The sequence below is a fragment of the Apus apus genome, chromosome 15, assembly GCF_020740795.1.
Source record: "Apus apus isolate bApuApu2 chromosome 15, bApuApu2.pri.cur, whole genome shotgun sequence".
NCBI lineage: Eukaryota > Metazoa > Chordata > Aves > Apodiformes > Apodidae > Apus > Apus apus.
The window spans coordinates 10,182,288-10,243,235 of NC_067296.1; the positions used below are offsets into that span (position 1 = coordinate 10,182,288).

The 60,948-nt window shown below is 39.9% G+C and overlaps 2 protein-coding genes across 2 annotated transcripts; one reads left to right on the forward strand and one right to left on the reverse strand.

Moving 5' to 3' along the window:
- Positions 1 to 29,946: 29,946 nt before the first annotated feature.
- On the reverse strand, positions 29,947 to 38,958 carry CTCFL (CCCTC-binding factor like). The gene is made up of 10 exons (XM_051633409.1): positions 38,749 to 38,958; positions 37,959 to 38,166; positions 36,180 to 36,350; positions 35,558 to 35,691; positions 33,753 to 33,873; positions 33,110 to 33,259; positions 32,540 to 32,700; positions 31,720 to 31,902; positions 30,828 to 30,948; positions 29,947 to 30,050 (listed from the first exon to the last, which is right to left on the reverse strand). The coding sequence occupies exons 1-10, from the start codon at positions 38,956 to 38,958 to the stop codon at positions 29,947 to 29,949; spliced, it is 1,563 nt and encodes a 520-aa protein (XP_051489369.1).
- Positions 38,959 to 52,598: 13,640 nt separating this feature from the next.
- Positions 52,599 to 60,115, forward strand: PCK1 (phosphoenolpyruvate carboxykinase 1). Its single transcript, XM_051632892.1, has 10 exons — positions 52,599 to 52,678; positions 52,872 to 53,146; positions 54,482 to 54,663; positions 55,260 to 55,463; positions 55,774 to 55,961; positions 56,896 to 57,058; positions 57,188 to 57,412; positions 57,505 to 57,636; positions 58,379 to 58,474; positions 59,035 to 60,115. The coding sequence occupies exons 2-10, from the start codon at positions 52,923 to 52,925 to the stop codon at positions 59,487 to 59,489; spliced, it is 1,869 nt and encodes a 622-aa protein (XP_051488852.1). The 5' UTR covers positions 52,599 to 52,678; positions 52,872 to 52,922; the 3' UTR covers positions 59,490 to 60,115.
- Positions 60,116 to 60,948: the final 833 nt, after the last annotated feature.

Here is a 60,948-nt window from a genome sequence, read left to right on the forward strand (position 1 = left end):
ACTATTTTGACACAGTTTTAACCTCCAACTACAGAGTTTTACAATTTAAAAGACATCTGGTAAGTGCTGATTTTGCAAGGTAGACAATTTAAAAGACATCTGGTAACTGACGATCTTCCAAAGCTAGAGGTCCATTGCATGCATTCAAATGAGCTTGAAAAAAGAACAAGCACATCTGGTTTCATAAATCAGAGCACAGAAAAAACCCAGCATTCCCTGTTGCAATGTTGCTGCTGGTGCTGCTTTTGCCAGTGGTGAAGCTGAAGGTGAGTGAAAAGCAAAGCAGATCTAACCTCTGAGGCTGGGGGGACTGGATGTGCAGACACCCTCCTGGGCTGAGCAATCTGGAGCTGGGCTGCAGGGAACTTCTGCCTGGTCTTCACCTGCATCCCAGCTCCGAGATAGTTTCTGCTTTGCAAAGGGAGACCTTATATTTCTTAGCACCATGCCGATGTTTTTGGGGTACAGGCACAGTGCAGTGGCCACTGGCCTGACGAACCTGGGTATATTCTATTAGATCCAGTGGGAAGTGGGGACTCCCAGACCTGGAGGGAGGCTACGGCAGCTTGGGGCTGTTCTGGTGGATGAGCAGCAACTCATTTGTGTCATTACTCGTATCTAACTGAAAGCAACATGGCTTCCTATCCTGTGAGACAGCAGGTCCTCGAGACATCCTTCCTCTTAATGCCAAGACAGCAGCCTGGGACACCTTTTCTCACCCCAAATATAATGTTTCTTCATCTTCCCACAGAAATATTTACATCTTTTCCATACAAGAAAAAGTCAAAAGATCCTCATTTGGCTCTGGATGTGTTGAGAACGTGGGTCACACACAAGAGCTGGAACACAGAAAACCCTGGCTGTGTAAGTAACAGGGCATTTTGCCAAAAAAGGCCAGGGTTTTTTTCTGTGTTTGGATCCTTGGAGCATGCTTTCTCTCACAAAAAAACAAAAAAAAAAAAAAAGAAAAAAAAGAAGGTATATATAAAAAATCCATCCCTTGCAAGCTTATGAAAGCATGGCCATGTGCCATGGAAGCTAATGCACTTTCTAGCTCCCCAGTAATGTCCCCTATCATAATTCAAGTGGTAGGAACTAAGAACTCCTCACTGCTTCTTCTCTTTTTTTTTTTTTTCCCCTTTATTTTTAATAAAGCCATTAGATCCTTGGAAAAGTAGCCAGTGTAAACTGTGGAAAGAGCTTTCCAAAGAGCCGCTGGAGGTGCTGAGCAGCCGAATGCAGAACCAGAAGGTAAGTTTTCCACACAGCTCATGTTCTCCCCTGCACAGAAGAAAACACTGGGAAGGGAAAAGTCTGCCTTTGATAGTGTGTGAAACAGGTCTGTTCCCTCTCAACTGAGGATGGAACAAGTTGCCTCTTCTCTTCCATCTCTCCCAAAGGGGATAAACTGTTCTCTTTTTTCAGGCAGATACAACCTCCCTCAAACTTCTCTTACTGACCAGAAGTTCTACACATCTCTCTTTAACCACCATGCCCATGCTGATGGAGATGCCACCAGAGATGTGCCATTTCAGAGCTGCTATGCTATGAGCACACTTAATTACAAATGCAACCTTGGTCTTTCCTTCTTCATAGGGACAAATCTTTCAGCCAGAAAATCACATTTTATTCTAACAATCTGTTCAACCACCTGACTGAAAACCTCACCAAATTAAAGAAACCAAGTTCAGAAACCAGTTTTCTTCTATTGAGTTGGGTGGGAAGTCCACTCCAGCCAGGGGAGGCTCAGCCCTTGCTTTCTGAACTGTCACTGTTTTCCAGGGTTTGCACTATCTGGAGTTTTTCCTGCAGCCAGGCTGGCTCTATTCCTGTGCCTGGGAATGAGCTTCCGGAGCCATCCCCTCTCTTATCACTCACTGCCTTAAACAAGTTTGACCTTTTGATTGATTTGAACTTCGGCCAACACTAAAACACTTGCTCTAGCAGATGAGGTCAGCCACCCAGCTTTCTGCTTTGTGTAATGGGGCAGTTAATGCTACAGTAGTTTTAAATCATGGCATATTCCAAACAGTGAGGAGAGGGGAAGAAACAAGACTCACCAGAGGTTGTCCCTTGACGTTGGGCTGGGCCAGGCTTGAGTCTTGCACACTTTCAGCTCTCAACTCCTGCCTCCTTGTTACTTCTTGTTGTACACATTTTAAATCATCTACAAAATGTTCATATCCCTCTATCTTCTCCTCCTTCTCAAAGCCATCCATGGACTGTGGAGGTTGCCTCCTGCAAAAGATGGTTGGGTCACTGCTGACATTGAACATAGGTTTTTAATAACTAACAATGACAAACAAAACCTCAGGACTAAGAGAGAGCTTCCATGGTGTTTGAAATAGACGTGGAAGGCAAAAGATTTTTGTCTAAACAAATAAACATAGTCCTCAAGCTGTCACAGGCTAGAATTTGTAACGTTGTGCTATGTGTCAGCCTTGGAAAGAAAAAACCCAACTGGAAATGGATTACAAAGAGCAAGCTGAAAGAAATGCAAAACTCAACTACTCAGAGAAAACCACATTGGAGTGAACCCAAATCGTGTCATTATTGTAAACTTATTTTATGTCAACGTGAAGAGAAATTTGTTATTTTGTTAATGCAGGAATTTTTTCTCTGCCATCTCTGTAGGATTCAATATAGACAAATGCAGGAGCTGCCAGTGTCTTCAGTGCTCTCAGTTTTATATAAAGGGGTTGGGATGCACTCTAATTGGCACTTTAAGCCATGTGACAAACAGAAATAACAATGGGTCATTTTCTCCCTTGCTTGCAGAAGGACACGCATGAGTTTAAAAGAACTGATAATGTTTGCCTGTTTATAGTTATGATTGGAAAAATTACAACAGGAAATTTTAGTTGTAGAAGAGAAATTTATATATAAACCTAAGCATTGAGAAACAGTTTTTCTTCAGTGGTTTCCACATTGTGAAGCTATTCACTCACAAGCTGCCTCCTGTTGGTCTTTGCATCATTGCTATAAGAGGTCACAAGGCTAGGAATGCTAAGGGTTATCTTAGATCGTTAGGACATAACCAGAGCGAAAGCACCTAGACATGGTCGCTGCAGTGACTCCCCAAAACCAAAGGAAGCCTGTGCCTCTTTAGTGCTCCCTGAGGGCTGATGTCAGAAGTACCAGCACCTACCTACCCATCAGCTGCTTCCAGTTAGCAAATCCTGCAAGATTTTCCATGTATTTACCAAATCTCTATAGTCATAGAACCACAGAATCACTTAGGTTGGAAAAGACCTTCAAGATCATCGAGTCCACCCATTAGCCCTACTCTACCAAGTCCAGCACTAAGCCATATCTCCAAGCACCACATCTAAACAACTAATCAGTGCCAGAGGGCTTGTAAATCCTAGTTAATCTTTGCTGCTTCTATAGAGAAGATCCACAGAGCCCCAGAGGTCTGCAACCACCATACTCCTTTCTTTCCTGCCAAGTCTAGTGAAGAATCTGATGTTACTTGCCCCAGGCATCTAATTTCTTCAGGGGAAGATGGCTAAATCTGGACTCTGAAGGGTCTGATGGTCAGGGCGCTTCAGTGCTTGCCTCCAGCAGGTAGCAAGTGAGATGTGCACCTCCCACAGGGCTGTGCCACAGCACGGACACAGCCCTGCAATACTGACTGCATTTGAACAAAAAGAGAGGGAGGAAAGCAGGAGAGCAAGAACACCACTTTTCAGAGCCCGTTATTCAACACACACACACAAAATCCAGAGGAGCCACTTGCAGGGCCCTGACCACCTGCCAGCAGAGAGAGAAGAAAAAACCCAATATTTATTTTATTTTAAAAACAAGCACACAATACATGAGTGCCTATAAATTTTACGTAGCAACATTCTGTCCTTTGGATCTTCTCCCCATATCCACTCACATTTGGAAAGTTAAATAAAGATAGTATCTTGTAAAATATTAATTAAATAAGCATTATACTGGGTCCCATGAATCATTTTATGTGTTCAATATTTGCAAGTGTCACCATGGCGAGGAGTTGCACCTAGCTACAGTGCGTTGGTTATAAAGACTAGTGAGCAATTGCTCAGCCATTGCTACTGGCTTCCCAAACCATAAACCTGTCATCTAGACTGTGAGAGCTCAGAGATCATAGAATAAGGCTTACAAGTCAACATCACTATTTGAAGTTAATCCATGGCTCAAGTCAGCTGTGAAAGTTAGTATTACAAATACAAAAATGTCTACAATAGGAACGTATTGACTGCTGAACACGACAGTGATTGAGATAAAACAGAAGTGAAGACAGGGCCTTTCACAGAAACCCAAACCAATAAATTAATGGGCAAGGGATTAGGATACACTATGAAGTGTGAAAGCTTTAATGATCACAAGAACAGAAAAAGAAAATAATGTGAAAGCTGACTAGTGAGCCCTCTCCAGAGATTCTGCACACCTGAGTTTCAAGGTATATCTCTAGCTCACCAGGGAATGTGTCTTACAGATGATATTTTTTTTGGAAAAAGAAGTGCAGAATGTGTCCTGCATTCATAGGGATCTAGTGCCTGTATACGAATACTCAAGGTCCTATGAAAAATAGTGTCTCATGCCTAGCAAAAACAGCACTAGTTGTGCTTCAGCAAATTTGGATCCAAGTAGAGGCCACTAGCTTTATTTAACTTCCCAAACAAGAGCCTGGGGAGATGATCCAGTTACCACAAAATCACTGCCACCTGGTAGCCCAAGCATTTTGTGCAAAATACCTGATGTGGCCTCTCGGACATTTATGTTGGTTTTTCTATATTAAATCAGTCACAAAGAGAACAATTTAAAATTGTTGAGCACAACATCTGAATCAGACTTTGCCAAGTGCTATTATTCTAGCAGGTTGGCTTCACTGTGGCTTGTGTTATAAGGAGGTTTTGAGTACTCGCAGCACTGAGATCAAGCCATTCCCCAGCACTGAGCATCTGAACCAGCTGGGCAAAGAGAACCTCACATGTCCCTCCTCCTCCCCTGCTCCCAGCCCACTGATTATCTCAGATCATCAGTGTTTTGGATGACCGAATAAACAGGATTATCCTCTCCCAGTGCCTGTTAAGTCAAAACTGTACGGCGATCCTATTAGTGGATCGCAATGGTGTGAGTATATCCAAGCAGGAGATTATCTTTTGCTTGCTCTGTGGAGCTGAAAACAGTGCCGGGAAATTTTTAATCTCCATGAAGGGGACACTAGAGCTCACAGAAAGAAAATAAAATTCAATTTTATTATCCTTCTCAATCAGCTGCCTAGGCCCCCCAAACTATCCTGATTGATAAAGTTATAACCTCCTTTCATTGATATGGTACCAGATTCAGGATGCCAAGGAAAAATATTTTATATCTTTTTCATCTGAAGTGATTCCAGAATGCTGTACAAGTGCTGCATGCAAATGGCACGTGGGATTAGCAGCACTTTACAGTGGTCTGTCTCAGTTCCTACTGAGGTTAGAGAGAACAGGAGTGAGACTGGCTGTTGAGTAAAATGTGAACCAGGCTGGAACACGGCCAGGACTCCCAGATCAAGATGCACATTCCTTTGGAAACTGCTGGCACAAAGGCCCTGTTGATCAGGACTTTGGTTTGCCTCTTGTCCAAAACAACGCAGCGAGCTACAATGGGGTGTAAAATGATGCCATTTTAAACATGTTGGTAATTCACCAATACTTATTTTTCAGGCACTCAAAAATATTGAAAGGACAAGTAAAAGAGGAAATACCCATACCTAAATTTAAATCTTCTTAAATAAACTCTCTATATTTTAACACAGAGTAGCATGCAAGCATAGCCAGCCACTTCCCATGCCTTTTATATACAGGTAGAAAAATAAAATCCTTCAAAAGGAGCTTTGAAGAGCATAATTAAGCGTGAAAGTTACCATATATTAAATTATACATCTAGTAAAAAGGAGTCATTAGCCCAACAAATGGGCTGTTAATGATTTCAGGTTTGCCTAAGGCCATAAGCTAATAAACTAGTGATTAACCAGTATTTCTGGGATGCTGCTGTTGAAAGCTGGCAGCCTGGTGTTTGGGCCATAGAAAAAACTGAAGATTCAGGCAGGTGAAACCCCTGCCCTGAGGCTCCATGAGCTCCATCACTTCTCAAGACACCTGATTTCCACTCTGCACTGGGCTTGCAAAACACGGGACTTCCCAAGTCCAAGAAGGACCAAGTGGAGTAGCCAGGACAGTCCCTTCCAAGGCAAGAAAAACTGTCCATGGATGTGTCCCAGCACAGACCATGCCCAAGAGAGCCTATGTCACAAGTACTTTCCTGTTTATTTGAAAGTTGCTGCTGGTACCCACCTGGGACACCTCCCTGCTGTTCCTGACCTTGGGAGCAGTTACCTCTCTCCTCTGAGGCCACACTTCGGTGACGCTAACAGCCATTTATATGGAAAGTAACACCACAGAAGCTTCCTTCAGACATTTCTTAGCAACTGGTAATAAAAGAAAAAAAAAACACAACAGGCCATTTGGTCAGCCAGCTCTCTCCAAAGCACCCACACTTATTTTCCTCGTCAGTTTGAAGAGCTGAGAACGTGGGAACCAAAACTTGCACAAAACAGGGTCCTCTCCAAGGCTGGAAACAGCAGAAGCAGGGAGGGTGGTGCCCACACACTATTGCCAGAACTGCAGGATACATCAGAGCTTATATAGGTGTTAGTTATTTGCCCAGGGCAAACTTTTTGAAGTGAAAACACAAGCAGGGGCACAAACCTCACCTCTGTACAAGTAAGCGGACATTTGACAACACAGTTTCAGACAAGTAAAACACTTCTTCACCAAAACAAACAGAGTGCACTGGGTAAGATTTTAGGTCCAAAGAACTAAATAAATGAAGCAGAGTTTTTCAAAGGATATAACTACTCAGTAGTTCAAAACAGAAGGCAAGCAATCCAGTAAACTGAAGAAAAAAGTTGTTAATCCCTTAACCAGCACCTTCACCAGCAAAGTCCCCCAATTTGGCTTTACCGTGGGCAAGGGAGCATGCACGGGCTCCCCAAACTTTGCAAGAAGAAATGCAACATACATACTGCAATTCACAGAATAGTCCAAAACCAGGGAGGGACCCCGGGGGCTGCAGCCAGCCTGGCCTGCTGGGTGCATCACTCACATCAGGCACTGGCTGCGGAAGCTCAGCCGCAAGCGTTGGCTGGGGATTCCAGGGGAGCCTCCCCAGCAGCGCCTCAACACACACCCCAGAGGGCTCAGCTGCTCCTTTCATTGCCAAATTATCCACCCGTCTCTGTCTGATTTCTCCTCACCCCTTGCTTCCTGGGGCAAAACACACAAATTTAGAAGCTGTATTTGGTCCCAGCAACCCCAGGCTGTGCCGGGCGCTTTGCTGTTTGCTCCCCGGAGAGTTGCTAATGGTTTGGTCTGACACAAAGTTCTCACACTTAAAGTAAATGGTATAAACACAGCACTCTGCAGGAAGGTCTAAAAGCAAAATGAGAGGTTTGTTTGATTTAAGGAAGCTTTTCCTCAAGTATATTTAATGCTTTTAACTAATCAGAAATTCTGATGACTTTTTTTTTTAATGAAAAGACAAAATATTTTCCTCCTTAAGTGTTCTTGTAATTAAGGTCCAAGATTTATATTTCTACATAAAAAGAAAAAAGTAAATTGGATCCTGTTTCAGTAGAGACAATGGCAAAAGCTCCCACTGGCTGCAGCTACCAGTAGAACAAGACCCATGTGCAGACTTTGGAAATAAGTTTTTTAAAAAACTATTTACCAAATACTGCAACGAGCTGTCAATTTTTTCTTATTTTCTACTTTTCTTACAGTAACATTTAAAGCCCAACCTCAAATAGTTTTGTTGAATGTTTTCTTAAAAAAAGTCTACGTTACTGTGTCATGTAAGCCACATGTCTGGTTCCTGACTCTTTACATGAATGCTGCATTTTTTCTAATTCCCACAAAAAGAACATGGCTTGATTTCACCAGCAGTTGCATAGACTTCAGATTAAATATAATGGTCATTGACTTTCCCTGAGACCCAGACACTTCTGAAAATCAGCTTTTTGGCACCCATGAAGGAATACCCTGATTGACTCCTCTAGTTATGTATCCTGAAAATAAAAAGAACTTATGAAGTTCTTACATGTACCTGTAAGAATCTGATGAGATTTTATTTAACTCTATAAATATTCAGGGCTGGTTCTGCACTCTTGGAAGTCAGAGTATCTTCAGTGCAACTAGTGGAGGCATCACAGTGTGCAAGGGACAAATAAGATATTAAACATGAGAATCAAATTATTCCTTTTTAAGAGCTTCACCTGCATTAGGAGGTTTGTACAACAGAGGTCATTGAAGGCATCAGAGTCACAACCTGCACTAGAGCCTGGATGCTGGCAGCTCTAAACTTCTCCAACACACACAGCTCTGCCCTTCAGTCACAGTTCTTAATATTTAAAAGGGCCTTTCCAAATTTGTTTTGCTTTTAATATGTCAAAAAATCTTTCCCACTGGAGTGAGCAGATTGTTCAGTGAACTCCAGCACTTAACCCTGCAGTGTTTTACTATTTTGAGGTTAGAGCACATGTTTCAAAATTTGTCCTGAAGAACAAATATCTGCATGAAGTTACGGTGGCGATAAACTGAGCCTAAGAGTCATCCTGGAATAGAAAACAATCCAAGCAACAATATTTGGCTCTGGATAGAAATTTTCTCAGAAGTTCAAGAGTAATGGCCTCTCTCCTGCTAACACTACAAACAATTCTGAGTCTGGATTTCTGTGCATGGCTCCTGAGCCCAACATACTGTGTAATCTGTCAAAATTGCAAATTCTGTCACAAATGGTTTATATTATACCTTTTCCAATTCTGTTTTATTCCAAATATGACTGTCTGAAGGGAGCCAATCCTGAAAGATGTTTACCTCCTAACAGGTAGACATACAGAAGTACAAATGGCAAGCAGACTTTGTGAGGTTTTCAGCATTTACCTTCACAAGGAACTGCAACAGATTTGCATTGTTTCTTATTAAAAGTATTTTGTTTTGCTATTAAAAAAAACACAGCAGGAGTGTTTTATTACCGCTGCTGACCACAAGATGGAAATCCTTTTCCATAAGATGTCTCCTGATTAGGAAAAATACTAATAAAAATAAAATACAGCTTTTTTCCAGAAAAGTGTTTTAGAAGAAGCAAAGCAGGGCTTGTCATCCCACCAGCAGCCTCCCTGGGAGACCTCATCTTTCTCCATCCAGTGAAAAAAAATAGAAGGAGCTTTAAAAAAGATGGGGAAGGTCCTGGGTGGCCTGTTCTGCCTGGCATCATGGCAGCAGGAGCTGAGGGCAAGGTGGGGGGCTGCAGCTGCTCCCCCACCCCCTTTCCTCCCTTGCTCCAGGACACAGCTCTCCAGACACACAAGAGGGGTTTTACCAGCAGACACCTTACAAAAAGTGATAAGATCCTTTTACTCAAGTGGATAGCCAAGGTGTCATCAATTTCATTTACTGAACATAAGCTTACTTTTAATTTGCTTTTCCTGAGCAGTTTTCCCTTTTCCAAGAAAGGCAGTTTCCCTCAGAAATAATTTCCATGGAAATCCCCAGCTGGCTCTAGCTGTCACACCAGCAGCTCAGACACACCCAGCAGAGAAAAGCACCATCGATATGTTCAGTGTTGAATTTGAAAAGCAAAGGATAATTTAAACTCTTTCTTCAGACCATTACAGATTTAATTTTTTTTGAGTGAAAAAGCCCTCTGAGGAATGGTTCCAGCCACCCAAAGCCTGGGATGGCAAAGCCCAGGAAGTGCAGAGGGGTTCTATCTAACCTGCTATGCTGTGCCCTGCACAAAGAAAACACTGGTCTGGGACCTAAATGCTAAATGTCATTTATTTTTGTTATTGCTTATTTACAAAAATGTGCAGAGCCCTGCACTCAGATGCCACTGGGCACAAACAGAACTAAAAGGCCATTCCTATCCCCAGGGGCAGGAAAAGGGTTAGCAAACAGGGCAGAGGATAGGAGACTTGTCCCTTCCCTATCTCCAAAGCAGAGCAGGCCCCTGCATCTAGCCCAGCTTGCTTTTCAACAAATTATTACTATGAAAAAAATTGCAGAATAGCTTCTCTGTTTTTAATTATCAGATCAAGGTTTCCCCTCTCAATCTAATTGAGACAGCAAGTAGGGAGCTGCATTTCAAGACAGACATTTGCATCTGTTTTGCTGATTATAGTAGTTGCACGTTTTACTTGAAATATCAATGGGTTGCAACTGCTATTCAAATTATATGGAAATTGCTACTTTATACTGAAATTTCCCTTAAGCAACAAAGGAAAGGATTAGCACGTGGCACTTTTTTTTTTTCTTTTCTTCTTTTCATTTTAATAAAACACAGTGGCATTGGAAAACTCTCTGATGGTTCATGAACAACATGAATAACTTTTATGATGAGTTTTGACTAAAATATCCTCTATCAGAAACAGTGAATTAACTTCCTTTTCACAAGGCCTCTCCACTACAAAAATAATACATATACAGGCAACACAGAGAGTTTGTGCAAAGGAATTAAGGTACAAGTACCAATTTATAACTTTTTTCAGATTTAGATGAAGCTAATCAACTGGATACCTTCACAGAGCCTGCCTTTTGGTCAGTCCCACTCAAGACTGAATCCGACCCATTTCTGCAACTATTGATACAGAGAAACGTGCAAATGCATATTACTGGCTTCTTACCTACCTTATAGTGACCTACCAAAGACAAGTTTCAAGAGGGCTGTCATCCTTCTCCATTGACTCTGTTGTGACAGAACCTTTGTCATCCCCATCCTGTACTTTAATCTCAACGTCCTCTCTCAGCACAGCTACCCAGAATCTGCTGAGGAAAGTGAAAACTTATTACAAGCAAATTATTTTTTTAAATAATCACATGCAGACACATTGAGAAAATTAATTTGTGAAACAGTCTGTCTAAAGAGACTGACACACAGTGTTTCTATTTTGATGTCACAGCTTTAAGGCTTCACGGTGTTAGAACAGTGGCAAACTATCACGTCTTGACCAAATCAGACACTTTCCTGTTCCTGAAATAAGTTAATTAATTTAAAAACTAAAACACTGAACTCGATCACTGGGTTCTTATGTTCCTTAAGCATCTAGCACAGATCTGGTGAGAGACTTCCAACTCTTCTTATGCAGGCTTGGAAGAGAAATGTGGTGATTAAACAAAGTAGCTCCTCTCTCTCAAGAACTAGTTTCAGTGCCTCACCCACCATGGGCAGCAATGCTGATCTAGAACTGTCTCCATTATGCAGGGCCACAAATCCTGCTCTTATTCATGTGCCCCTGAAACCCCACTGCCTTTGGTGGATTTTTTTTTTCCCTGCATTCATCACACTAACCCCTACACAACAGGGCTGGCCACAATATATTCATGCAAGGGCTCTGATAACCACACTTGCACTTTTGGTTTTGTTAGTCCCACATGAATATTTATGTACATTTCCACGATCTGTGCCCTGGTTTGCATAGGGCACAGGTTGCCAGCAGCTGAAAGCCATTAGCATCTGACAGCTGCTAAAAGAGCTTGTTTGAAACAAATAGGTGGTCCTGGCCATTGTCTGGCAGGCAGGTGATTAAGGCATCATTACAAGCCGCATCTTCTTTGGCAGCTGCACGGACAAGGAGGGCCCTTCTTGCACTGCTCAGACCTGCCTGGTGGAGGGGAGATTTAATTATTATCACTGCATAATGGGTAGTTTGTGGAAGACGGAGACCTGACAGAAACAGATAGTGGGCAAACAGAGGACACAGATCACAGCCGATGAGCTAATTACAGTCCAAACAAGAGTGTATGAGCTGGCTGGGGCAGCAGATGTTGCTGTCCATCAGCATTTCCATATAAAACATATGTTCAGATGTAACTTAAAAAAAAAGACAGCAGAACATTATTTGTGGAGCTACAGGATGCTTGGGGGAGGATGCTCAGGCAGAAAACTGGGATTCTCACAGGGAAAATCCAGGGCATCTCCTGGGAGCAGAGAAGTGGAAGAGATCCAGTGCATGGGGCAGGACTGCATGGATGGATACTGACCAGGGAGGAAGATATTCCTTGGCCTTCAGCCTACTGTTGTCCTCCCCTCCCAAACCTGCTTCACGGATCTGATTCTCATGCAAGGAGAGTGGGAAAGAGCTGATGAGCTGTAATGGTGCTTGGAGGAAGAGAGAGATTAAACCAGTGCCCTGTGCGGGCAGGGCCAGTGAATTTCCACCTCAAGCGGGCAGCAGTGGGAAGGTGGTCAAAGTCCTAGTCACATTTAGCCTCTGTAGCTGGAAAGGGTTGCACACACAGCTAGTAAAAGATACAGGAAATTTTGTTCCAGACATGGCATCTTGCTCTCTAAAAACAAAAGCATTTGTTGGGCTGAGATGAAACAGGGTGGCCAAATACAACAGCAGAGGGGCACAGAGCAAGACAGCCCTTCTGAGATGCTGGAAATGCTTGTCCTCATACCACACTAATAAACCAAATGATTCCACTCAAGGCTATTTCATAAGTTACTTTTTTAAAAAAAAATAAATATGTAAAATCAGGAAATGTCAACATATGCTTATTACTTCCTGTCAAACAACCCTGTCTGTTCTACATCAATCTTTCTTCCAAAAGCAAATCGATACACATTTTTATAAGCATTTAAAGAATTTCTGAAAATACTTTACCTACACAGCAGCACCTTCTAGACTCATGACGCTGTCAGTTTCATCACTCTTCATACTTTCAGCATTCTTTTTCTTTTCAAAATCTGTGTGAAGAATTACATTGTAAACATATTTATACATCAGTTAACAAAAAAGATCCATACTCAATAGCAACATAAATTTGGTTTGTAAGTTGCCATTGCTGCACTCTGTCACATTATAAACAATGCACACGTACAGCTTTACTGCCTTTGATGCAAAGCCAGAATCAGACCTTTTCAACATTTTCTTATTAAGGATAAATTACTAAACAAACCAAGCACGCTGGAGTGAGCTGGCCTGGATAGGAATGGTGTCCAGGTGTTAGGGTTTTTTTCTTTAATATTGATATAGGCTTTCAAAGATTTGAGCCTTTTCTCTGAAGATGTATAAAAGTCTCAGAATCAGGGGTTTTTCTTTAGTGAAAACATTGGGTTTAGATAATGTCCACCTGAAGAGAGAATCCTATCTTTTGATTTTGTCTGGATATCAGGACAGATGAGAGTATGTCTGTATTACATTCTGGGAGCTAGTTTTTTATTTCATATCATCCTTTCCCAGTTGTACCAACCCTATAAGAAAGAAGATAGTGCCTGGGGACAGCCCAGGCAGGTCCCAACCTCAGCCCACAGAGCAGTTTGACACCTTGGCCTTTTGCAGGCCATTTGCAACATCTGAGGGCAGAGGGGTGGCCAGGACAGCAGCTGCAGCAACATGCACTTTGTGCCCTTCTGGCAGATGCATCCTTGGGCCAGCAGCTACCAAGGCAGGCAGACAGGAGCAGGAGGCTGCTGAGGATTGGAAGTTTACCCCCTCACAGCAGCTCAGCCTCTGGGCACATAGGGAATCTGGCCTTGGTCTCCCAGCAGATTTTTTCTCATGTTATGTACACATAGTTACTATTATACGTACAATCATGGTGAATGCTTGTACAAATTATTATCTCTGAATCTTCTCAGTACTTTATATATCTTAGTTGCTATTTTTATTTCACTTGTATTTTTTTATAAGGTGAGCATGGCAATATACCCCACTTTCCTGGAAGCATATGCACAATGTGGCTCTAATTCACAAATCTTGAAGTTAGTAAGAAGAGCAAATATTTATGCCTACAATCATCAGTGAAGAACTGACCTCCATTACCAGACCCAGGACTTACATGTGTTCATCACTGCATGTTTGTGCAGTGTATTTTTAAAACATGCACTGCTTAAAATATACACAATTCATATTAACAAAGACCTGTAGTTCTCAGAGCAAGTGGCTGGAACAAGTGCTGCCTTCTGTCTGATGTGCAATGACCTTTGCAATATTTTTAGGCACTGTCCTGTAAGCAATATGTCTTGCACAAATTACTTCTGCCCAGATATAAAGCAACATTAACCATGAAAAGGAAGGAGCAACATGAGATGAAACTGTGTGGGAAACTGTTCTTTTCTTCCCCAATATTGGCTCATGACAAACTCTATCTTCTAAAATTGAGGGGAAAATAAAATTACCAGGGTTTGTAAGAGGATTTATAAACTGCATAATTTTCTCTCTCACGTATCATGACACATGGAGAGGATCATGGATAAGTGTATTCACAATGGACTTTGTCTTCCAGGGAGGAGAAAGATTAATTTAGGTAATTATTACAAGTTTTCAGTCTTCATAGCATCATCTAAAAACTAAAGCTGGAATAAACCTGTGTGGAGAAATACTGACCACTCTGTGTCCTGGAAATGATTGTCTCTCCTAGGCACAGGAGAAGTCAAACTGCACTGTGTGCTGTCATATCCAAGCAGCTCATAGAGTTACATATAAATATGTATCAACAATGAAAAAGTCTAGGAAATTACATGAGGGATTAGGAAAACTGCAGTGAAATAAATAAAATAGAAAGTATAAAGTCAGAGATTTTCACACCTCCAAATCTTTGTCCAAGATGGAAAGGGAATCTAGAAACAAAGATAATACTGGTTCAGATTCAGGAAACTTAGCCGTGACTAAACACATGCAAAATGTAACTCCAAAACAATTTCTGTAATCTGTTTCTGTGAAAAAGTGCACAGAAACCAATTACCAACTGCTGTGATTCATCAGCTGGTGGAGGAGGCACCAAACACACTAACCTGCTATTACAAGCAAGATCAACACAATGGGAGTCGGAGTACCTGCTCCATGCTGCAGGCAGCACTGCTGGCACTGCTGTCATTGAAACCTGCACCAACATTAACTACAGCAATCAGTATTGTCCTTAAAAATTGAATTTATGTAGCAGAAGGATTTGGGACTGGCATTAGAGACAGATATATAGATACGCCACTACCATGTATAGAACAGATATAAGCTGTATTCAAAGATTCTGAAGATGTTCACTATATGAAAAACAAACACCCCCCCCTGCACCTCTCTGCCCATACAAACACAACTGATGTGTTTAAAAAGTGAGATCTTGTTTTTAATCCATATATTGCACATAAGTATAAGCTTGTGAAGGAAACAGAATCAGCTGTATTTTAGCTGCCAACAAAAACAAATGGTTGTGGTTACCCCGCAGACAAAAGCAAAGGTACCTACAGTCAGTCCTTCTGTAGCAAATGAAGAGCCACCAGGAAGCTTTTTATCCATAGATCATGCCACAAACCAAACCCTTGTCAAAATTTAGAGAGGAGACAGATGATTAATGGCCTTGTTCCTACCCACTTACAATTAGAAAAGCCAAATGTCAGAGAATAATCATCAGGATTCAAAAGATGAACCAAATTCAAAGATATTTTATAAATTAGCCAAGATTCTTGGAAGAAAAAAAAAAAAGAAAAAAAAAAGGAAATAAAACTCAATGTAGGAAGACTTCTTATGCCAGAAGAAAACAAAAATCACCCGCTTTATGTTACATTGCCAGGCAATTTCCTTCTCTGTTACATCACCATCCTTATTCAGCTCATTTCTTGAAAAGTCACCCACAAAGGCCCCATGGCATCAAAATGCCATATTCACAGCTTGGTTAGTGAGGACTGGGTCCAGGCTCTGCTGCTGTCTAAAGGGCACACTGAGTAGCTCAGTGTTGGGGATGGAAGTGAGTGGTGCTGCCAGACTTAACAGCTCTTGAAGCTCTGAGGTAAGCAAGTTTAACATCTGGGTAGAGACATTCAAAGCCTTGCCAGATCTGCAGCTGCCTTGGACTTGGACCTTTTTTTGACAGTGCTGTACTTCGTTGTCTGACCTGGTCCTCTCTGAAGCTGACTAGTGTAGACTAGATTGACTATGGTCAATCCTCAAGCTCAGCAGGATCTGAACAGAGTCCTGCCCTGACAGGAGAGCCGGCATCTCAAGGTATTAGCTCTTACCAGATCTCAGCAGCATCCCATACATTTCATATAAAAATCTCAATATCTACATCACCTCCACAAGTGTTTGTTCTTCCTTTCCTCATTAACTGTTTGAGCCATGTTGATATGCTTGGTCCAAAATCTGCTGCAATCACCTGTTTTAAAAACATCTGTTGTTGAGAAGGACAGAAAACAAGCTAAATGTCTGATATCGAACTACGATTATTTAAAAAAAAAAAAAAAGCAAGTTTTTCCCATGAAATCAGATTGAAAGCTGTCATTTGTAGCATTTTTTCTGTTTAAGACATGGATATTACATTCTTCTGGTGTAATGGTGCCACCAGCAGATAATAGTTAGAACTGGGTTTAGGTGAAAAACCTAGACAAGACTAAGAATTTATCTACATTCGTTAATTAAGCTTCCAAAACCACATTCTTTTATTTTTTAAAGCAGTACTTTGATAAGAACTTGTAAACTAAAAATTGGTTCTAAACATGATCTATTGGTAAATAAAAATTTGGATTCCTAATTCTCTGTGTAAGTAACTTCTGTGCTCCTCTATGATTTATAGAGACAGGGAAGTGTTTGGGGCAGTGTGGGTTTTTTTTTTCCCACAGTAGAAACTGGTGACTTTTCATGCCTGAACAATTGACAAATACTGGAGCAGTAGCCAAAATATTAATATCTGAGAACTGAATGACTGGAACTCTTCAGTTTTGTTTATACAAATATTGATCTGATAAAACACTGGATATCTGAGTGGAGTCATTCCTTTTCTCCAGAGAGACCCAGGACTGACTCTTGTCAATTCTGTTGCAGAGGCATGGCTTTTCCTCCCATAAACTTCTCTGGATAGTAAGCCAGTCTTCCACTGCATCAGCTCCAAGACCACCCAAACAAGGCAGTAACGCTGCCCTCATTTCACAGGGGTTTTTTGTGACGGAAAACACCCGTAAAAGATTACAAGCTGCTCAGATATTACAGTAGAAGGATGTCTTGGTATTAATTTGTCCTGGTTTTCTTCAAATACAATTGCACTGAGAAGCAGCAGTCCATGCACGCAGGTATGGATCTCCTGTCACACCAGGAGCTGGGAGGTGGATGATGGTTGCAGCAATGTAACTGAGCTAAATGCCACTGCCCTGAGAAGATTTACTCAGGACTGAACTATGAATGGGGCAATATGAGAATCAGATCAGTTATTAGCCAAATTATTTAAATCAAGTCTCCCATTGGCTGATTTACAGGTTTTGAATACAAAAATACATGTAGGCAACACACATACTCTGCAACCTCTTAGGGTTGTTGCCTCTGAAGGTGTTTTTCTCAAGCGAATGGGGCTGAGCTGGAGCAGCCCTGGCAGCCCTGCAGGGCCCTCCCTGCACAGATCCGCAGCTGAAAGTCACTGTCACCCCTTGTGCACTCACACTATTGCACCTGCATATTTTATTTCTCACACAAAAGGTCAAAAGCTTGCCAGCAGGCTGCCTGCCTTCTCAGACACACAATGCACCGAGAAAAATAATTCCAAGGAGCTGCTTGCTGTAATTTCCTGCAATTTAAGTCTATTTATTTTTTAAACTTTTGCTGCCAACCTCCCCATCTGACTGTCACACTCTTGCTGAATTTTACCATAAGAACATAGCAATTTATTAGAGATCAAACCCAACTGGTTATTTGACTGTCTTGATTTTAAATACTATTCAGCCTTTTTAGCTGCTCTGAATGCTCGGGGCTCTCTATAATTAATGTTTCTTTAGCAGAGGCAGGGAGGGGACTGGCTGTGCACAGCCCACGTTAACCCTTTGCTGAGAGCAATGCAAAACCACAGTGAGAAGCTGCCTTTGCAAAGGGGTTGTGATGAAATGATCCCCAGATTTGTTTCTACTTCAGGCATTTGAAAACTACTCTTTTACACAAGTGGGCTGGGTATTGCCCCCATCTCCTACCCACATGATTAGAAACTGGTCTGTGCCTGCAAACGTTAATTAACAGATGGGGGGGTCACACCCACACATATGGCATTTTAGGAGAGACTGAAACTTCTGTAAATCTTTTGTGGCAGATGAAGGGATTTGAGATGACAGAACAGGAATGATCAAATGAAAGGCTGAATATTTGCAGTGTGGGGTAGGTTTATGTTGGATGTAATAGTGGTGCAGCAGCACACATGAATGTGAGAACCAGGGAAGAGCTGTCATGGAACGTTTGAACCAGAAGATGGGATGGTAGGTGATAATTTAATCTCAGAGAGCACCAGAAGAGAAGAATAAGATTGCCCAGCATCACACACAGTGATTTTCACCTCCGAATTTGACCCAAAATGCTGAAACCTAGTTGTAGTCAGCAGGCCAAAATGAAGGGCTACTCTTGAGGCAGAAACCTATCTCAAGCCCAACCTACGTGAGTTCCCTGGCAACAGAAGGGTTTGCCCAACCTCACTCACATTGGCCACCTCTAACCAGCTGTCAGATGCTTCTAAAACTGAACTCTGATAAGCTTTTACTTGTAACATCAAGCAGCACATCAAAAACCACCAGCCTGCCCCTGAAAAGCAAAACCAAACCACAAAATCACAGAGCAGCCCAGGTTGGAAGGGACCTCGAATCACTACCTGGTCAACCTCTCTTGGTAATGTGAGGGTAGATGAGATTATCTAACACCCTGTCCAATTGCATCCTGAAAACTTCCAGGTTGCTGCTATCCTATAGAAATGTCCCTAGCACAGGTTAATGTTCAAGACACTTTCTATGGCCTCCTAAACAAGCTTGAACTGATTTAATGGACAAGGACCTAAATCTACAGCAGCTTCAATGCTTTCTTGTTCTGCAACTTGCACTGCAACCTCACTCCTGCTTCCTTCACAACCAAACAAGAACAAATACAAAAATATTTATGAGTAAACCTTGAAGTTTAGTCCTACATTTGAAGATAATCTCCTGTGCTCTTTGGGTCAGTATTATCATAGCCCAGAGAAGGCCAAATAGAAGGTATTTGGCAAGAAGTAAAAACCATCACAAAGTAAAAGAAGCCAAATAATTAACACATTTGCCTTTAAATTTTTGCATCTTATAATCCTTTTTTTTCCAGCTATGTAACCTACTGTTATGAACAGAAAAAATATATAACCTAGCATAGGAAAACAATATTAATCAAGGTCTACTCTCAACTACATACTTTTGAATTATTGAGTTTTTCACTTAGGAGGGCTGAATTTGACCCCAGAACATTCCAATAATCTTTTCTAAAACAAAACCACAGAAAAATTACCATATTTGATATTTACTTATTAAAAATTATTACTGCAATCGGAATTCTGAAGGGGCTGCCCTAAGAAAGATTTTTCCTTTTCTGGGTGAACTATTTAAGGCAGTATCCTTGACTGAACTTCCAGCATTCTAGCTAATTTGACCATGTTTGTCTGCTTCTCCAAGCACTCCCAGCAAAAACAGCTGCCAGAGCTCCTGTGCAGCAGCTGTCTCAAGAAACAGCTTCAGATTTTTGCAGTTCTCTTATATAGTATTTTAAGAAGAGTTTTTTTCAAAGTCCCTAACTGAATAGCTTTTGGTCATGGCAGATATGTTCGGTGTAAGACTGGTAGTTTCCCATGAGCAAGAGCTTTGGGGAGACTTTCAAGAGTACATTTGAATTAGAGACACTGAATGGGTTATAATTAAATATCAAGATCTATGGTGGGCATGAAGTGTTTTATACATTTTGCCGAATGAGTGGCAAAAGGCATAAAGTAAATGTGATATCAGATGTTTGCTCTGTTATTGAACTAATATTAAATGTGTAGAATTCTATTCTGAACTATATATTATTTTAAATTTATTTCTACCAAGTATGGAGGGAATCACTAAATTTTAAAGAATTCATGCATATTCTACTGTACTAAATGGAGTCTGAAACCTATAAACAATTTTAACTAATTAATTCTAAATGTATTGAGCTATGTTACTACCTACTTATAATAGTAAAGACAAGTTTAAATTAATACTTATATGAGCTATATCATGCAAACCACTGTATCTCTGATAGTGCAGCTTTTATCAGTGTGAAAAATCTCATAGCAATTTAACTGAACAAAAAAGAAAGCTGACGGAATAAACTGCAATTTGAGAACAAAGCTTTATTATTATAATACCTACACTGGCACGTATTTTAGAGACAGGTACTTGTCTTTCCTATCACACTTCCTTGGATTTTGAGCAGAAGAATCTACGAAGAGGGAAATAAGAGCAGATTAAAAAATCTAAAGCAGTTTCCAGAAAATGGTATTATTCTCCTCCTGCCTTCGTGTGTCAATAGGAAGGAAACATGCCTCGACATGCAAACCAGCCCCTGAGTGCATCAGAGAGGAACAAGGCTTTGTTTAAAGCAGCACAAGGTTACCCCTGCACTTCCTCCTCCTGTCAGCTTCTGGTAACCATGGAAAACTGATATGCAGAACACACAGCCTGAAGGCCAAGGTAAATGTCTGTTAACAACCAAGGTCAGACAGTGCTGGATGCTTGCTTACCCTCCTCACTGATGGTTGGCTAATCAGTATTCTTTATGCAGTTTTGTCAGAAAATGAGCACTACAACTTTCAAATACAAACATGTTGCTTCCAATCCCTTGGACCTCTGGTAAAAAAAAAGAGAGAAGAATAATTCCTCTATGGACAAATAAATAGTCTATTAAAATAGGAAGCATTCTGTGATGTACACAACCGTAACACTCAAACATAAACTGTCATCTGAGGTAAAAAACACAACCTAATTTTTGTATTTTAATTAGTTCCTGCCATTTTAACTCTTTCTTAGTGAGCACAACCTCTGTTAACAGTTTCTCATTCTTCATATGTTTAAACCCTAAGCACTGAAGGCTGGACTGACAGATAATGGTGTTACTTATTTCCTTAGTTTCACTCAGCAGTACAACCACAAAGCTTTTGGATTTTAGTCTTACCCAGTGAGAAGCACAAGACTGTTTGTAACAGTACAAAGCAGCATACATAATGTAATTATTTTTGTATCTTTTGTAAGGCCTGAATATAAGCTCAGAAGAAAGTTAACCTAAAAATCTACACTGGAAGGAACAGACCACTCTCAGTGATCAATACAGTTTACATAGTAATAAAATACTGAGTCATATTTACAAGGAAAAACACTCCTAACAGTCAACCATTATGGTAATTTTAAAGAAATATACTTATGTGACCAGTTTGTGCGGATTCCCAGACTAGAGGAATGTTCCAGAGAGCGTGGGCTAGAACAGCAGAGATTTCATCACTTCCTCACCAATGGTCTCTGCATCATGCAGCACCAGGACTTATGAAAATTACTTCTTTATGAAGCAAGAGTCTGCATGTATTCAGACAAGATATACTTACTTAACTCAGAGCACTTCATTAAATGGTTTAACACTAAATTGTATTTTTATGTTTAAATCACAGTTTTGTTGCAGAATGGGAATATTTTCTGTTCTCCTGCTGATAAAAGAAAACATGTTTGGATTAAGGAAAAGCAAAGGAGAACTTTCTCCATTTCTATCACATGAAGGAACTTGCTTGATTTAAGGCACAGGATGAAGTTCACTGTTGAGTATATATTTACAAACAGAATCTCTGCCTAATGCTCTATGATAAGAGCTGCATCCTCAGGGTGCAATTACAGCAATTATCTGGATGGATCTTCTCATCAGTAACCTTTGACTCATCTCCCACAAACTGTCAGTCTTCATCATTGAATGGGGAAAGCAATGTATTGTTTCTATTCAATCATCTGCTTCTGAGAAAGAGAAACCTCCACTCCTGGGGCAGGCTGCCTGGCTGTACACATGCCCTCCTGTAGCTCGTCTGCATCTGCCAGGCGGAGCAGTAAAGCTGAGAGTGAAGAGCAGTTCCCTCCTACACTGTTCTTCTGTCAAGAAGCTGGCAGACACCCTCACACACTTCTTCATTTCTCTTAGGAATTTCAACAGAAGCAGAAAAAAAAATAAAATCTTTGTGTGCAGAGTCCTGATGCATTGCCTAATCTTGGTTATGCATCAATGTTTGGCAGTTGGCCTCAAAAGAGACCACTGTCTCAGGTCCAATCTAACCAGAATGAATCCACAGAACTAAACTGAGTTGCTATAAACGTACACCTATGCAAAGTGGAGCACAGTCTTACACTAACACTATTCTGACAGTTATTATCACATAATTATTACTGAAGTAAAACTCCTGCAGAAGTTTTGTCGGAGGGCATGGCCTGGAGGATACATCCCATTTAAAATTAAACAATGTCAATCCCCTGTCAGTGATGCTAAAGAATGAATGGGTAAGTAACTCGGTTCAAAGAGCAGGACATTTAAAATAGGATGGGAATATAACTACTATAAATAGTTTTATAACTTTCACTTCATAGTGAAACAGATCATGAGTTACTATAACAGAACAATGAAGAATCAGCTTTGCCTTACAGGGAGGATAGCTTAGCTCTCTCAGCTTCCTGAAAAAGGATGGCACCTCAGAAGCTTAATTATAATTACCATTAGCTGCTACCTACCATTTGATTAGTTGGTAATAAAGGTAAGGCTCTTTCTTATCAAAGCAGACAGCAATGCCACTCCTCCTTTGCATTCCTCCCATTTATGTGGATGGGACAGGGGTAAAACCAATAACAGACTGAATCTGGAAAAAAAACCCCAAAGCTAAAAATAAACAGCATAATTTACACAGTTAACTTAAACAATTGACTACCAAAGAAGAAAGAAACAAAATTCTTCATTGTCAAGTGCCAATTCAAAGTGAAAACAGATTGAACCAAAACTATCAGTAAATTCTTTACCATTTTGTAACGATCACACACCCATCATGCCAGACAGAGTCCAAATGTTTCAGTGACTAACTTCAAACAATAGCTGGGCTGTTTAAAAGCACAACAGGGAATGATGTTTGCCTGAAGGCATAGTGTATTAATGCAAATCACTTTCAAAAACACATTCAGTTTCTTACACAAAACAAAGAATAGATATTAAACTGTGTGAGTGGAAGTTACTGTTAGAGCCATATAACATGCAGTCATCCATCATTCAGCCATCCATTGGTGACTGCCTGGAGTGAGCTTACATCCAGTGGAAAGGACAGCAAAAGGGGCCTCTACTCATGTCAATGGAAAATGTTACACATTTTACTCTTCCTACTTAAGAATGATTTGAAGATTATTGAGTCTCCATCTTCTGAACCTTCCAAGTTACCACTAGCTGAAACTCTCTCCACATTTTCTCCTCCTGAGGTGCTGAAGCACCACTCAGGCCCATGGCTGTTAGTCATGCTGCCACAGGGCCTTTTTATTACCTTAAGCACTGACCTTTAAGAAGTTCTAAATGTTATTTCAGTTTTAATATTCTGAGTTTAATGCCTCTGGAAGTGATTAATAACACTGACTTAATATCATTAGGTACTTGCCCATTTGCTCACCAACTTTTGCTAATGAAACTAAATCATTACATGCTACAGCACCCCAGGTTTCTATTTCTAGTTCACTGAGCTTACACCAGTAATAAGCAGCAGCATCCTGTAGCATCAGTGGGCTTCATTGCTCCTGAAGGCAAAAGAATGAAAATAGAGATTAATTTTGTTCTGCATTTCATCTTCCTCATCTGTACCATGGAGACAACATGGGTATGGTTGGGAGTGCCAGTTTAGGCTTTCTCAAAACAACACAAAAATTTAAATTCCCATCTATTAAATTTGTGTCGCTTAGGCTTGCAGTAGAGTTACGAGATTGTTAAATAACCAAATTCATTTTCACTAACAAAAAAGTCTTCATGGCAAAGATCTCCAGTAGAGGTACTGACAGACAGTAGACATGTTTTCCTAATCCAGTCTCAGTAATCAGCAAAAGGATTTGAAAGATAGAAAAAAGATTATTTTGGATATGACAAAGAGGATGGCAGGAACTTAAGATTTGACAGTTCAAGATCATTTCTTGGAACATTCACAGAAATGGAAATCAGCTGGAAATCCACTGTTTTCCTCATCCACTCTACCAGAACAATGTTTAGACAATGAGTAAAGAACAGCCCATGGCAAAACCTTTCATCACAGCATGCAGAGTAAGACCTATTGTGGTGTCACTGACTGTGCACCATTTCCACACTGTTGTGTCAAAGCTTAGCTTGGAGAAAAATTAAATCTATAGGAGTTTAGAAGTTCACCTTGTTATGAAGGGTCTCACCACCTCACATGGTCTGTGCTCACACTTCCCCTCACCTTAAAGGATTAATGAATTTGTTTAACAACTCTGGTGCTTGTTAAAACCTTAGAACCTCTTTAATTAAAAATGTCTTAGATAAACATATTAAATTATCACAAAACAATAATTTTACATGTTATGTTAAAATGATTTATCAGCAACAGAAAATGTATGAACATGCTCCCAGTGCACACTCCCTACACCCCCCTCACACTTGTGGCACTCACCTGATTTTCCTTGAGCCAACTCACCCACCTGAGCCAGAGCAGAAGACAAACACAGCAGAGCCACGGATAGGTTGAAGGTGTTGCAGCCCATGACCGTGGAGGGCCCGGCAGGGCGCTGAGGCTGTGCCAGCCCAAAGCTCCTGGCAGCACCAACAAGGCAGCCCCATCCCCGCACAGCTGTCCCTCAGCCAGGGACCCACACCCCATCCTCGGCCCTCACAGTGACTGTTCTCTGGAGCAGCAGCCTGCTAAGTAAGAAAAGCTGGCAAGAACTTTTTTATATAGCTTTGACATGCATAAAATCATCAGCAAGAGACATTACTAAGCCAATACTAAGACAAAAAAGTCAAAGCACTTCGGTAGGCACAATTTGTTCTGCTGCCTTCTTGAGCAGATGTGAACATACACTGCCATCTACAGGAACCTCCTTTCATTAGCGCCATCACTCACCAACTCAAAGCTTGATGCTTAATTACACGCGGTTACAATCACAGGTTCCGACTCGGAGCCCCACTCGTGTTGACACTTCATTTCCTTGGCAAACTCTAGGATTTTCTGGAGAACAATTCTTCAGAGTTTCAGAAGACAATTCAATCTAACCGATACATCAGAATGCACTTTTGCAGCTCCATGTGCCATATATTAACAGCTTTGACATAACTATGCTTCAGGGTCTTAGTTATATTATGGAGCATAATTAGTAAATACGGATCCACAGGAAGGTTTTTACTCTCTCTCTGCTTTACCTGCCGGGTCTGATGCATCTGCCTGTGGAGGAACTGTATTTTTCCTCACACATTAACTATTTAAAGCTCAGACAATTTCTGCTTGCAGAGAAAACTCAGAATGCATGATTCCTCTGATGTAGAAATCTTCTCTTCCAAATAACTGAATTATCCAAGAAAACCATTAGAGAATACTATAGAAGAGTTCAGTATTAGCTGCCTTGCAGCATGAGTCATTCCTGTATATTTAACAACTCATCCATCACTAACAAACAAAAATATTTTTTAAATGGGCACCTGTTCAGAATGTGTAGTTTTAAAAATATAATAACACACGTGTGCTCATCTAAAGTGTATCAACATCACAAAGAAATTATCTTTGTAAAATAAACATCAAAAGGTGATGCAAATTCTTAATGAAGAACAATCCCTGTTTGTGGTTACAAAAGCACGAGACAACTAGGACTGGCTCCTGTAGAGGTCAAAGCTTTCTTTCTTGATTTTCAAAAGGACATATTTCTAGCTTCTAACTACTTCAATAGTAATTTTGCAAGTTCAGAGACAAGATCTTTTATTATTACATTCATATTCCACTTTATGTAGTCTGATTTTCAGATGTCAGCAGAAAACGAGTCAGCTTTGTTATTAACAATTCAAATGCATAATATATAATCAGAAAATTGGTCAAGTAATTTATACAACTTTTAAAATTAATTTAAACAAATAAACCTGTTGCTAAGAATTTATGACACAAATGGAAACTGCACAAGAAGAATAAAGTCAACAATATTATTTAAGTAGTTATCATGGACAAAAGTATCCTTAAGCCCTGTTATTGCCAAGGCAGCCAGAACAAATAATTAACTACTAAAACTGGATAAATATTACCATTAGGAAAACAGACACCAAACAATAACTATGAATGTTTATTAAACGTTCATATAACACCATCACAATGGAAGGACAAAGCCAATTAGTAAGTTGGATAAATTCAAATATACCGACTACTCAGGGATCACTAAAAACCATACTACAAAACTGAATGAGGTTTCTAACACCAAAGTGGTAATTCCTCTAATTAATAGATTTGATTGAGCTGATTGGTTAAGGTCTTGATGAGGTCCCTTAGTGTAGAGTGGTCTGTAACTTCTAAAACGGGTTAATTTACTCCTGTAAGGCAGGAAGCATCTCTTGCTAATCCTGCCATCCTTACCTCCCAGTCATGTACACAGAGATACTTAGACATTGCATGACAGTTAAAGCTCCTAAGCACACCATTGGTTTGTGCCTTAGTAACAGCAGAACAGCTGCCAAACTAAAAAAGTTATCCTCATGGAACAGGCATGTAGACATCAAGTGTAGGATAAAGCTCTTCATTTATTGTACTAAAACCCCCATAGCTTTCTTTTTTAACAGACTTTTCAAAGTAACAAGAGTTGAAATTGGCAGTGTTTAGATCTCAAACTGCAGCTACTCTGGAATGCACAGCACACAGCAGAATTTCCTACCCCTGACCACAGCAGCACAACTAGCAAACACAGCTTGCTCAACATGCAAAACCAAACAATTTTGTGCTGGCTGAGTTCTGTCTTATATTTATAATGATGTTAATCCTGAAATTAGGGTAAGGGATTGGCATTTTAATTAAAATTATTTCCTTGTTACATGACCTGGTATTATTAAAATTGGTTGGCAATGCTAGTGTTTGTTTATCATGAAACGTAACATAAGAATAGCAGCATTAAAGATGAATAGTTTAAAAGTATTTACAACTTTATGAACAGGCTTCCAAGTATTAATTATAAATGACAAAAAAAAAATGAGCCAACAGTGCATAAACAGGAATTGCGATCGTTGCAACTAATGATAAAAATCAATAGTACTTACTGTAACTATTCTATTCTTAAAGCTGCAAAACCAGTAGTTCTTATAACCCAAAAAACATAGAGAACCATGTTTCAGAGTTAGAATTGCTCTGATTCTTAAACGTACTATAAACGTGAACTTCCCTAAAGAATACAAACGTGTTTCATTGAAGGCCTAATCAAAATGAAAGTCATGGATGTGTTTTGGATCTAGTGCTAAATGTTTGCTCGCAATCATACCTGGAAACACTTGCAAGAAGGCTATTGAAAGGGGAAGGAGGGAGAATGCAAACAGCTACTACCTGCACTCAAAAAATAGTCACCCTAAGGTGACAGGAAATTATGCATTCCCAGGAATGGGTGGTCCTGCATACTTTTCTGGCATCAGCACACACTGCTGCTGCTTCATTTTGTGTGAACTCTTAACAATCATGCAGCTCCATATCTGTCCAGCTAACTGAGCTGACCAAAAATAAGATAGAATATTAGCTTCTATTTAGATCTGCATGCTGACCTGACTCACCCTACAGCCCCATGGTTGGCAGAGCTGAAACCAGAGGGAAGAAAGAAAATGATGCCTGGGACATGGGGAAAAAGACAGGACAGGCAGTGTGATCCAGCTGTGAAACCATTCCCCAAAGTTTGCAGGAACTTAATATTCTAACAAGCCAAAAAGTAAGGGGTCTGCTTCTCTCACTGTTCTCCATACTGATGGGAAACTAAAGGAAATCTTCTGGGAACTCACTGGGAAAACAGACTGGAGATAATAGCATTAAATAATTTCTAGAAGTATGGGGCATAAAACACTGCACATTTTTATGCACAAAATTTTATTTTAGCATAATGAATTCTATTAGAAATTAATGTGTTTGCAGAAAGGAGATTTATTAAATGTTCTTTGCATTAAAAAAATCATGGCCTTTCATGTGCTCACCTCAGCAAGGTACAAATAGACTGGAGTTCATACAGCTTTCAGTTCTATAGAGCTACTGAGGAATAAATTTGCTTCAGATCAGTATGCAATTCTTGAGTAAATCTGGAAGAGAAATTAAATCCAAGGTGAAACAAGCCTATCTACTTTTTAAAGTAAATTATTCTGAAATTAGCTATTTTTAATTCATTCTGTTATTACATTTATGGAATAAAACAGGTGAAAATTCTCTATAGCTTTCACAATTTGGTACAGTTTTTTGGGTTACACAGTAAAACTTGCAACAAGAAGAAAAATGAGCACAGAAGAGCTTAAACAGCTTTCAACCAGTGTCCTTTCTAGCCTTTCTAGTCTTTTCTAACTGGATGTAGTTACACTTCTGAGCTGGTCAGTTGCAACCAATGAAAACAAGGAAGATCAGAGTCTGTGTGTTATTTGTCCATCATGTTGAGAATCATTTCACAAGTAATTTCTGTTTTCTCTTCTCCCAGAGCTGTTGCTTCTATTCCATCTAGAACAGGGACAATCTCACTGACACAATGGTCATTTTTCACAGTGGAGATACGTTGGAATGGTTCAGCTTTGCAAAAAAATAAATAAATTTTGTGATTAAGCAGAAAAACAACTTCACATTTCAACAAATCTAATAAATAAGCAATTTAATGTAGTGGAGTAAGCACTGCCAATACATAATAAGAGCATGTACTTTGTCTTATTGTTTATTTGGAGTATAAACGTATTTTAAGCTGAATATTACACTACATGCCATGTTAGGGAGTAGTACCCATGGTATTCTTATCAGAGGTAAATTAATCATTATTCAATTGGACATTTAATTTTCATATACACACATTTTCTTTTTAAATTATTAACAGCAGAACACTGACAGCACCAGCCACACAAGTTATCTTTTTCTAAAGGCACATAGAGAATCCCACAGGCCCCTGCAAGTTGTGCAAGAAGTAGAGAGTGAAACATACTTGCAAATGTCAACTTTGGGAAAAAACCTGCTGAAACCAGCACAGAAATTTCTAGTATTTGTGTGGGTCAACTAATGGACTGAGTATTTGCATGAAAAACATCTAAAGACACATTATCTTCCAGATTATCAAGCTTCCACACAAAGGGATCTGCAAGATACTGAAATTATTTGCAAGTTGCAAAACATTAATAAACAGCAAAATCTAATTATCACAAAAACAAGCACTGCAGTTGTAACATTTTTCTCTAACCATACCATTACAGCCTTACCAGTGAAAACAGAAGTGTCAATGCTAATGTAAACTCAGCTGCTGATATATATTCATTAGATTCAGAAAAGCTTCAATGTTTCTTCTGCTCACTATGTCAAATTTTATCTCAGCATCACTGGCCACAAATCAGTGCAGATACCATCTGATATACCAAAATTTAAGGTTTTAGAACACCTAGGCCTTAGATGTATCTCTATTCTTATCTTACTCCATAAAAAACACTTGAAGAATCATAATCAGGAGACTACTATGGCTGTCAAACAACATCTGGGAAGGAAAGAGGCAAAAAAATTAGATGTTCTGGTCAGGCAAAGATATTTTCTTGGCCCTGAAGGTGACCTCAGAAACTTATGGCCAGTTCTTACCACACAGCAGTGCAGGGGTTCAGCATTAGATAAATGGACAAGGAGAAGACAGGATGCACGAGGATACAGGGCTCTGGGCCATCACCTGACCTAACTGAATATTGAATATTGTGCTTTGTCTAATTCAAAAGAAATGCACATAAATGATATCATATGCAAATACCTCTTCTGGGTCAACTGGGTAAGATGAAACTGATAAAATATTACTATACATGTGGTGACAGGCTAAGGTTGGAGACAATAAAAACATTACTTCATATATGTTTAGAGTTGCAAATAAGACAGAAAATAAATTCTTGTATCGGGAATGTAGTAGCATAACTCAGCTAGAAAAGCCACTTCACTTATTGCTGTAGAGCTCTTGCTGGCAAGACATCAGCTGACCAAAGTCTACCATTTTGGTCTGCCAAAACCTGAACTCACTAACTGTCAGGGAATCCTGACCTGATGAGAAGAGGTGGGGAAGAAGAAGAAAGAGAGGAAAAGAGATAAACTATGGACCGTCTTTTGGTTTATATTGAAGTTTACAGAATAAACACTCAGCACTCAAGAACCACCCACAATGAGTAATGCCAAGTAGTTACAAGCGAGTTTCTGATGGCACAGAAATGCTGAACCAAGAGCTCTATGAACTAGCCTGATCACCTCTGAAGTCCGACAGAAGAATGACTCCACATATTTAAATCAGTAGCATTTATATTATTATTTGATCACTTGTCTGATCTGAGTAAGAGAGAAAGATGATGAACAATGTCTGTATTAAGATGTCCTAGGTCTTTTGTGATTAACCTGCAATCCAAGTTCTGAAATGGCAAAGTTTTCAATCAGGTCTGTGTTAAAGCAGCATGTTATACATCATGAGTTCTTAAGAAAACTCATTATGCCTCAACTCAGTAATGATGTGTTTCATCCTCATTTATAAAGGCAAAGGGAATTTGTAAAAGGGAGAGGAAAAATGCATTTGTAAGCATTGCTAAGCAGGGAGTTTAGGAAGGAGCAGGGGAGCAGAAGTCCCAAAATAGGTACCTAACAATGACCCAACTCAGATGACAAGATTTTCTGACACACAATAGTGACTATTCTGAAGTATTCTTCCATTATTAGCACTTACATTAGCTTCATTGTGAAACAGTAATTAAACAGCAGGGGAGATTCACTTCCTTACCCTTTTATTCTTGATTCTCATTTACATGATTAAATTCTAACTTATTCACTGATTACCTTTTTGCTTAACACACTTTGGTTCCTCATGGGTTTTATTTTTGCCCTTGCTTCTTTTTCTGGGTGTAGTAGTTTTTACCCTGCGTAATCCACAATTTTCAGCATGCTTATGCATATTATTCTGTTAGCATAACAAAGCATAAATATATGAATAAAATATGAATGTATGTAAGCACTTTAACACACACACACAAAACAAATATGGTTCTGACAGACAAATTTTGGAACACTAAGTGAAAGGCTGAATTAGTTAACAACCCCCATAAATCCCCTGATTTTCCAGAATACATATTAAAATTCTGTTTTAAAGGAGCAGTGCCACTTGGTGAGTATAAAATAAAATTTATCATTTTCTGGTTCCTGGATAAGCAATAAAGTTTTACATGTAAAATCTCTATGTGGAAAAAAGGTTATATTCACTTTAGAAGTGTGCAGCAGAGGTATGTTCTCACTGCATATGGTTTTGAAGATATAAATAATAATTTCTTACTTTCCTTGCTGAACTGGTCCTAGCACTCTTTTACTTCAATTTTCCTTCCAAATTATTTTGTGTGTCTTGGAATTCACACCTCCACACTGCCTTGCAATTTGTTTTAAGAAAACTACTGTATTAAATGTATGTAACTTCAATATTGGATTGCACAAAGCAATACCAATCCCGGCCATATGATGTGGCAGATATTTTCTAAAAGGGAATACTATGAAGTTCTTTATTAATCCCCCAATGTAAGGTTTAGGGAAAAAACCCCAGCAAGTTGTGCTGGCTTAGCATTAAGGAGTTAACATTCCAGCCAGTACACTGCTTTTAATTCTCAGTCCTTTGTGGCAATATGATCTGCAATACTTAGCTAAAGATAACTCCAGGGAGAGTCCCTGAAAGGAAGTATTTTACACAGAGTGAATAGCCCTTACTACATCTAGGGCATTGATAAACAGTAGGCTTAATATTAGAATCATGATGCTTCCTAAATTGAAGAGTGAGAAGCTGCTTCTGTTGAAAGCTTTTGCTGCAGCTCAAGCAAGTGAAGGGCTTCTCACTAGAATGGGTTTGTTTATGTACAATTAAGCATCGTTCCTGAAACAAAGTATCTGTAATGTAACTATCCTCCTCTGACATATGTACAAATAAACACACAGGCACAACAGCAAAGTGAAAGGATGCTGCACAGACTCCTTAATTATCCCCCACTCTAGGCAGATGCTGAAGAAGACGTTGGGATTTGCCCACTGACTTGGAGAAGGTTAGAGGTTTTCCACCTAACCTTAAGGTTAGCTGAGAAAATAATCAGAATGGAGCAACAGCACATTCCAACATCTCAAGGCCAAAGCAATACTATCATAAATGTATTATCTAATATAAAATTTTCAGTTCAGTCTGAATTTATTCATGACAATGCTGAAAAATCACATTTAATGTGCAAATATTATATTTTGTTCTCATCACAACACTGCTGAAAGTGATTGCTCTTACTTCATGCTTCCTAGCAGTTCCTGTACAAATTACCAAGAAGATAGCCTGAGACATTCCAGCATTTGAATTTTCCTGTTTATTTGTGGTCCATTTGTCTTGCAAACATATATAACTACACTATTTTAGTTAGATTGCAGTAATAACATTTTTTATCTTCTTAAGGTGAACATAACCCAGATCCAACCCTACCTTCCCAAACCATCAATTGAAAAAGCAGGAATTTTTCTGTGAATTTAAATACCTGCATGCATGCATAGCTGCACTGATCACGTTTGATTCTCTTTTCGTTTCTGTGAGTCTTCTCGTGCTGAATAAAAGCATAACGCTCATGAAAAACAGCTTCACAGTAGCTGCACTTAATTGCCACTGCCATGTAGGAATGCAGATTTCGCAGGTGGGTTCCTGAACAGTTATTAAAAGCAATTAATTTTAATGGTACATTTTTTACTTCCACAATTTTAAACGCTAGACTGGCTTTGAGAAAAAACTTTTCAACACAATCCCGACATAGATTTTTGTGAGGTACCTTCTTACTGAAAACCAGAAGGTCGCAGTATCACAAGTACAGGGCAGAAAAAAAAGCTAAGTGTTTGCTACTTTCCGTTTAAAGAAACATCAACCACAAGATGTCACCACATCTCCTTGCAGGAGGAACTTACCTGCAAAGCAAAGAAGGCATGTTCTTTAGAAACAGTCCTTAATGATATAAAGTCATATGTAACATTTGGTATCATTGTAAGCAGTGAAAATTAGAGATTTCACCTCTTAATTACCTCCACATTTCATATTCAGCTTTTTCCCTTAGACTCACCCAAGTCATTTTTTCGTGAAATAAAGGTACTACAATGTGGACACTGGTATTTTGGCACATTTTCTCCATGCTTCTGTAGCATATGGATTTTCATGGTACCACTTTGAGTGAATTTGGCGTGGCAAACATAACATTCATAGGGTTTTTCACCTACAAAAAGATATTAAAAATAGCACACACTTGGAAACTCCCTTTACTTATTTGATACAAATGCAAACTTTCTACAGATCTTGGCATCCATATTCTAACAGCAATATTCTGCACACCAAAATGGCAACTAAGCTGATTAGGGGTCTAGAGAACAGGTCTCATGAGGACAACCAGAGGGAGTTGGGGTTGTTCAGCCTCAAGAAGAGGAGGTTGAGGGGAGACCTCGTTGCTCTCTACAACTACCTAAAAGGAGGTTGCAGTAAGGTGGGTGTTGACCTCTTCTCCCTAGTGACCAGCAACAGGACAAGAATTGTACAGTCAGACTTCTGAGAGCCAACTTCAGAAAATGTAAAAAGAACATTTTTTCAAGTGCTTACTTACTCAAAATTACAAATGAAAAAAGTGCTAGTTTTAGAGTCTGAAATTAGAGCGCTCTAGACCTGCAAATTAAGGCTTTAAGGACACAGAGCTGATCATTACTCTGGAGTCTTACCTGAATGAGTTCTCATGTGCCTTTTCAGTTTATAGGCGTCCTTGCTGGCGTAACTGCAAAGGTCACAGGTGTAGGGACGCTCACCTGTGTGTGAGCGACTGTGTCGCTTCATTTTGCTTGCCTGGTACAAAACCAAGACATTTTCTGCATCAACATTTACATTAGAGACATAATTTATTAAAATATATATTTCCCCAGATTTATTTATTGGTATTTTCAATATTGTATCAGTCCCAGAACTTGCACTCTCCCGCTCCCACCCCTGTTTTTTCCTGTACAATCAGCCTGCTGTGGTTTTAGGTAACATTTCTGTACTCTTTTCCCCAGATGATCTTACTTTCATGTTTCTGCCAACAAAAACAAAAGGAGAAATTTTATAAGAAGAACATAAAAGCCAGAATCTGTGTATCAGCTGAAGGGGATACCTACTACCTTCAGGCTACCTGGATCTGCCAAACATAAAATATTTTGAAAACATTCAGGAAAATAAATGAAAGAACAAACTCATTAACCAAAGTCTTTATTCTTCTTCAAATCCCAATTAAACACTTGCAGAAGTTTAATTCATTCTATTTTTTTATACTGTGCTTGTGATATGTGCTACATAAATATTGTAGGTATGCAAGCTAAAATTAGGAGTAATCTAATGTTCAATTGCTCCGTTTACAGACATACTTAACGAATTCACTGCTAGATCCATTCAAATCTACACCACTATTCACTTAAATAAAATTAAACATGATTGCCAATTTTTGCTATATAGAAGTTAAATCATAAATCATAAGGGGGCTCCTGATTCAGGTACAGCTTAAAGCAATATTAGTGACAGTTTTGCAACAGCAATGAGTGCTGAATACTTTGTTATGAGAACAAGGGAAAGAACAGGAAACTAACAAACTGATGGGTTTTTAAAGAGGCAAGCTGTCAAAAATCTAATTAGTAAGATAAGGTGTATGGAATAAAGTTCAGGCTTTGGATTTGGACAGAGCACAAAAAAAGATAGATACTGAATATTCAGTAAACTGTTACAGTGATTCAATCACAGGTGCATGACTGAAAGCTTGTTTTTTCAGAGGGAACACTTAGGCAGTCACCATTTTTTTTATTCCCAGATTCAGCAAATTTCAGTCCTGTAAAACCAAACATCGTCAAGCACATAAACACAACACAAGCTTCATTTTGGACATTACCCAGTCTTGTCCTATAGTATATATGGAATGAACCACAAAGGAAGATCAGGTATGCTGTTGTAGGATCAAATTCACACAAACACATTGTCTAGCAGCATTTTCAGTAGAAAAAAACAGAAAACACCCTTAAAATTTAATAGTTTAAAATTTAATATCTATACATTTAAAATTTAATAGTTTAAAAAAGCAAAATAATTGTACAAGGACTAATTTGAGGCAACTCATTTATAAATATCACTACATGGAGGAAGTAAGAATTCAAGGAATTCAGATTAAGAGGCGATGGGGATGAGAAGGTGTGCATGCCAATGAAATAAATGCATGTCACCACAAAGCTCAAGCAATCAGCTGTCTTGCAGTTATACTGCAGTAACACCGCAGACAAACGCAATTCAACCCATCACTGTGGTTCAAGGCCATTGGTGGACACTGGTGGTCTTTGCTTTGATGCTGAGCTTTGCACTGAGGCCACTGACTCCTGGTAGGTCCTAACCCAGCAGAAACCTCTCAGGGTTAAAAAACTGTGCAAAAATGTTATAATTTTACAGTACATTAAAATCTTAGTATGTGAAAGCCTACAAGCCCTCCTGGAGGATTCAGCAAGGCTGTACTTACTTCTACACAAGAATATTTACACTCTGAACACTTGAAAGGTTTTTCTAAAGTATGTTTGTAGCGCCTGTGCCGGGAAAGCTCACTGCTGGTCACAAATGCCATATCACACTCACTGCATTTGTAGGGTCTGGTCCCTGTAGGAATACACAGCTTATTATATTTTTATTTAAAAACACAATGGTATGATTTGTCTGCCTTAAATCAACGTGCAGTTTTTTTAATAGGAAGTTTCTGAATTTTTACATACAATCAATGTACACACCATAAGTTTATTATAGAGGTGATTTATCGATTTGTTTCATGGTTATATAGCAAAATGGAAACATCAGAGAAAATTCTAGTATGAACATAGGAATCAGACAATTGAAGTCAGTATTCACTTGACAATTTTTAAGATGTATATAAGAAAAGTATTTAAGAAAATAAATTAATACACACACAGAGCTATACTACTTACCATGTCGCTTCAGCACAGAACTCCAAATGAAATCAGAGAAACTTCTGAGCACAAAATGATCACAGAATACACCTCTATGACAAAGTCATTTGCTTGTTAAGTAAATTCATCGTTAATTAAGTTTTTCAGATATTATGCAAAACAAAGTATTTTCACGTTAGATACCTGTATGTGTATTCATATGGTTATGCAGGACAGTAGCTGTATGAAAAGCCCTAAGGCAGAGGTGACACATGTGCCTCTTCTCATCAGAATGGGTTTTCACATGACGATTCAGATTTGATGTTCTGAGTGAGGAGAACGTGCACAAACCACAGTTGAAAACTGCTTTTTCTCCTGTGGGAACAAAGACACATTTACATGGTACAAGCCACAAGAACATTACTTCGCTTTTTCAGAAAATTGTACCAATTTCTATACGGTTCCTCTACTTTGGGTAAAACTACTTCAGACTTAAGTGAGCTGACAAAAAAACAATGTCATGTGTTAGTGATACAGTTTAGAACCTAATCCCACAAAACCTAAGCCCTAGCCTAGCTCTCACCTCCAAGACAGGATAAAACTTTCTCACTTGAAAGCATCATTCAGACATTGTTCATCAAGGCACTTCCAACCTGTGCAACACACTTCTTGATGACAACTGTCTAATTAGTATTAAGCAACCTTATTCAAACATTTGGAAATGGCAGGTTAAGCTACTCTTATCTTTCTGGTAGTTCTGAATCCATAAACTATGCAAAGAACATCATGATGTAAAAGCTTCTCTAAAATTCTTAGTTGAATTTGTGGAAAAAAATATCAATTCCTTGAAGAATTCATAGAAAAAAGTTAGGCTTTCTGAATTACATGACATTTCCAGGTTCATGGCACAACAGTAATGAATTTCTTTTGAGCTTAACAAGTTAGGAGTAAATGTGCAACACTTTCAGTTTTGAAGATCTGAAACTGCGAAATGGCAAATACGTCATGGTTGAAGATCCTTTCCAAAACAGTTGTCTCAGCCCCCAAGTGCACTCTTTGTAATGATTTTCATGCTGAGGCTAAAATGTATTTTATACAGTGCTTCATACCACACAGAGATGTGCAGCTAACACTTCAATAACAGCAAACAAAACCACTTTATTGTTATTTACTCATTGTGGATTCATGCCCACGCAGAAGAACATTGCTAGCTTTGTTAAAGCTGCTCGACTGTGCTTCCTGTAAACACAGTAACTAAAACAAGGGGCATTAACAAACGGTTCAATATCCATACTTTAAACAACCTCAGCCAAGATACTTTAATATTCAGGTAATATGACAGACACATTTACAGACTCTTCAACATTACTGATGCCATCCAGCTTTTACAGTACAGACAGTTTCTAGGGAAACAGTTGCTTATCCACTCCCTTCTAAGCCAGTCCTCAGTTTCTGCAACATACTTTATGTTCCTGAAATCCTAAAGCTGTTATTTTCTGTTACTTCTACTCAGGTTCTGAGAGGTGCCTTGCTGACAGGCATTGATAAATGCGCACCACTCCCAGCCAGCAACTTGGAACCGCCCTAAGCTCATCCTTAACCCCCTGAACAAGCACATTTTGCAGCTGAATGAGGGAACGAAAAAAGACTAAGTAAATTACTAGGTTTATTCAAAGATATTTATACACAATATTAACTTTGAAATCTCCCTGAAGATTTCAAATACCACATGCTGTTCAAAAGACTATTAATTTCTAAATGCCACCCAAAATGTCTCTTCTGAATACAACATCAGCCTGAACAAGTATATTTTATCACTTAAGGCTGAAGGGTATTATTCCTTCTTCCAAATTTTCACAGAATGTTAGATTTAACCTAATTTAAAATTAATAACACTGTGAATATTTAACAGAAAATTTCAACCTCACTTCAAAACCTAACAACATTATCTAAAAATTAACTACAAAGTTTATTAAGTTTTACCTTTTTTCTGATGAGGAGCACAAATCTGGAATTTTAGACTCTTGGGATTTCTTACAACTGTTTGTTCTGATAGAGCTGCATATTCTTGCTCTTTACCTTCATTGCATGAGTCTGACAAATCATCATTGGCTTTGCAGCTCTGGCTCTTTGTTTTCCCAAGAGTGGAAAAAAGTTCCTTCCTCATCCCATTTTCAGATGGGGTCCATTGCTGGACTTCATTTTCAAATGCAAGGACATCAGGTTCACTGCCAATCTATTTAAAAAAGAAAGCATTTTACAGCTTCCCTAATCAAAGGTAGTCACAAATACTTTTTTGTATTAGATTAAAAAAAACAAACAAAACTGTTCATCAGAAATTACCTAGGGTGGCACATGAGTTTTAAAGAAAAAAATATTTTCTTATAAAACCAATAGCACATGATAAATACCAATGTTTGTATGACCTTTTAATAAAATGTATTTAAAACGAGAACGCGTTACACATCCAGCTTTAACAACGACTGCTGTATCACACTAATGCAGGGGAAGAGAAATTTTCTAATGCTACTTAAGAGATCTAAGTTGTCAAACCAAAAGACACCAAACTGGCAAACTGAATTAAAAACCTGACTGGACTTCAAGAGGCTAAATTTTTAGTTTACTTTTTAAAATTATAAATATCTAATAATTTGTACAGGTTTTGAAGTCCAACAAATCTTTGAACACAGAAAAAATATTGAAGTCAGAACCAAACCAGTGCGATAGTACAAGTTAACAGCTAACGTATCATCATCTTCAGCACATCCAGAACGTGTACCTCAATCAGCAGTGTGTCTGGTGGTTTCTCTCTTGGCTTGCTTGCTGAACTTTTTGCCTGCCCTTTTTCTTGCAGAATGTTAAACTGTGTCAGCCCTAAGTCATAAAACACACAGATATCTTCCTGCAGAGCCATGCTGGCAGGCACACTGTGCAGCACACCCTGCCCCTGCTGCAGCACAACTGCCCCGGCCAGCACGGCCATGGCCACTCCCTTCTGCGGGCAGGCAGTTATCTGGCAGACTCCTTCCAGATCTTCCTCCTCTGCCTTCAGACACACATTCTGTAGTGTCAGCAAGTGTTTTTCACCCTCTTCTGGAGACAGTGACTGCTCTGGGGGGATTCTTGCCCCCATCTGCATATTGAGTTCAGCACTGTGGTCAGTGGCCCTGCTCCTCTCCTTCACTTGGATTCTGCCGTCCCCATCACACTCTTCTCCTCCTCTGTCCCTCTTATTTTCTGCACCTCCTAGTTTGGTGAAAGGCTCCAGCAGCCCTAAGGCCATGTACGCTGCTGAGTGAACCTGTTCGAAAGGCAAGGTTAAAAACGAGCCAATGAAAGGCTTTCAGCACAGCCCCCTGGGTGGTCTCGCACTCCAGCCCTTGAACCGCCTTGCTGTTCTGCTGGCCAACAGCCCTCCTGCACACCAGCTACCACAGCACGCCCACCACCCCGTGCCCCCAGCTGCCTCACACACCGCCCGTGCCCACAGCTCTGCTCCCACAGCCTCCCAGCCAGCCCTCAAACCCCAGCCCCACTCCCTCACCCCCTCAAGTTCCCACCACTCTTGGGCCAAGGGCTCCCTCCACCACAATCCGCCTCATGGCCGACAGCAGCAAGGGACCTGCCTCCAGCCATCACCTTCCTCCCGCCGCCTGTGCCCGCGCTTCTCCCAGGGCGGTGTCGGGCCGAGCACCGGGGGCTGGGGGCCCAGCGGCCCTGCTGGCGGCAGGTGTGCCCGGTGCCTTTGCTGCTTCCCGGGGAAGGCCAGAAGAGAAGGGGCCCTTCCCTGCTCTGCCCCTTGGCCCCTGCCCCCAGGAGCGAGTCTGCCCCACCAGCTGGAGACAGGAAGCAATGGAGAGGGGTTTTTCACCTGATGAGACGAGCAAAGGCCTGAGGTGGTGACCCTCCAAAGGCCTCTCCGTGCAAGGCCTGTGCCCCGCACTCAGCAAAGAGCCCTTTTCCTCACAGCAAGAGCACGGCAAGCCCGTCCCGCTGGGCAGCAAGGCCACCTGCAAAATCAGCCTGCCATTTCATTCCACTAGAGCCCCAGATGATCTCTCGGTCTTAATCGTAGGCCCTTAACCTTCTGCTCCCACTTGGCTGGAGACCACGGGGCTGAGTTCAATTGGTTTTCCTGCTTGCAAAATATTTGAAGTACTTCCCATGTTTCACTTACGGAAATACTTCAGCCTGGGTGTCTCTGAAGAGCGGGCTGGCTGCTGGTGCTGCAGCATCTCTTAACCTGGGAGCTGAAGTACTTCACAAAATTGGCTAAAGTACGTTTGCAGAGGCGGTAGAGAAACGTCTAAGTACCATTACACTCTACTTAAGCCCAGGACTGGTTATTCAGTGAGGACAAGAAGAATTAAGAGTTCTCCAAAGGCATTTTAAAAGTGTCTTTACTGAGGTACTATTTGAGAGAGTTCACATTTAATCTTGTGTATCCTTCTAGACTAGCAATATCTAACCGCCAAACATTTTGTAGGGCCCACTTACTGTTAATGCTCTATTATACACTAGTGCAAAGAACGGATTTGGTGCTTTATCTCTAAGTATTAGTCCAGTGTATTGCAAAATGCAGTACATTGCAAGGTGACTAAGGGCCAGTGTGGTCTAGAATCTGCTAAACCACATGCTGAATTTTCAATGAAACAAAACAAAACCCTGAGGCAATTTGTGGCTTTCCTCGCCTGTGTAAGTAAACCATTAAAACCGGCATTTGTGAAATATCCTTAGCACAAAATAGCAGCAAATCCCACTGGCCTGTTTATCTGCATCTGTACTATTCCATTAGAAAAGGTGGTGTTTTGCACACAGCCAATATTAGACAGAGTGTCTGAATACAGTTGACTCTGCTGGGGACCCAGGAACCGTGCGTCCTCTTTTCCACTGAATTTGGCAGGGACACTATTACTATTTCTGTATTTCTGGTGCCTGAGATAGTGGGTGCTACACAGCACCACTGGAACAGCCAATGTCTCTGATTACTGCAAAGGATGTAGCCATGAAAAGTACATCACCTTGGCCACTGTAACTAGCTGTAAGAATTAAAAATTAAAACTGTCACATCTTGAAAATTTAATCTCATGACAAGCCTGATCGTAGGTTATTTACCTTAGGGGCCTTAACCTTAGAGACAGCAAGTTCCTGTAATTTCTATAAATACTCTTGACAACAACTATCCACAAGTCTGCAGAATCCTAAATGCAAAAATAATACATATTCTCTTACGTTTACTAACTGCAAATTTGTCAGAACTATTACGTTACTTGGAACCAACACAAATCCAAAGCAATTGTTGAAGGTTGAATACGTATTCCAGCAATTTAAGGCTGATACTTCAGCTACATACCACGTTATTCATCATCTACAGAATCTGTGGGCTCTCAAAACCAAAGAACAAGATGCAGAATGTACAATATATTAATATAATTATGCTGCTGGTGACTGTAGCCAGAGATTACACTTACAAGTTTCATTTCAAGTTGCTACATATACTGTGCAATTATGATAGTTGAAGGGCAGTGAGGAAACAAGTTTTTTTAATTATATATTGTCCTTTAGGGCATTTTAATGAGTTTTTCTGCACTTGAACAGTCATCAGCATCCAAGAGCTGTCCTGCCTTGTACTTCTGCATTATTAATACAGCACCATCCATGCAGCTGCAGTTAAAGGTCTGTCATTGTTTCCATTATAAATTGATATTTTCAAGGATTTATAACTCAAATGCAAAATAGCCCTTCAGTTAATTTTTTGTTGAATTTAAAGGAACCCCTTGGATCAGGAATCTACCAACTCAACCACTTTCTAGCTAACACAATAGAGGTTAACAGCTCCAGAATGGCTGTTATGTTCTATTGTGAACACAGTGTCCAGTTACCAGTCAGTCTCTAACTGCAGTCAAGCTTCTTCCCCTACTCCTCTAAAAGTTGTTTCTTTTTAGCAGATCAACAAACTGCATAAAAAATCCAGCACAGAAGTAACAGAGGATTTTTTTTTATTTTATTTTGTAGGTCATAAGTATATTTTGAGGGCTAGAAGTTCTCAGTAGAAATTATTACATGTTAGGAATATTTTATAAGCAATATAAGGAATTTAACATAGGCACATTCTCTTGTGCTAAAGTAATATTATATAAAGAAGCAAAATTCAGCAACAAAATTGCAGGTAAATTGCTGATAAGAATCTACCAGTGTGTGAATGTGAACACAGACAGCTAAAATCCTTAATCAGCAGAGTGAATTCTACCCATGGCTGCACTAAGGAAACACAGCAAACTGTTCTGATCTGCATTTTCCTCTGAGTATAAACAGCACAGCTGATTTTTTTAATGAGTAAAATATTTGATTATCTCTTCAGATTGTCAGTCTTAAATCTGAAGGTGCTTAATGCTCATCAGATGGAGCTGACTTTTGGAAAAGCTCCATTATCATGTAGCATCAAGCATATTTGACCTTAAAGTTCAAAGCCTTCAGTTTCATTCCCTTTCTGTACTTTAGAAAACCACTTGGGAATGGCTGCAGAGGCTCTATAACCAGCCTTTACTGTGTATGCTTTGCACCTCCCTCTTTCTATCATAGGTCATAAACTATAGTCCTCTGATAACAAGAGAAGGATTGCCATTGATTTAAATGGGTTTGGAATTAGGCCCAGAAGAGGTAACTATCTGAAGCAATAAGTGTGATTTATTTACATATTCGTGACCTGTCCACAAAACTCCTTGAAAGAGGAAAGGAAAATTAAAAAAAAAAAAAAAAAGGGAAAAAAAAAAAAGAGGGACACCAAAGCAAAAAAGAGCCAAACAAATCAGCCCAAATTTAACCTCTAATACTAATAATTGTTTATTTCATGATATTCCATCTCACAGTTGAAAACCCCATTCCTCTTCAGAACACGACTCCTGTTAGTCTACGAGAAAACCCAGTCTTTGTTGTGACTTATTTTGACAGCTTTAATATAATTTTCCACCTGGCATCTGGAAACTTTTCCATTTTCACTTTCCTCCCATGTCTCACTCTTATTTTCAAGTATATGTTGCATTCACACTGCACCTGTCAGAGTGGGATCTGTGTGCCTTGACACCGGCCTGAAAACATACACGCCTCTACTTCTGCTCTTACCCCAGGGACAAGTGCTTACCTTCATCACCTGTTTTGCAGTGAGATATTGCCACTCCTAATAATGACAGCAGTAGATCACCTCCTTCACACCATCATCTGTTTCTCAGCAAGTGAGTATCCTATAATCTTCACGTGGCTCCTTGAAACATTATTCAGTTTCTGAAGCTACAGTTAGTAAGTGGTTGAAATCTTTTTGCTGTTCTTTCTCGTGTTCTTGTCAACTTGCTCTTTTAGCATCCAAATTTCACACAGATGAAGTGTTTCTTCAGAGACCACCAAAAACCTTAATTAAAAAGAATGAAAATGTGTCAACTAATGAGTGAGATTAAAAAAAAAAAAAAAAAAGAGAGACTATATTCTTTCAGATGCAGTTCTTAGCAACTGAAAGTTGCACATTCAGAATTAGTGTTTCAGTGCTGGCCTGGAAGATTCTCAGGAGAAATTACACAGTCTGAATATTAGAAAAGTACTGATCACTTGGAAAGAAGAATATTATTAAAATATTTTAGTTTTTCTTTTTTGTTTTTCCCCCAGACATCTGGTTCTGAGATGGGAGCTGCTGTTTACTCTATCAGATGTCATTTAGGATTTAGATCTGGCTTGGATTTCTTGCCTACCAAAAAAAGACAATCATCTTATCCCCATCTTGACAGTCAAATAAAAGCTAGTCAGACCTCAGACTTGGGAGCTTCAGAATACACAGTCCTACTTATTCCCTAAACAAAGACATGATGGGAGCACAGCAAAGACAAGACAGATGGAAGTGATCCTGGAGGGTGGGTATTGATTGACTAGTGTCTAGCCTGGCTATAAATTACCACTTCTCTTTCTCAGTGCAAAGAGGAGGGTGAGGAGAGCTGCAGAGCTCTCTTACAGACACGGTGCTTGCTTGGACTGTGCTGTTCATGCACAATCAGCTAGATGTGGGCTGTGCCTGAGGCATAGGGAAAGCCTTTTTATTTTGCTCTTTCTTTCCAGTGCTAATCTTGACTTTGAGAAGACAAGTAATTTCTTTAAATATAAGTGGTTCTTGTAGAACCAAAGTAACTTCCGTGAAGCTAAAGAATTTAATGCTTCTAAGTATTGCCTGTACTTTTAAAATCCTGCTCCATACTGTTAATGATTATAATTGTATAGCATGACAAAAACCAGGGCATAATAGTGTACAGATGTGGAATATATAAAAGAGGAAGTATTTAACATAAGGTTATTGAAGCTGAAAGTACCAGTGGTGATTGATTGCTCAGACACAAGTCAGGGAAGTAGCCTAAAAAAATATTAACCATAATTGCAATTTATTTATTAACCATTTCATCAAACATGATGCTATACTTAGAAACAGTTCTGCCGTCCAGTAATTCTCCATTTGCTGCTTGTGGCAAACAGCAGATCTGCATGCCTGGGTCTGTTAGGAAGAAAGATGTTTACTTGAGAAGAATATTACTTCTTCCATTTCAAAAGACATCACCATGGTTATACAGTTAACTACACCTCAGTGGCTTCCAATGTTTTTACTAAATACTCTTTAAACCAAGAGATAGCAAAGAAAGTTTTAAAGACTGCTCACCTTAGTTAGTTAGTAAAGGTTTCTGCTGCTGTTTGTGCAAGGGTCAAAGAGTTAAAAGTTTAAAAGGCAGAAAGTTTTCCTCTTGTTTTGACTAATCTGGAGGAAACGTGCTGGAGCTGTGCAGAACTTGATTGCCTAACACAAAGTGAAGATACACAGTGAGGAGTAAAGGTTTAACTCAACTGATGTAAGAAACAAACTCCAAGGATGCCCATGTTTCTTTGCTTTTATCGCATTGTTAATCTTTAATCAGGAAAACAGTTCTGAGAACAGCTCTCTGTGCACAACTAAACAGGCACCATTGCTTGGAAGTTAATAGGATCACCAGAGAAAGAGACTATTAGATCATTGTTCTAATAAATCAATAAGTGAGATGTACAGCCCAAAGGAGTTCAAATTCTGCTTCCACGTGGATATGCAGCAAGTGCACATTAAACCTTGCAAAATCAGCAGTAAGGAGTTGGTTGGTGGGTTCAGAAGAGCAGTGGCTTCCTGGGCAAGTTTTTTTCCAGCTGCACATCTGCACAGGCACTAAGGTTTGAGAAGCCTGAATCAAGCTTCTTGGCTCAAAAATCCAAAGAAATGTAGAACAGACTACATTTAAGGGCATATTTAAAGTATCTTAGTGTGACTTCACTGACATCAGTTGATTTACTCATTGATATTTATCAGCCAAAATACCTTAAATCTTAGTCTTCCTCCCTGATGAATCATCACCTGAAGACCAAAGCCAGAGAGCCCCATGCCTCTCCATCTGGAAGAGGAAACAGAAACATGGTATAGCAGGCATAAGTGGATATCTTTTGTGCTCCTATGAGAATAGACAAAGCCTTATATTTCTCCTCTTCATCATCTTCTTAAACAGCAAGATGAGGAAATGCCTAGAAAGCAAATGAGACTAGCTAAGTGACATGTTTTGTGAATAATGGTTATTATTCTGTTCAGAGCTACCTCTAAAGCTTAAAGTCTCCTGACCTGTCATTCATACCCTTCTTTTGTTCTGTATTAAACAGGAAGATCTGGGCAGAGAACATTTAATGCTTTCACCCCAAATAACAAGGTGCTGCCCTAGGACTGCTGCAACACAAATACCTGACATGTACAAGATTGAGAAGTGGGATACTTATTTTATTTGCAGAATGTAAGTTGGTTGCTATTCATTTGTACATATTAGTTTAAGCTCACGAATAAGAGATTTCTCTTTAAGTAAACAGTATTCACATGCACATGACTCTTCCTAAATCAGTAAATTTGAAGACAGGTACAGATGGTCAGTCAACAGAAGCATGGACAGCAGCATCAGAATTCTGTCTTCCTAAAAGACCAAGAAAAACATCATCTCCAGGGTCCAGTTGAAACCTTGACCTCTTTACCAAGTGTTGTTTGTAGCAACAATCATCCCTGTGGCATTTATCTGGTAGGAACCTTTCACATTGACAAGAAATTTTTTTTACATTGAATAAATCCTATTGTGGTCCATCCATATTGCCTCCTTCCTATTAGAAAGGTGCTAACATAAGTGCAAGGTATGCAGGATTTAGATAAGTCTTAACAAGACAGGTGAAGAGTTTTCCATTAAACACAGGATTTATTACAGAGGTAACTGTTTTTTTTTCTAGTGTTGATTTTCCTACAGCTGTCAGGTTCAAGAGCCAAAAGGTATGTGATGCTTGACATAGGCACATTTGCCTCCTGACCTTTAGATGTAGCCTGGCTTTTATTTCTGCACAATCAGCTTCTATATTCTGTTGTTGTTGCTTCCAGTGTTACAAAATGCTTGAAATATTCATCAAAGCTATTTTCCTGGGAAAAATATAGAACAAATCTCACTTGAAACAGAAAACACAGTTCAGCCCAAGTTGGTGCTTTTGTGTTACTATCAAAGGAGAAAACAGGTTATACTAAATGTTTTTCATTTCAAATAAGAACGTACTATTTACATTACAATAATCTAGAGAAAACCCAGCAGGGACTATCTGTGGCACAGATATAAAGATTAGAAGAGATAATAATCTTGCCTAATTAGGTTTTAAACTCCTCAGCTGGGAGCTATCTACCAAACTAGGAAGAACACGCAAGAACAGAGAGAAATTGGTGTTATCAACCCCCTTCCCATCAAGAGGACAGAGGCTTGGGGATGTAAACTGACATGTTCAAAGTCAAATGGGAACTCCATAGAAGAGGAGGAAGCAGAACCTAAACCTTCTGAATCTGCACCCATGCTCACTGCTTAGAGCCATCCTTCTTTAAAGGAGGCAGCTCATGAAGGACATACAGAACTGTGTCCAGTGGGTCAGACTGCATGTAACAAGGAATGAAAGTAACAAGAGACAAAATGTAAATGGAAGCATTTAAAAAAAGAAACACGTTGCCAGTCAGGTAGAAAGAGTGTGTGTTTCTGGACTCTGAAATGACAACTGGCAAGAGTGCTGCCAGCAAGTGAAAGATTGCAGAGAAATAACGACAGGCATGCAAAAGGAAGGAGGCAAGAGGAGGCAGGGTTATCTCATCCTAGAAAAAAATAATCCAGTTTAAATTTTAAAAGGTGCTGCCATGTCATTTCTCAAGGCCTAAGGAGGTGAAGTCTCTGTAAAAGGTCACAGTTAGCAGGATCCTACTTATCAGCAGGAAGCCAGGAGACTGCTCTTGAACAAAAGTTTAAACATCTCCTGCTGCTTCAACCTGTGTGCAAGGATTTGTCATTTACCCCCTCCACAAGCAGGAAGCAGGGAGCCCCTGGCAGCTGCAAACACACACCTCTCTGGGAAACAGATTTTGCTCCAGCAAGGGTTACCATCTTTATTTGCAAAGCTGAACCTCAGTGCCATCTGGGCTTTGTATGACTGAGCAGAGCAGATGCTACATAGGTGAAGGGAAACACACCACCTTATGCTGTTTTCCACTCTGTTTAGTACAGCTTGTCCCCGTCTCTCCTGGCTGTGGTTCTGCTGTGCATCCAGCCAAAAAAAATGCAGTAAACATGCAAAAATCATAGTCAAGTTCTTATCACCCTTATGCGGGCTGAGGTAAAATCAGTTGAAGTCTTGATGGGCCCAAACTCTCGGTGTTCCTGTCAGATACCAGTGGCTCCAGGCCTTCTAACTTACATACTCACAGACCACTCATATAAGTTTTACAAAAGAGAGGTCAGTGTTCCTACAGGGAAGAGTTCCCAGGTTAGAGTCACAGCACAAGAAATATCTCCAAAAGAGCAACTACTTATCAGGATTGAGATTCCATGAACCAATCCGATCTCATGAGCTAATGAGCTGCTGAGCAGGAATGATGAACAGTGAATAACATGCTGCTCAGAGTCACTAATTGAGTAAGCACCATTAATGAACCACTTGCTGCTTGGGAGCTGTCTGCCACCTAAGATTCGGGTGCAAAATCAGAATCCAGAGTGTCTTGCATTCTGAGAAGGGTCACCAGTGTGATAGGAGGGAACTGAACTTCCAGTAGCCTTCATGGGCCATGTGTGGATATGCCACCCTAGCCAAGACTCCAGTTTTTATTCCTTACAAAAGAAAATGGAAAAGAGAACCAAAAATGAATAAATAGTTTATCTGCCAAAGCAGATGAACAAGAAGCAAGAAATGAGTCTGCTTGTGGTGTAGTGTGAGCCTTGGCATGGACTGTGGCACTGATTTACTTCCTTTTTCTTTTTTTGAGAAGTTTTAGCATGTGTGTTGTCAAGATGAAAATGCTGGGCAGGTTAATGGAAGTGCAGTCTAATCACAGTAAATCTGTGTATTTTTTTCTCCTTCCTATTCCTCTGCCATCACAACAAGCCACTTAAAGACAGGCAAAAAGTCACATTACCTTAGTGATCCATAAACCGTTTTACAATCTGCCCCAGACAAATACTGTATCATTTCGGGTTGGAGAGAGGGAAGTGAGAAGCACTGTGCTCCCAGTTTGCTGGTACCTGTTCTGCCTGTTCCTGGAGGCTGTCTCACAGTTCATGGAGTGCACGAGGAGAGGAGTGTTCAGCATGTGTGGCCAGAGCTCCCAGACCTCCTGCAGCTGGGTCATTGCTGAAGAGCAGCCTGTTAGAAAGGGGCTGTGAGGCAGAAACACCAGACAGGGCTGTGCAGGGTCCGGAATAAACACTTGGCTTAGTCACTGACTCTTTTGCAACTACCAGGCAATTTGCACAGTTCAGAGTTTCTTCTAGAAATCAAGGGAGCAGTCCTTGCCCTGGTCTCTGTGAGCTGTGCAGGGGCTGCCCTTGGATCTGGGCTGTGCAGCATCCAGTCCAGCAGCAATTGCAATATGCTCAGTATCAGCTGAGCACAACTTGACAGCAAAAATAACAATCCAGAAGCAATGTTCTTCTGTTAGTAGAATAGCTCAGAGAATCTTTTAAAAAAGCTACAATTTTATAACAAAAACTTCAGGTGACAAATTCTTTGAAGATGACAATATGTAGGATAATTAGCAATAGGAGTGGAGTAGAATTTCTGAGTATTATTACCTGTCATTAACAACTTTCACATCTCATTGAGAGCGCTTCGCTGCACCTCAGTTTGTAGTGATGAGTTAAGCTTTCTTATGACACCTTTTCTGAGCATCTAAGAACCTTCACAGTTACTGCATTTAGTTCCAGTAAGTCAGTAAAACTCAAAGTGCTCAGAATCCCAGTTTAGAACAGCCTGCATAGTGTTCATCAAAGCAAACCAAATCCCCTAAAAACACTTGTTTCAAGGCACTTGTTGAATACGATCATCTCAAAATGTCAGAATTATGCTCATTTAAATAATTTGACAGCTTCCAAGGAGGCACCTCATGAGCATCACAGTCAAGTGTCAGGAAGCACAGAGAAGAAGTGCCAGAAAAAGTTAAATCCAAAGAAATTCTATCAGCTATTAGATAAGTATTACAATACAGTTACTACTAAAAAAGATCTCATTTAAATGGAAAATAAACTTTACATTCAAGGCAATTTTAAAAAAAGAACGTACATTCCCCCCGAACCACATCCCATGTTTCTCACTAGTGAACTCTCCCAGCTCACTGAATCCAGGAGGCAGACACAGATGGCAAACAGCAGCACACTCTGGGAGTGGGTGAACACCTCAAGACCACTAACTGAGTCATTGGAGATACTACTTGTGTTTTTTGTTTTGTTTTTGTGGTAGTCATTAGGAATTACAAGAACTCAGTAAATGCAGAATAAACCTTTAATGCTCTGTCTTTGGTATTTAAAATCTGAATCTCTAAGTGAGACTATTCCTGAAAAAATCTTTGCCCTGATTTGCATATGCTCCAGTTATTTCATTGCACCAAATACTATGTGTTTTATATATGGGTTTGGGGCTTCCTGTGTGTATGTGATATGCTTTGAGGTCCTCTGATGGGAGGTGTTACCTAAATACAAGCAATTTGATGCTTAAGTGTCTAGAATTCCCAGTGGACATCTGCACTCAAACCTTGCTGCCATCACAAATGAAAAACATTTGGAATCCTTAATGTGATTTTTAATGGACATATGTTCACAACACAGTGCCACCAATTTGGCATATTTAGTGTCTTCTCAAGAGAAGCCCACAGTTTGTATAGCAAGATTGTGGGAGGTTAGGATTGCAGTGTGAGAAAATTTGCACAACACCTGCCTGAATATAATTTAATTGGCAGAAACTAATGCTCTAGGTTTGGGGATTTTTTTTTTCCTCCGCTCAAAACTGAAGAGACACTAGGACTAATCCTGCTGTCTTACACTTTCAATTTTTAAAAGCTTTTATTCTGACTCTACTTGTGCTGCAAATATAATTATTTTCTGGTCCACTCTTTTTTTTTCCTGACAGCTGAAGTGCATTGCTGTTTAACTCCTAGTTGTTATTTCTATGTATAATGATTTATTGGGCCAGCAGGAAGGACTCAGTATTTTTGTGCTTCACTGAAAAAGGGATATGCTGAGTATTACTGACTACTGTGCCCAATTTTTAACGAAGCACTTAACAATATGTTTTGAAAGTAAAAGAGTTGGCTGAAATATTTCTGATCACCTCCACCAGCAGTTTGTGGGCTCCAAGGACAAACACCACAGTTGTCCTTATTAAATAGACTTTGATTATACATTTGCTTACAGCAGAGCCCCATCTGGAGCAGTCTTTAACACCTCTTATCCTACCAGATTTTTGTTTTCCTTTTCAGGAATGTTTGGCCTTGCAGTGCATCAAGGACAGCCCCTCTTACTTCACTGTTTTCTTCCCTTTGCGTTTACAAAACATAATAAAAAGCTTTGCAGGAGAGATAGAGGATGCAGGCCCAGGGGAAGCAGTGTGAGATTGAGCTCCATGGTATCTCAGGCTGGCAGGGCAGGAAGACAAGCTGCAGTCCTGCCCTTTGCTGCTCTGCCAGACGTGGCTGTTCAGGGCTTGCAAGTCACTGCTGGCTGCCTGGGAAAAGCCTTACTGGGAACATCTCATTGGCTGCACAAGCCAGAGCAGGTGGAGGGTTAAGAGCATTCTTTATATAGCACACATCAATTTTGTTGCTTTAAAGGACTCTCTAAAACTTAGCTGGAAGTCCCACATTTCCTGTTCTGCAAAGTACCAGTGACAATATTTTATACCCATGGTGGAAGCCCCATCAATGCAAAAAGTGACAGGTTGGAATGACAGCTTCTCCTGATCCAGGCCCAGAGTAAGGAGAGTTAGATGAGATGGCAGGAGGGTTATTTCTACAGCTTTATTTGCCTGAAACACTAGAGTCTACACACACACAGACAGCATGAGCAAAAGGACATGAAGATCAGTCTTCCTTCATGGGCATGATGGTCTAAAATGGAGTAAGGGAAGATAAAGAGCTGAAAGAAAGAGGGGCAAGGTAAGTTAGAGGCAAAACCTCAAAGTGTCTGAGGTCACACTCTCACCCTCAGAATTAAGAGCAGTAGTGACTGCTGGTACTATATACTGCCACAACAGATACAGATGTGTACACATCTGTACATGTACATATGTATACAGTACTCTTCACACAAAAATTGTGCAGCCACATTCCTGAGCAGTTTTGTGCCTTTTCAGTACTAATTTAATGATAGGTAGATATTTTATGACCCCCACAGGACTCCCACTAAAATAAAACATAACATTTGAAGTAGGGGGTTAATTACTGGGGTAGCTGCTGATCTGCCTCTTCTGAGCTTCTAGCAATAGAAAATAATTGTTCTGTTTGCAAGAGCCTAAAAAGCAAGCCATAGGCAAAATCTGTTTTCCTGCACTGAAGAAAATGTAAAATTTAGATCTAGTGGAAGGTGTCCCTGCCTATGACAGGGGTGTTGGAACTACATGATTTTCAAGGTCCCTTCCAACCCAAACCATCCTGTGATTCTATGACTTAGATTGCCTTTTTTTTTTTTTTACAGAATTGCATGGACAAAAATAAGGCCTCCAGACAGGTAGTGTAATGGTTATTCAGGCCTGTCAGTGCTCACTGTTGAACTTTATCCCAGGATCAGGCAGTGTTCCCAAGGCAAGTAAACACACCTTGGACAAGCCTCCGCTTCACAGCCAACTAGCAAGGATCTGCCTACCAAATGTGCCAACTGCATTTGCCTGGATGACCCCCATGTTCTCAGCTCCAGATACTCCTTGTTCTCGACCTTTCCCACACACAGAGAAGTTATGAGGGTTTTGGTTTTAAAGCCAAATTGGTACAAAGTTTGGTTAAAGTGCTGTTTTGTAATACTTCAAAACAACAAACCCAGGGGCTAAGAATCATCACTTTCAGCATTCATTAATCAAACCTGTCAAATGATTACCTCGTCAGGGCTGCTTTGTTGACAACTCTGCATGATGACTGTGTCAGTGGCAGTGTCCTAAGACATATGCAGTGGTGACGTAAAGGACAAGCCTCCCTCACCTCACCTAGTGGGATGGACACTACCATGAATATTTAAGGGAGGGTGTTTACTTGGAAAGCAGTGACCACAGGAGTGCTCCAAAGCAGGTGAAACAGGATCAACTGAAAGGGACATCAGGATCCTCTCTGACATCCAGCTTATAAGACAGTAAGTAGAATGGCCTCTTTTTTTCCAGCTTGAAATCACCTGTGATCTAAGTTGTCTATAGTGATTATAAAAGAGAAGTACATGATCAAGTCTATTACAAATTCTACCTTTGCCTTATAGGCTGCTAGGAAGGCTTATTGACACTGGTTAGAATGTCATATTGTGCTAACACACCCAATGTATTTGGTTTTAGATTGTGATCAGTATTTCAAAGCCATCAACAAGAGCCACTGTAGGTTCAGTAATGCCCCCACAGCTGAAAGCTGAGGTGAATGTCATGCCTAAGGTTGTCCAGGGGGATTTGGAGAGCCTGCCTCCAGAAGCAAGGGACTTCATTGAAAGTAATGCCAAGCTCTGCCAGCCTGAGAGCATTCATATCTGTGATGGCTCAGAAGAAGAAAACAAAAAACTTCTGGACATAATGGTAGAACAAGGCATGATCAAGAAGCTGAACAAGTATGAGAACTGGTGAGTAGCCTGAAGGAAGTATCAACTCAGAATGGCAATATGCATTTTCTATCCTGTTGACTTTTAAAATTACTTATAACCCTTCAGTATTTGCTTTCCACGAACATTTTGGCACTGTAGCTTACACAGGTGAAATACTCAAGCAAAGCAAATTTTTCCCTCTAAAAATTAATATAAAGCATATTATTCAGTTGGACTATAAACTGAACAGTGTCTCCATTGATTAGTTACATCAGGGAACTGAAATAGTGTCATGAGACTTATGTAACTGATCATTAGAAATGGCTAAATATTATTTAGCAAATACATCTTTTGAAGAATTCTTCTATTTTAGTCAATTAGTTTGTTCATCAAATACTTTTCTGTGGCATTCAAATAGCTCTGTGGGTGTTCAAATATTATTCAGTACAGGCATTATTCATATCGTGCCGATGAGCTTTGACTGTAATGTATTCATCAAATACTTTTTTCAAGTATTTCATCATCTCTCCCAACTAACCCAACATGAAAGAAGAATGTTAACAACAAGTACATACTCAGGAATTACGTGCTGACCAAGAGATTTTCATGGAAGAAATCTGCAAAGAATTTTGAATAACTAAGTGCAGGAATTTAGCAATCTGTTTGCAGACTATTTGGGAGAGAAAAGGGCAAGATTCATCAGATAAATTATTCATTGTTAATTATATTCTTAGCTATAGTGATGATGGTTATGACAGCCCAACTAGAACGTTTTTATACTCATAGAAAATTTCTATGCACAGAGGTGAAAATGTAAAACAATCCTTTCTATTGTAAATAGATGGCAAAAATTCTTTAGAAGGAAAAAAGCCTCCCTTTTAATAAACTCCTTCACTTTAATGATCATGCTTATACTCAGCATTTCCTTTGTGGTGCTTTTAACTTGGAGGACTATGCCAATTTACTAAGCTGGATTCTGATCCCACAGGCACTTACACCAACACTTAAAGTACTTGCTTGGCATCCACTTTGCTTGGAGCATCATTTTGTGGTCCCCATGCAAAACAACTTCACACTGCTGAGAATGAAATGAGATTAACTTTTCCCTGGAAGTTAGCAACAGAGAATAAGACTGAGATAAGAGGCAGAGGAATATTAATATGCATCCAGAATTTCCTAGGCCATATCATTTGTTATTCATACTGGAAAGTCTTGAAGCAATTTGTATGAGAGAATGCCTGTTATACTGTCTCTGTCACGATAGTTTTTGCCTTACAAAGCATTGTGCCCTTTTGTGCTAAACCAGTCCCATAGAGGGTAAAAAGTGCTATATTGATCATTAACATCTAACTTCCCAATTGTGGTGAAATGCAGCTGGCTGGCTCTCACTGACCCAAGGGATGTGGCAAGAATAGAGAGCAAAACTGTTATCATCACTCAAGAACAGAGAGATACCACTCCAATCCCTAAAACTGGAACCAGCCAGCTGGGTCGCTGGATGTCTGAAGAAGATTTTGAGAAGGCCTTCAATACCAGGTTCCCAGGCTGCATGCAAGGTAAGCAAGAAAAGGGTGGTTGCCATTGAACTTCTAGGGTTACAGACACTACTACTAGTAGTTAGTTTAATCTCTAGAGAAAGATTTTAGCATAATGTTTATACCCCTGATATTAGCCATGTTGTTAGTTTTAGCTGGATCTTTACCATAGCTCTAAATGCCTGTGCAAGGATAGTCCTCAGTCTGTCTTTTTCCAGCATTCTTCTCTTCAGAAAGAGGGGCAAAATAAGGTAGGAAAATGTGGGAAATTCTTTCCAGAAAGCCACATGGCAGATACGAAGTGAGAGGAGAGTGGAGGACCCCCATCCCCAGCAACAGCTTCAGGCTAAGCAATTTACACCAACAGAGAACTTGGCTTCCACCCACCTTTACTACTGTCTAGGCAATTTGTCTGATCAGCTGCTTGCAGTATTTAAGGTAAAACTTCTTGCTACACAGTTAGACAAACAAAGCTACGCCTCTTTAAAGATCATCAGAAACACCCACAAGACAAACAGTTTTTAAAGAAGGGAGAAGCAACCTCCATATCATTAAAGACTATTTGAACAGCTCCCTGTTTTGCTCTTTGCCACATCTTGCTACTCCTTGTTTTCCAGGACGTACAATGTATGTTATCCCCTTCAGCATGGGGCCTATTGGGTCTCCACTGTCCAAGATTGGGATTGAGCTGACAGACTCACCATATGTAGTGGCCAGCATGAGGATCATGACACGGATGGGAACAGCTGCTTTGAAAGCCCTGAGCAACGGGGAATTTGTGAAGTGCCTTCACTCGGTTGGATGTCCTCTACCACTAAAAGGTAAAAGGCATTAAAAACTTAACCCTGGCAATTCCCTGGGGCATGTTTTAGAGGTGACTGCATACGGGAGGCACTCACCATAGAAGACCAGGGTGGTCTGAGCAACTGCACTAGGTTTAGAACTCAATTAATAGAATTAAAGCTCAATGAGAGTTTCACGAAAAGGAGATTATTATCCCAAGTACTTACCAGGGGGTTTCCCTTAAAGCATCTGGTATGGGTTGTTGTCAGAGGCTTGATGCTGATGAAACAACAGTGTGATCCAGCATGGAAATTGCTGCATTCATGAGGACAACATTCTGTTCTGCAGAACCATTAGTCAACAACTGGCCGTGCAACCCGGAGTTAACGCTGATTGCCCATCTCCCGGATCGCAGAGAGATCATTTCATTTGGCAGCGGTTACGGAGGAAACTCCTTACTGGGGAAAAAATGCTTTGCTCTTAGAATTGCCAGCAGAATTGCCAAAGAGGAGGGCTGGCTAGCTGAACACATGCTGGTAAGAACTATTAAATCATGTGTGTTTGAACAGCCATTAAACCCTAAATTAACACAACATAAATGCATCACATCTTGCTGTCAATGAAATTAGTCTCGTATGGATGGTCCTGTAACATTAGATATGAATTTATCACATGGCAGGCTAATAAGGAATCTGGAAAGTGCTTGCAAGATTAAATACCAAACATTTTAAAATAATACCTGTAAAGTCAGAAGCCAAGAAAGATTTGGAACTTCTGAGAGTGGCTACTTGTAGGCAGACCCATTAATTAGATCAGAGCTTAAACATCATCACTGGGCATCCACATTGCCCATACAAATCTAATAGCAAAAGATTAAAGCAAATTTTAAAAACTGTCCTCATATTATAAAGAGGTCTATGCACTGAAAAACCTGCAAAGATTAGATTTTTCTAAACAAGTTCTGCTTTGTACCTTTCCTGCCTTTATTTTCTGCTGTCATTTAAACATTCTACTACTGTAAAACACCACTGAAAATAAGAATTTCAAAGTGCATAAGAGAACAGTCTCAAAAAACATACCAACATACTCTGAGAAGTGCTGAAGTGTCCAGACATGAAGTGCTTACACTTCACTCATGCAGTCTTGCCTGGCTTTCTTATGAGCTGAACAACACAGCTGTATACTGTCTGAGTATTTTTAATCAGCAAAAAAAATTTGACTTCTATACGTGCCTGACATTTCTTATATATTTAAGAACTCCTTAGAGATATCATAAGGGCAAGAAGAGTAGACTTTTTGATTAATAAAGTACAGCTTGAATTATTTGTCAACTATATTATGTAGTGCTTTTGTTGGAACAAATTTGCATAATTAAATATTTTATCATTACCACCTGCTGGAAGACAGTTTTCAAAATGAAAAGTGCAAGAAAAAAGACCACATTTAACTGTTGCATTAATTTTTCAATAGATCCTGGGCATTACTAATCCAGAAGGTAAAAAGAAGTATTTTGCTGCAGCTTTCCCTAGTGCATGTGGAAAAACTAACTTGGCCATGATGAACCCAAGCCTGCCAGGATGGAAAATTGAGTGTGTGGGTGATGATATTGCCTGGATGAAATTTGATGAGCAAGGTATGGAACTGAAACTGGATTGGTTTACAGACCACTACAGGTTGATTTTGGTGCAGCAAGACACGCTACAAAAATCTGGATATAATTAGAACAGTTTGATTTCCCTACATGTTTTCATTTAACTTCCAGGCAACTTAAGGGCAATCAATCCAGAAAATGGCTTTTTTGGTGTCGCCCCAGGAACCTCAGTCAAAACAAACCCCAATGCTATTAAAACCATATTCAAGAACACCATCTTTACCAATGTAGCAGAAACCAGTGATGGAGGTGTCTATTGGGAAGGCATTGATGAGCCATTACCACCAGGAGTAACTCTGACTTCTTGGAAGAACAAGGATTGGACCCCAGAAAACGGTAACCTGGTCCACTCCACAGTCTCTCTTGGCTTTCTCTGCTAAATTCAAGATAATTCTGCCATTCTGACCTTTTCCTTGTATTCCATACAGGGGAGCCTTGTGCTCATCCCAACTCACGGTTCTGCACCCCTGCCAGCCAGTGCCCCATCATGGACCCTGCATGGGAATCCCCAGAAGGTGTGCCCATTGAAGGGATAATATTTGGAGGCCGCAGACCTGCTGGTAAGAAAAGAATCAGCCACGTGTCAAGGCAGAAGTGCTGACCACAGAAAGGCTGAAACACAACTGGGCACAGACACAGGCTTTGTTTTCACAGCCGCAAAAGCAAGAAAATATCTATGCTCCGTGTTAGGCTTTGACACACGCACTTACACCCACTGATATTTCAATGTCTGAATTGTGGGATGTTAACACAAAAGAAATAATGATAATAACAATACTACTAAGGGCCGGAGAGAGATCAGGACCCACTAACACAGGCAACACAAGCACATAGCAAATTGTCATACTTGTCTCAATTTGCTTGCAGTTTAACTAGTTCAGATAGGAAATTGTTGGAGAAATGAACCAGTTGTAGACTGTTTACAGAAAAGGAAGTAAAATAAGTTGATCTATGAAAGATCACCTGAAGTTGAAAAAAATAATAAACAGGAGTAATACTGGGTCTGAGTCTAATATCATGACCACAGGACCAGATTCTATTTCCAGCAAAGCCTGCTCAGGATTCTGAGGTCACAGAAATCTCCCACTGAGCAACTAAATGTGCATGTGTTCAGTAGCCAGTTTTGAACATATTCATATAAACTTTCTTGCAATAGAAGGGCAGGAAATGAACTGATTAAAAAACAGTTTAAATCAGAGTCCATTATACATTAACATGCATTTGGCAGTATCTCAGGTAGCAAAACCTGTTATAAAAATGTTTCTGGACCCCTAATAATTGAACTTATTTTCTTCTTTACAGGTGTTCCTCTCGTATACGAGGCCTTTAACTGGCAGCATGGAGTATTTATAGGAGCAGCTATGAGATCTGAAGCAACAGCAGCTGCTGAGCACAAAGGTAAATCAAAAGTTAATCTGCCTACCTGTACTAAAAGCAATCCCCTCTGGACTGCCTATTCTGTCCTGCTCTTTTGCATTTCAGTCTGGGCAGCTCATTTTGCAACCTGTGCATTTTAACAATAGAAAATATTTGTACTGGAGTTAAAAGCCAAATTCTCTGTAAAAGTCAGATTAAGCAAAACAACCCTAGGTGGCAAACACACAGAACAGGGTGCAGACATGAGGCTGCCTGAAGCTTTCATATGGAGTTCTTGTTGCAGTCTGGGATAATTAAACTTAAGTTCTCTTTTCTGCTGGAGCTCAATGTAAATACATAAATGATAAAAGCCAGCTCTTGAAGTTCTTCATTTAGGCTGCTTTAAGAAATTAATTTCCACTTATTACATAATTTAATTTCTACTGGTGTTTTGTACATCAAGGACAATGCTTGTGCTGTTTCTTAAAGCTCCTTGGTTCAGATACAGAAGGGTGAGTAAGGGACCATGAACACTAAATCCTGGTGCTTTATTATAACTGTGCTATTTATTTTCTTACATTCTCCATTTGTGTTTCGAACAGGCAAAATCATTATGCATGATCCATTTGCCATGAGACCTTTCTTTGGCTACAACTTTGGTAAATACTTGGCCCACTGGCTCAGCATGGCACATCGTCCAGCTGCAAAGCTACCAAGGATCTTTCATGTTAACTGGTTCCGGAAAGACAGCCAAGGGAAATTCCTGTGGCCTGGCTATGGAGAGAATTCCCGTGTGCTGGAATGGATGTTCAACAGAATTGAAGGGAAAGCTTCTGCCAAGCCAACTGCCATAGGTTACATCCCTGCTGACACTGCTTTGAACCTGAAGGGTTTAGAAGATGTCAACTTGACCGAACTGTTTGATATCTCCAAAGAGTTCTGGGAAAAGGAGGTAGAAGAAATCAAGCAGTACTTTGAAGTGCAAGTTAATGCTGACCTCCCCTATGAAATAGAAAGAGAAATGCTTTCCTTAGAGATGAGGATAAAACAGTTGTAGCTGATCAAAACCACAATTACTTATCAATCCACACATACTAAGACAGGACAAACATTTTACCAAATCACCACTGGAAGCACAACAGCACACTGAGGGGCAGAGACTTCTCATGAAAAGTAGGCCCTAGTTTACTTAGACTATAGGTAGGGGCATTCTAGAGGTAACTCCAGACCTAATGATTTATCAGCTACATCAGATGTTGGGAATAGGTGAGCAGCTATGGGAATGTTTGAGCACATGGTCTGCAAAATCCAGATATTTCATGCACACACAGAGAGCCATGAGGTGTGTCAATTATTTGCCTAGTTCTACACATACAATCCAAACCAATCCAGCCTTCAAGGGGTGGCACATTGTTTCTATTGCACAAACCACTAGTGCCGCAAATTCTACAGGAGAGAAGAAACTTAGATGCTGTATATATGTATTACCTAAACATATTTCATGGCTTAAATATTTTTTAGAATAATGAAGTTGTAACTTTTATCAGAGTGAAAGATGGCTTTGTTTTACTAATGTGTATTTAAGATATTGCTATTATACATGCCTCATGTTCTTGTGATTTCCAGATGTTTTGAATGGCATATTCTTTAAACTGTTGAAATAAATGTTTATAGAAAACATGACCTCATTTCCAGTATTTATAAACTACATGCATATAAATTGGACCTCCTGTCTATACCACAGCACAGAAAGAAATTCACATGTGGAAGTTACTTGTTGACTAGCATTGATCTGCTACTCCTAAACCAACAGTTTAAGCCAGGTACTGTCTTTGCAACTTTTATTCAAGCTAAAGGAATGATCCAGAAGTTATGAAACCAGCTGCAAGCAGTTATCCAGCTAGTGACATGCTCTCCATTACTGGGCATTGTTAGTTACTTCAGGTATTTATAAAGTAAACTACCCTCTAGGAAAGCCCCATATTAGGACCTAGCTCATTTGCTGAAGTCATAGGATTTGTCTGCTCCACAGTACCTTGACTTTTGCAAGAATAACTAGTGGAGCTAGTGAAGTAAAAACAGTTTGGGAAGAGTTTTCCAGATCTGTTGAGATGCTTAAAGCCTTAGTGGTCAATGAAAATAAGGGTAGAAGCCTGTGTTGACTTCCCTGTAGATCCAAGATACCAAAACCATTCCATATTCTCCCTATTAAAAGTGCCCTTCTTCATGCTTCCCACGTTCCTGGCAGATATCCTGCTTTTTCACTTTGAATGCTTGATCTCCCAAAATATATTGCAAATATTTGCTTAGCAAAAAGAAAATTACTTACATTGTGTAATAATTCTCTTTATAGACCCTGCTTCCTCACAAAACAAACAGCGCCAACACTGGTCAACAGATGCCCTTGGAAGTTTGCTAGGAGAGGTCACATAGCCTGAAAAGCCTCTGACAACCTCCTGACTCCAAATTTAGGACTTCACACAAACATTGTCAACTCTGAGGCAAATAACACAGCA

Coding starts and splice junctions, on each gene's coding strand:
- CTCFL (XM_051633409.1), bottom strand. CDS start 38,958: ATGGCCGTGCTGGCCGGGGCAGTTGTGCTGCAGCAGGGGCAGGGTGTG. Junction 36,351..37,958: donor TGCTCCTCATCAGAAAAAAG/GTAAAACTTAAT, acceptor TTGTTCCCACAG/GAGAAAAAGCAGTTTTCAAC. Junction 33,260..33,752: donor GCACATGAGAACTCATTCAG/GTAAGACTCCAG, acceptor ATCTTTTTGTAG/GTGAAAAACCCTATGAATGT.
- PCK1 (XM_051632892.1), top strand. CDS start 52,923: ATGCCCCCACAGCTGAAAGCTGAGGTGAATGTCATGCCTAAGGTTGTC. Junction 55,464..55,773: donor ATGTCCTCTACCACTAAAAG/GTAAAAGGCATT, acceptor TCTGTTCTGCAG/AACCATTAGTCAACAACTGG. Junction 58,475..59,034: donor AGCAGCTGCTGAGCACAAAG/GTAAATCAAAAG, acceptor TGTTTCGAACAG/GCAAAATCATTATGCATGAT.